The sequence below is a fragment of the Trichosurus vulpecula genome, chromosome 2 (genome assembly GCF_011100635.1).
Source record: "Trichosurus vulpecula isolate mTriVul1 chromosome 2, mTriVul1.pri, whole genome shotgun sequence".
Lineage (NCBI taxonomy): Eukaryota > Metazoa > Chordata > Mammalia > Diprotodontia > Phalangeridae > Trichosurus > Trichosurus vulpecula.
In genome coordinates this window covers 62,429,331-62,501,419 of record NC_050574.1, presented here as the reverse complement: position 1 = coordinate 62,501,419, position 72,089 = coordinate 62,429,331, and the positions used below count along the sequence as shown (strand labels likewise).

The 72,089-nt window shown below is 41.9% G+C and overlaps 2 protein-coding genes across 2 annotated transcripts; one reads left to right on the top strand and one right to left on the bottom strand.

Annotated features, from left to right (window-relative positions):
• Window positions 1–2,450: 2,450 nt before the first annotated feature.
• Window positions 2,451–19,498, top strand: RPA2 (replication protein A2). The gene is made up of 9 exons (XM_036745115.1): window positions 2,451–2,604; window positions 2,973–3,079; window positions 5,145–5,246; window positions 5,355–5,468; window positions 7,153–7,227; window positions 10,107–10,223; window positions 13,772–13,894; window positions 18,101–18,195; window positions 18,897–19,498. Exons 1-9 carry the CDS (start codon window positions 2,595–2,597, stop codon window positions 18,979–18,981), a joined length of 828 nt encoding a protein of 275 aa, XP_036601010.1. The 5' UTR covers window positions 2,451–2,594; the 3' UTR covers window positions 18,982–19,498.
• Window positions 19,499–38,545: 19,047 nt separating this feature from the next.
• Window positions 38,546–68,437, bottom strand: THEMIS2 (thymocyte selection associated family member 2). Its single transcript, XM_036747970.1, has 6 exons — window positions 68,291–68,437; window positions 56,843–56,983; window positions 48,381–48,788; window positions 44,205–45,220; window positions 41,025–41,184; window positions 38,546–39,495 (listed from the first exon to the last, which is right to left on the bottom strand). The coding sequence occupies exons 1-6, from the start codon at window positions 68,382–68,384 to the stop codon at window positions 39,326–39,328; spliced, it is 1,989 nt and encodes a 662-aa protein (XP_036603865.1). The 5' UTR covers window positions 68,385–68,437; the 3' UTR covers window positions 38,546–39,325.
• Between the last annotated feature and the right edge of the window lie 3,652 nt (window positions 68,438–72,089).

Below are 72,089 nucleotides of genomic sequence, written 5' to 3'. Positions count from 1 at the left end.
TGTATCATGGCTAAACATACATGGGGATCATAAAATTGAGTAACACAAAAACATGCTGAATTGTGACTGTTCTAAAAATATAAAAACCTGTTCATTCTTCTGTACAAGTCAGTCAGACTTTTGTCTTACTGCATGCATGCATGTCTGCTATGCTTAAGGGAATAAATAAATAATATGAATTTTTCTATCACCTAGCTCTGTTTGCCTCCTTTAACCAAACTTTCAGGTTAACAGTTAAGAAATCAATTTCAAGGAATTTTGAAGTGAGGGTACGTGGACCTTTGACTGGCAATCCCTGATCTAGAATACTGAATTCAGTTCTAGGTACCATCTTTTAGGAAAGATACTGACCAGCTAAAACTTTCACAGGAGGGCCACCAGGAAGGTGAAGGGGCTGAAGTCCATGCTATAGGAAGACTGAAGGAACTACTGATGTTTAACCCTGGAGAAAAGGTTTAAGTCAGGGATGACAGCAGACTCCAAATAACTGGTGATTGCCCCAAACCTCCATTTCAGGAAGTATTCAGGCCAGCTACAAGCACTTCAAACCTGGTTCCTGCTGCTGACGCAGGACTTTTCAATCTTCTTCTTCCTCCCCTTCCCCACTCCAAATAGAATGGGTACTTACCCACCCGTCTTTCATCCCTTTTATGTTTTGCCATCCCCCACTGGCATGTAAGGGTAGAGACCATCTTTTTGCTTGTATTTGCATTTGCAGCCCTTAGCAGGGTTCAGCATAGAGCTTGTCATAGGTGATTAGCCTTGTTCTATTTAGTTTCAGAATGCTAACAGCCATCAGAAGTTGCAGAAAGGGATACTGAGGCTTGATATAACTGCCAACAAAAGTGAAAGGTTACCTCATAAAGCAGTGAGTTTTCCCACACCAGTTCTTCAAGTAGGGCCTGGAGAACGGACCACTTGTTTCCATCGATTAAGAGGATCCCTGCTCAAGATCTAAGATCTTTTCTAGCTCCTGAGACTCTGTAAATTTTCTTTATTAGTTAATGGATTGAAACTGCATTTAAAGCCTTCACAATTTGGCTCTAGTCTACCATTTTCTACACATTATTCCCCTTCACACACTGTAGCTTCCAGCCAAAATACACTGACAGCACTTCCCATTTTTATGCCTTTGCCCAGGCTCTCCCTATTTGTGGGCCATACCTCCCTCTGCCTCCCTCAAAGCTTGGTCCAAGAGATATCTCCTACATCAGGATCTCCTCCATTTCCCCCCAAGTTATCTTGAGTTTACTTTGTATTTTCTCCAACTTAAATATTGTTGACCCTCAATAGAACTTAATGAGCTCCTTTGGGGCAGGAGGTTTGGTTTTTCACTCCATGCCTTTTGACCCCATCCCTGGAATCCTCTCCCTTCAAGTCCCAGCTAGAATCCTACCTTCTACAAGAAACCTTTGCCAGTGCCCCTTAATGCAAGGGTCTTCCTTGTGAAATCACCTCCCACCTACCCTGCAAATATCGTGGGTACATAGTTGTTTACATGTGGTCTCTCCCGTGAAATCATGAGCTCCCCGAGGGCAGGGACCTCCTCTGTTGCTTCTTTGGGTCTCCGTAGCTTCGTATTGTGCCAAGTACACAGAAGGCATTTAATTAGTGCTTGCCATTTGCTTGGATCCTCAGCACCTGGAGTGTAGTTGGCCGTAATTAAGTGCATTTTGATGGGCATTGGCGGCCTGACCCTGGGAATGAAGGAGCTTGGCAGAGGCTGGGGGGGTGGGGTGCGGAGAGCAGGTGGTCTCAGAATCTTAAGGCCTGGGTGGCCCCCGCACGTGAGACTCAGTTTCCTTACGTGTAAAGCGACCATAACAAGCCTTGCCGCGGGTGCACCCTGACAAGGCGCTGCTCAGACACCGGCCCCATCATGGGGAGCCCCAAGCCGAGCCCGGCCGCTCGCTGTGTGGCCGTGGGCTGCTCACGCCCCCTCTCTAGGACTCAGTTTCTTCCATCGTCAAAGAGAGTGCGAGGAGGCTGCTTGGACTTTGTGATCTCGAAGCAACCTTCCAGTAGCAGGCGAAGGAAACACGCAGCGCCTGAGGCCGTTGACCAGACGTTCCCGCCCAGTCCACCTGGACTAAGTGGTCTGCGCTTGCGCCTAAGTCAGTCAGTCACGAGACTCCGAGACCCTAGAAGTGAGAAAGTTCCTAGAGGGAACCGTGATGTCATTTCCGAGGGGTGGGACCACGCAAGGGTAAGATCCTACTTTTTCATTGGTCGCTTTCCAGGGATGTTTCTCTAGCCTGGGTTTCTAGCACCTGTAGCTCGAACTGGTTCCTTGACCGTACTAAAGATGGCCGCAAAGACTTTCCGTTTTCCCCGTTGATCCAAAGCGTGCGCACGCCTCGCAAGCATTGTCCAAGCCCATTGGGTAAACCTGGAGTATCGTCAGCGTTGATTGGCTGAAAGGGGCGGAAGGGAAAGCAGCCAGCGAGTTGATTGGCGCGGCCGTTCGCGGGATAGTGTTTGTGGCGCCAAGTAGAGTCAGGTTTCTCCTGGGTGGGAAACTGCGGGATTCCCCGGGCTCGGAGTGGACTTCGTGGACACCGGCTAGCTACAGCCCTTGGGGCGCTGCGATCAACATGTGGAATAGTAATGGAGGAGCTGGGCGAGGGGCTTTTAGGGGAGGAGGCACAGGAGGGGGAAAGGGAAATGTGCGAAGTGGTGGAAAGAGGGGCTCGCCCAGGTTCCGAGGAGGGGGGTGCTGAGCTGGGGGCGGCAGGAGAGAGAGGCTTGGCAGCGGTCTGGGGAGGGGACTAATGGGCGGGGGCAGCTGGGGATAGAGGTTCTAAAGGGGTGGTAAGCAGGGGGCCAGGTGGGGAGGGAGCCTCAGCACTAATCTGGGGGTGGGGGTGATGAAGGTGGGGCGAGAGGCTCAGCGCTAGCTACACTGGGGGGATGGGATGGAGGTTTCTTGACTCCAGCCAGGAAGAGTGATTCTGATGTCTTTGGTCTGCCAGGTGGATTTGATGGAGGCTATGGGAACACTTCCTACGTTGGTGGTGGCTACACACAGCCCCCAGGGGGATTTGGCACTCCTACTGCTTCTCAGGCTGAAAAGAAATCAGTAAGTTGAAAATAAAGATAAACATTTGGCTCTGTTTCATTTACTTCTTCCTACAGTGACTCCCTGCTTAGAAAAGAATATCTATTTGGGATATTGACATTGTAATGTGGGGATGTCTAGGGGCTAGGCTGGGCAGGACAGGATGTGGAGATAAGCTCAATAAATGTTTGTCAAGCCTTCTTTTATTTTGTATTTGTTGCTATGGTTTCACTTTTATTTTTATTTTTTTTAGCTCATTAAATTAATTTTATGTGTCATAGAAATACAGTAAGAACAGAAAGGGGAGAATGAATAGAACATTCAATTGATCAGCACAGACGAGTGGAAATAAAATAGCCAGTGATTGTCTGAAGTTAGGGAGCAGGAAAGGGCTTCCCGATTAGGTACTGGAAGTGAGTAAGGGAAAGGAGCACCTACTGGTGGGGCCTGTCTCACATAAATTGAATCAGTCCTCCACAAAAGCCACAGCTCCCGTGGAGTCATTTCTGCAATCTACCCTTCTCACAGTGGTGCAAGAAGGAAGTACTGTCTCAAAATGAGGAATATATCCCATACCTTTCTCTTGTCTTCTACCTCTACTTCTGAGGACTCTCTAGCAATATGGTTTCATTTTTAAATTTAACAAACAGCTAAGTGAATCTTTCCTCAAGTAACTTGCTCTTCCTCATATTCAAGGCTCCATCTTCCGGCTCCATGCCTTTGAGACTTTTGTGCTTTGGAAGGGATAGATTGTAGATACTGACCTTTTCTGTAGACTGCTGATTCTGATGTATTCCCTGTTTCAGTATCCAGTTTCTTGTAAAGATAGTCTTATTTTTTTGTCATACTGTTTACTCATCAGATTCAATATCTTTGAGTGTCTTCTTGGGAAAAAGTATTCATGACTTCTGGTTGAGAGGCTTCTGAGTAGTTTATAAGCTTTTGGCTTCTTTTGTGTCTTAAACCTGAACTACATTCTCCAACCTCCCCTGAGCCCAACTTTCTATTGAAGACACCTGTTATCAAAATATGCATAAACTTGGTTTGGTGGTGCTTGTCAGTTTCCTACCTCTGTTCTCTGCAATAAATGTTGACCCATAAGCTGCAGTTCCCTTCACAGGGTCTTTTTGCTTAAGTTCGTCATGATAAGCACGGAAAGGTAACATAATATGTTCCTTGAAATGTTTCTTGTCATTGGTCACACGATGAAACAATTCTGTTGATTCTTTCATTTGTTTCTCCCAGGAGAACCCGTGAACCAGTCTCCCATTTACCCACAGCTGCCTTCTGAATGTCAATATTGACAAGGTTCAGTCCTTCCATTAGAATGTCGCTTCCACTCTGTTGCCTCATTGGGATTTGGAGGGATTTGGTTTTCTAAATGTGAGGTCCTTGCCTGCATCGCCCCAAACTGACATGGTCTTGGAAGCAAGAGGGAGCAGGGAGGGGGCAAAATTTCTTAAAACCTTGGTCTAATTTGATGTCTACCTTCTTGACTCAGCAAGAAAAAAACATAAGTGTGATATTTCCAAAGCCCTTTTGAGTCATCTTAACTAGAATTGAGTCACTTTATACAGTGGGTACCTAAAGGATGTGTGCTTACCTAAATGTAGCTTGTGATCAGTACATTGTCCACAGGTCTCATAATAAGAAGCTAGTGCATTCTTTGCAATTTTGTACACAACAGTTTTACAAGAAATCTCTCTGTGTGGACTGAAATAAATTTGGGATTCTTTCCTTCATTCCCCTATGCCCAAATTATGGCCCTTGTCTAGGGTCACCGAATGAATTAATAGAGCCTTCTTTTTCTTGTGCTGAAAGGAGATGTAACAAAAGCCCCAGAGACTGTGTAAGGTGAAAACCAAACACAAAAATGTCCGGAGTGGGGTCCAACTCTGCACCCAGGACTTTTGTTGTTTCCTTCATAGACAGGGGAGAACTCCTGCTTTAAGTCTACCGTGTTTTTGTTTTATTTTTTGTTTTGTTTTTGTTTTTACTGCTGATCCTTAGCAGTCAGCTGATTGAGTTTTTCTTTGAGATCCCTGTGGTGGTATGAGGGAGTCTGACAGGTGTTTTCTCTTTACAGAGAGCACGAGCCCAGCACATTGTCCCTTGCACCATATCACAGCTCCTTTCTGCCAACCTGATTGATGAAGTATTTAAGATTGGGGAGATTGAGATTTCACAGGTATGCTAACAACATCTTGGTAGAAGCACTAGGTGATGGTTTGTAATTAAAATCACATTAAGTTTCACTCTGAGACTCAGAAAAATTGTTGTCTACCTCTTCATGTAGGTCACTATTGTGGGGATAATCCGACAAGCAGAGAAGGCACCAACTAACATTGTTTACAAAATAGATGATATGACTGCAGCGCCAATGGACGTCAGACAGTGGGTGGACACCGACGTAAGCATTTTGGGATGCATGGGGAAGATCTTTTGGTTTGAGTGAACTGCCACACAGTCAGGCTTATTGAAAGCAGCGTAGTGCTCAGAAGAAAGTCCTACTGGATTCTGCCCCAGTCAGACTACATTAGGAATATTGGGATGCCACATTTTAGAAAAGACATTGGTAAACTAGAATGTGTCTACAGGAGGAGGCCCAGAATAGTGAGGCTACTGAAGATAACCATGATGACCATGACATATTAGAATCCATTGAAGGAATGAGCCATCCTTAGCCTAAAGAAAAGGAGGCTTTTAGGAAAGAAAACGACAAGGATGATAGCCCACTTCAGGTATTTGGAGGGTTTTCATGTGAAAAAATTTGCTCTCTCTGGCTCACTGGAGGTCTTTAAGCAAAGGCTGGATTGTACCCTAGTCACCCAGCCTTGCTTCATGGCGGAGCTGGAGCATGGACCTTGAAGGGTGGGAGAACCCCGTCGTTCTGGGTGAATGAAACAGCATGAGCCCACAATGGCCAGGCTTTGGGGAGAGGGAGCCCAGGAAGAGGCAGCTGTCCAGTCAGACTGCACCAGTGTATTTGGTCTCTGAGGTAGTGTTGCCAAACAGTCTCATCATACCTCATAGGGTCAGTGAAATGTGATGACTTTGCATGAGAGCCTAAAGTTAGATGGGAATGGAATGTGAAGATGAAGGTACATTCCTTTAAATGCCCAAGCTAAGTCCTTTATCAGGCCAGCTGTATGTATACATTCTGCTATACAGAAGCAGAATGGATAGTCCCCATTTGGTAGGAGGTGAGAGATATGGGGAAGCCTAATACCAACCCTTCTCTCCCCTTTTTTTTTGGTTGGGGGAGGGGAGGCTATGATTTCATTGGTGTAGGGAAGTCCTTGGTGAGGAACTTACCTTTACTGATGCAGACTCGCTAACTGTTCTGTGACTTCTAGGCTTTGAGAATTGCCCAGACCACTGAGAGCTTGTAGCAGGGTCACATAGGATCTGTCACCCAGCATTTGACCTCAAGTCTTCCTGATACCAAGATTTCCTCTCTGTCTACTACTCCACGATGGCTCTCTTCCCTCTACACCTTTCTCAGTGCCAGCAATTCTAGCTTTAGAAATAGACCCATTTCTTTTACATCCTCATTCCTTCCTGCTTAGGTTATTGTCACATCCTCCCGACTGGCCTCCTTGACTCGGGTTCTTCTCACTCCGATCCATCTTATGTTATATTGTCAGTTTAATTGTCCTTATGCACAAATTTTGGTTTTATTCCTTTGATCCAAAACTTCGTGTGGCTCTCTGTTGCCTACGCAATAAAGTCCAAACTGCTTTGCACTCCACCGGTGTTGGGCATTCTGCCCACTCTGAAATGTTATTAGCTCTTACAGACTTGGACTACTTTGACATTGTCATTCATTCTTAAAGTCTACTGGAAGTTGAGTCTGAGCTTGAAGGTATTTTGAGAGAGATAACTGAGGCCAGAGCCCTCAGAAAAACTAAGAGTGTGATGGGGTTGTTCGTTTTAACTTTCCACTAGTGTGGAAAGAATAGAAATAACTCCTGTTGCCATGCAGCTGTACCTGTTTTTAACTTTCATTTTCTTTACCCAGCGTGGTAATTAAACAGGTGCATTAACCAATGGCCATAGAAAACTCAGGTTGATTTTTCCTCCTCCACTCTTAGGACACAAGCAGTGAGAATACCGTGGTACCACCAGAAACCTACGTGAAAGTGGCTGGTCATCTCAGGTCTTTCCAGGTAAAGTTGGACATAAGTAATAATCGTCACTCATTTATGTACCACTTTGCAGTTGACCTAGTGCTTTCTTTACAGTGACCCTGGGAGGCAGAGAGTACAGTTATTATTCCCACTTTACAGGTGATGAGACTGAGGCTCATATAATGATGTGAATTGCCCACCATCACATAACCACTATTGTCAGTGTTGGGAATAAATAAGAGGGTCTAGAACCCCATCTTCTGGCAAATTGTGACTCTAGTGTGAAAAAAAAATTTACATTTTATACACACCAAACATGGTCTTTATTTGTCCCACAGTTTTCTGGGCCATGGCAGAATTGTTGAAACCTCTAAGTTGAGAACAATTCATGAAGTGTTCCACTCTCTCTTGTCTCTTTTGTAGAAAAACAGTTCTTGTTTTCCGTTCCATTGAGCGCTTAGAGAATAACAGTTGGGTCTGGTGGAAAGAACACGTGTTGATTCTGCTCACTTCGCTTTGCATGAGTTCACTTAAGTCTTCCCAGGTTTTTCTGAAACCGTCCCAGAAGCACTAGTTAGAATTACAAAAACAACAAAACCTGGAATCAGACAAATGTGACCAACAGTTGGGGAATGACTTAAACTGTATTTACATGTTGTAAAATGTGTGATAAGAATCAACAAATACGAAGAATTCAAAGCAACGTGAGAACTTTCCTGAGGTGCTTCACAGTCCAGAACTAAAGTAATACTGTGTGTACTTCTATGTTTATGTACACATACTGCAGCTGTAAATAGAGACAGCATTAAATGTTAAACAGTAACGAAATTCATGTTAAATACAGAGAAAGACGCTCATGTTTCTTTAGGGGGGGCAAACCTACAAGTTCATTGGCCTAATGAACTCCATTCAGAACATGGATTTGTCCTTCACTTCTTCTTAGCCATTTATCCAAACACTTAGAGGTAGAATGATCTGCCCAAGGTCACATAGCTAGCGTATTTCAGGGGCAGGGCTTGAGCTCCAGTCTTCTCAACTTCAAGGCTGGCCCTCTTCCCACTACTCTGTCCTCTCAGCCAGTGAAGAGAAGCAGTGTGTGGACAGTCATTCGCAATCACTCTTTTGTTCTCAGTTTTGTTTCTTTTATTCTTCATAGATTGGGGCATATGTCAGTAAAAAGTTAATAAATTTCATTTTAAACAAAAAAAGAGCACAGGGCTATTTCTAGTCCTGGCATCTCCAATCCTGACTTACCACTGACCAATACCGTAAGGCCTTTAGGATTTTCAGTAGACATTTACTAAGCACCAAGCCAAGTTTCCTATCCTCTCTGTGTCTTGGCTTATCTGTTTGTACAGTGGGTCTAGTAATGCCTTGCCTGGTATCATGCAATGACATTGCAAATCCTGCAGTGAAGATCCTGGATGGGGAAGTGCTTTGAAGAATTAAAAGCATCTTATGTCTGTGGATTATTGTCTGTTGTTCATTATGTAGCAGAGAACGTTCATTAGAAAAGCTAAATATAGGGCAGCTAGGTGGTGCAGTGGGTAGAGCACTGGCCCACGAGGACCCGAGTTCAAATTCAGGCTCAAACATTTACTAGTTTTGTGACCCTGGGCAAGTCCTTCCCCTTCCCCCCCCCCCCCCAAAAAAGAAAAAGACCTAAAGCAAGTCCTAGCTTCAACACTTAGCAGACATGTGAGCTTGGCCAAGTCTTTTCTCTCCTGAAACTTATTTTCCTCATCTGTAAAATGGAAGTAGTATTTATACTGCTTGATTTTAAGGTGCTTGTAACGAAAGCACCTTATTAGTATCCACAATGAATGCGAGATTGGTAGTCGTGATACTTGGAGTTGGTTACCTATGGCCCTTTAAGCCATCTTGTATTTTGTTCCTATAAAAATGAAGGGGGAAGAGGCTGGGAGTGGGGTGGGTGGGGTCTGTTCTCAGACCTGAGATTCTTAGGTTTCTTTAAGGAGACCAATACTGTCAATAACAGAACAACAGCGGTTTAATCTTCTCCCTTGTCCCCTTCCTCAGTTCCATGTTAATATTAGATGGCAAGCGGGCAGGTTGTTAAATATCATGTCAGCCCCTTTCTATCTCTGCCTGTGACTGTGAGAATGTCAGCTACCTGGAAATCCAAATGGAAATTTTAACTGGTCTGGAATATTGTTCCCATGTCCCCAGAGATTGCCTGTAATTAAGTACAGACCTTTGCTGATGGTTACAACAAAACACTCTTAAAGAAAACTTCCATAGAGCAGTCCTGTTTCTGAATCTATTGCTACAAAAGAGGCAGACCCCAGGTTCTGTGTCTAACTTGTAGTCTGCATTAGTGGAAAGAGTATTTACCCTGATGAAATAGTGGGAATATTGAAGACAGCCCCTAGAAAGGTTTCCAAGGGATGTGTGTAGCTCTTGTACTCAGCTTCCTGGGAGTCAGAGAAAAAAGAAATAGATGAGATATAGGCAGGCCAGGAAGAAAAGATGGGCCAGAGTCCTGACCTGCCTCCTGTATCTGAGCTCAGACCCAGAAAGGGGCAGCTGAGCCCTGCATCTCACTGTAGAAAGAGGACAGGTGTGCTCCTGTACCCTAAGATGAAACCGAATCTGTTTTCCATAAAAACTGGGTGATACATGGTCTTTGGGGTCCACAATTAGCCTAACATGACATGCAAGGCTGTTAAGGGTTAAGTAGGCTTTGGGGGGCAGTCTGGAGAATCTGACCACCATTGATTCTGAACGTTGCTTTTGTGGTCAATGATTCATCATTCCAGACAAGCAACTTCCAGGTGCTGTAGGAGCCCAGGCCATCCCTGACTTTCAGGATGTTGGCATCTTGCCTTAGAGGGAGCTTGAAGAGAACTCTCGCTGTGTTCCCTCCTTTGTCCTAAACTATCTTGTTATTTTAACAGAACAAAAAGAGCCTGGTGGCATTTAAGATTCTTCCTCTAGAGGACATGAATGAGTTTACTATCCATATCCTGGAAACTGTTAATGCCCATATGGTCCTAAGCCAGTCTGTCAATCAGGTGAGTGCTTCTTTGGTGAGTCGGTCCATCAATGAGCTTTTATTAAGCACCTCCTATGTACCAGGCACTGGGCTAAGTGGTAGACACACAAAAGAAGGCCGAAGATAATGCTCTGGAGGAGCTCACAGTCTGATGGGGGAGGCAACATGAAAACAGCTATGTACAAATGAGATAGGCACAGGATAAATCAGAGTTTTACTTTCTCTAGGATGTGGAAATGGGATAAGATTTGGAGCTGAGAGGGTATGTGTGTGTGTGTTTTTTTCCTTTTGAGCTTAAACACAACATTTACATATATATATGTACATAAGAACGCAAAGAGAGGTAATCTTTCATACCACTTGCTCATTTTTAAAGTGCATTATACTATACAGTACTTTCAGAACTGAACTGCTAATCTACTATTTCTTCTGAAATTCTGTGAATTTTTAGAATGTTAGATTGTACCCTTTTTTGTGTTACTATTGCTATCTCTACTTAACCCTCTCAATTTATAAACTGAGAAGAAGAAATGGCAGCGGGTGGGGACCCCTTTTAACACATATGCATAGTTAAGCAAAATTAATCTACATACTGACTGTATTCAAAACCTTATTTCTTAACCACATTACCAGTATCAAAAATGAAGAGAATGAACGCACTACCAAATGAACATGAAATTAAAGCAATTAGTAGTTTTTCTGTCCAATTTTATGCCAATAAAATCGACAGTAAAATGAAATGGATTGTTACAAAAATAAAAATTGCCCAGATTAACAGATGAGGAAATAGAATACCTAGATAACCCTATTTTAGAAGAAGAAATTGAACAAGCCATAAATGGGTCTCCTAAGAAAAAATCCCCAGGACCAGATGGATTTACAAGCAAATTCTGCCAAACATTTAAAGAACAATTCCAGTACCATATAAAGTATTTGAAAAAATAAAGGAGTCCTACCAAATTCCTTTTATGACCCTAGGTTTTGATACCTAACCTGGGGAGAGTGAAAACAGGAAAGGAAAGCTATTGACCAATATCCCTAATGAAAATCAACGCGAAAATTTTAAATGTAATACTAGCAAGGAGACTACATGTTTCATAAAGTTCATACACAGTGACCCGGTTGGATTTCTACTGGGATGCAGGGCTGAATCAGTATTGAGAAAACTATTAGCTTAATTGACTGTATTAATAACAAAAACCGTATGATTATATTAATAGATACATAAAAACTTTTTACAAAATACATCTGTTCCTATTAAAAACTCTAGAAAGCATAGGAATTGCAACGGAGCTTTATCTTAAAATAAGTATCTATTTAAAAGCAAACAAGAATTATCTGTAATAGGGATAAGCTAGAAGCCTTTCCCTTTAGATCAGAAGTGAAGCAAGGTTGTCCATTATCACCACTATAATTATTGTACTAGAAATGCTGCCTATAGCAACAAGACAAGAGAAAGAAATTGAAGGACCTTTGTGCAGAGGAAATGATAGAATCCTTAGAGAACCCAAGAGAATAAATTAAAGATCTACCTAATAATGAACAACCATAGCAAAGTTTCAGGATATAAAGTAGACCCACACGAATCCTCAGCATATTACTGATAGAATTTGGCTGTAAGAGATGGAAAGAAAAATCCCATTTAAAATAACTGCAGACGGACGGCATAAAATACTTAGGAGTCTCCCTGCCAAGACACACAGGAACTGTCTGAACACGATTATAAAACACTTTTCACAGAAATAAAGACAAATCTAAACAGTTGGAGAAATACTAATTGCTCGTGGGCAGGTGGAGCTAATATAATAAAAACAGCAGTACTTGCTAAATTAATTCAGTGCCATACCAATGAGAAGATCAAAGAATTACTTTATAGAGCTAGAAAAAATAATTAAGATTCATCTGGAGGGAACAAAAGTCAAGAATATTGAGGGAATTGATGAAGAAAAAAGTAAAAGAAAGTAGCCCAGCAGTACTAGGTGTCAAACTACAACAAAATAATCTGGTACTGGTGGGATAGACTAGGTGTGCAGTATGCTGAAGTAAATGACCACAGTAACAATGTTTGATAAACGCAGAAATCTAACTGGGTACAAAAAAGTCAGCTTCACCAGTATAAGGCTGGGAGGCATGATTAGGGAGCAGTTCTGAAAATGATCTGGAAGTTTTAGTGGACTGCAAGCTAGATGTGAGTAAGCTGTGGCAGCCAGAAGAAGCAGTGCAGTCTTGGACTGTGTAAGTCAGGGTGTGTTTCCAGGACTGGGTAGTGACAGTCTTCCTGTCCTCTGCCCTTGTCAGACCCTCTCTGGAGCATTGTGTTCAGTTCTCAATGCTAAGCTGTTGATAAGCTGAAGAAGACAGCCTGGATGGTGAGGGGGAGCTGTTTAGTCTGGAGACGAGAGTGCTCAGGGGGTGCATGGTGACCGTCTGAAAGTGTTTGAAAGGCTGTGGTGTAGAGAAGGGCTAGACTTTGGGGAGTGTCACTCTCTGGGTTTCAGAAACGGTTTCCCATCAGAGCAGCCCAGAAGTGGGATGGGCTGCCTTGGAGGTGGAGGCTTCCCAGGAAGAGGCTGAATGACCACTGATTGGGTCTATTACGGTGGGAATTTCTCCAGTGTGGGTTGGACTAAATGGACAGTAAGATCCCTTCTACTTCTCAAATTCTGTGATTCCTTAATTTGATAGCATACACTAATGGTCATCCAGTTTATTCTTGAAGGCTTCCACTGAGAAAGAACCCCTTCACGTATGCATAGGGCCTAAATTTACTTCTTTGTAATTTCTGCCTATTCCTACTGATTCTGGCCTCTGTTGCCAAGCAGAGTAAGTCTCCTCTCTTCCAGTCTCTGAAGCATTTGAAGATTCCCCTCCCCTTAATGCAGCCCAGGGTTTTCCTGGCTCTCCTACTGTTCGCTCATGTTGAGCTTACAGTCTGCTAAGCCCTTCCATATCCTTTTCAGACTAGCCCTGCCTGGGAGATCATTATGTCCAGGGTTTCACAACTGTTTGTTTATGGCAGATTTTTCCCAGTTTGTCTAACTTTTACTACCAAAGGCCCTTCCATCATAAAACCTAAACTCCAAAAAAAGGAAATTAAGAAATCCGACTCTTGTTCCTTCTTTCTGCTTAATATGCTGAAGACCCCGCCCAGCATTATGAAACACTGACCTCAACTGATTTTATACATCTTAAGGCAAAAGAATATGCAAGAGTTGTTCTTTCCCACTTTCTGAAGGGCCTTCTTAGAGGCCCTGCAACTTTACCTTCCCTTGCCTGGAGAAATACAGCAGGAAACACCTTAAGTTGTGGAATATATTTCTTAGCCAAAGGCTTCTTTGATTTGGTGAATTAAGGGGATCAATTAATGAATCTGCCCAAATCCTAGAAATTGTTAGAGTTGAAAGAGAGTAGCTTAAAGTCTGTCAGGTCTGATCCCTTCATTTTATAGGGGAGAGAACATAGATCCAGAGAGTGGCCACTCCATGAGGCTGGTGGCCAAGCTGGATTAGAATTTGTTTTCTGATTCCCACCCCAATACCTTAATGTGTCCTTTTCTTTTTACTTTAGCCCTCAGTAGGAAGACCATCTCTCAGCACTTCTGGAATAGGGGATCCAGGAAGCTTTGGGGGAAGCAGCTTTGGTGGGAATAGTCTTATGCCAGCCAATGGCCTCACTGTAACCCAGAACCAGGTAAGCCCCACACATGTGACTCCAGAAAGAAAATACTGGTACCCTGGCTCGTGTGCCTACTAATTACAATATTCTAGTGCCATGTGTGTGCCGTTACTTCTCCCATTTTTTTTTTCTGTATTTTTGGGAGGCAGTCATGGTTAAGTGACTTACCCAGGGGCACACAGCTAGTAAGCATCTGAGACTGGATTTGAACTCAGGTCCTCCTGACTCCAGGGCCAATGTTCTGTTCATTGCACCACCTACATGCCCCTACTTTCTCATTTTTTTTCAGTGAGTTAATCCGTGACTCAGAGCCTTCCTCCCTACCTTCCCACTCCTCGTCTCCCACTAAACTTCAGCTACACTATGGCGTGGTCGCTTTTACACTTCTTTTGATTGCATCAGTGCTCATGGTTGGGACTCTCCCACCCACATTCTCCTCTTGCTTCTGTTCTCCCTAGCACCAAGCTGATTTTTCTGTTATAATCTGTGGTCCCTTGACTCATCTCTCACTTCCCATTCCAGCTCCTCCATTCTGTTTGCATTTACTTACAAACTGACCCCTGGCCCCAGTGCCACCCAGTACCCTGGAGCTCCTTGCTCTGCCCTGCCAGCCATTGCTCACCATTTCTCTCTCTCTCTCTCTCTCTCTCACACACACACACACACACACACACACACACACACACACACACCCCGCAACTGATTAGCACTTGCTCCAGGGCTGCAGAACATCACTATCAGAATGTCCCAGACCATGTGCCTGATTTTCTCCTGCTCTCTCTTCTGAAGTCATTCCTTCTCTTGGTGGCACCACCGTTTATCCGGGCTCCCCTGTTCATAATGAGGTGGTTTTATTTTTGTTTTTTTAATTCGTTGATGTCTTTTGTTTTTATGCAACTTTATTTCCCAGTATGTCCCTCCTACCTCTTCTCCCCAGACCACCATCCCTTAAAATAAAAAAGAGACAAAGGGAAAAAGCAGTTCAGCAAAACTGACCCTCATATCCACCAAGACTTGACAGATTCTATGGTGTTTCACACCCTGGATCTCTACCCTGCATAGACAGGAGGGGGCTTCATTCTCATATCTCCTCTTTGCAACCAAGTACGGTCACGGTAATGACTCAGTGATCCGTCTGTGGTGGTCTTTCCATCTACGGTCTTGTAGTCATTGTGTGTATTGCACAAGCAGGTGCCGTCAGCTCCATCCCTACAGCATCTCTCTGGTCTTTCCCTCCTCTCCATTCCACTGTCATGGCCCTGATACACAGTAACCTCCTTCCAGATCTTCTCACCTCTCTTCTTTCCTTCATCCCTCTATTCTTTACACTGCTACCAGGATAATCCTTTCTACAAGTGGTTCTGCTCATGTCTCACAAAGATCCGAGGCGGCTTCAGTTCACCTTTGCGTGACAGTCACAGCCCACTCTTCTCAACCTGGTTCCATTCTGACTTTCAGCTTTTATTTCATGCCATTATTTGCAACCTTGCAAGTTCAAGGCCTGGTTTGTAGTTTGTCCGAAAAATATCCAGGGGGTCGGGTGACTCCCAGCTTGGTATGAGACGGGAGCAAATGTGATCCTGGGCTCCCTGGAGTGGGGAGGTGGTGGTCCCGCTGGCCTCTGCCCTGGTCAGATCCTACAGTTTAAGGGGAACCCTGAAGAGCTAGAGGGTGTCCAAAGGACAGCCAGGGTGGCAAGGGGCTTCAGGTCCTGCCTGATGCTGAGATCTGGCCTTGGAGAAGAGAAGACTGAGGGAGGACATGAGAACCAAGTTTCGTATCTGAAGGGCCTTCACGTGGGAGGGGAGTCACACTTGTTTTCTAACCCTAGACAGAAGAACCAGGAGCAGTGGGGGGAAATTGGGAGGGTCCACCTTCAGGCTTCATGTCAGGAAAAGCTTGTTTACTAGGGCTGTCCACAAGGGAAATGGGCCACTTCAAGATGTGGTGGGTTCTTGCTTGGAGGTCTCTGAGCAGAAGCTGGATGAGCCCTGGTCAGGTGAGTTATAGCGGGGATTTGGACTAGATGGTCACCAAGTTTACTTCCAGGTCTCCCTAAATTCTGTGACTTCTCCCCTCCATGAACTCTAACCTCTGGATAACTGTTCACTCCTGCCCCCTGACACCCTTGGTAGTATCAGACCCCTGTGCCCTTTGTTTACTCCAGCATGCCCACCCTGCCTGTCTTTGCTTGTTGAGTGTCTCTCCATTCTTGAAAGGCTCATTCCTGGAAGAAGCTCCTCGCCTCAGTCCCCACCCCCAGCCTCACACTCCCTCTCCTTAGACCCCATGTAATCCTTTGTTCTGTCACTCTCTAGGGCACTTAGAATGACACAGTGTGTCTTGTACAAGGCTGTCCTGGTGTGCTGTGTGTGTACTAGATTGTAAGGGACTGTGTATCACACAAATTTTTTTTTTTTCCCTAAAGAAGGTAGGTTTGGGGTTTTTTAAAATTTTATTTTACATCATTCATTTCCACAGGTTTTTTAATTCCAAATTTCCTCTCCCCCCCTCTCCTCCTCCCTCCCCCCCAAGAAGGCAAGTAATCCAATGTAGGTTCTACCTTCACATTGAACTTATTTACATAATAATCCAGTTGTAAAGAAGAATGATAACCAATGGAATGAATTATGAGAGAGGAGAAAAGAAACCAAAAAAGAAGGGGAAAAAAAAGCAGATAGTTTGCCTCAGTCTGCATTCAGACTCCGTAATTCTTTCTCTGGATGTGCATAGCTTTTTACATCGTGAGTCTTTTGGAGCTGTCTTTAAACCTAATATTGATGAGAGGAGTCAAGTCTGCCAGAGTTAGTCCTTACAGAGACCTTGTGTCTGTAACCGTGTAACCTGGTTCTGCTCCCCTCACTCAGCGTCAGTTCATTATGAGTCTTTCCAGGTTTAATGAAGTCCATCTGTTCCTCATTTCTTATTGCACGATAGTATTCCATTACATTCATATATCACAACTCGTTTAGCTATTCCCCAATTGATGGGCATCCTCTTGATTTCCAATTCTCTGCCACCACAAAAAGAGCTGCTATAAATCTTTTTGTACGTACAGGTCCATCTCCCACTTGTATGATCCCTTTGGGATGTAGCCCTAGAAGTCATATTGCTGGGTCAAAGGGTATGCACATTTTTATAGCCCTTTGGGCATAGTTCCAAATTACTCTCCAGAATGGCTGGATCAGTTCACAATTCCACCAACAATGTAGCAATATCCAATTTTCCCACATTCTCTCCAGCATTTATCATTTTCCTGTTTTGTCATGTTAGCCAGTCTGACAGGAGAGATGTGGCAACTAAGAGTTGTTTTGATTTGCATTTCTCTAATCAGTAGTGATTTAGAGCATTTTTTCATATGCCTATAGATATCTTTAATTTCTTCCTCTGAAAACTGCCTGTTCATATTTGACCATTTCTCAATTGGGGAATGACTTGTATTCCTATAAATTTGGTTCAGTTCCCTGTATATTTTAGAGATAAGGCCTTTACGAGAGACCCTGGTTATAAAGATTTTCTCCCAGTTTTCTGCTTCCCTCATAATCTTTGTTGCATTGGCTTTTTTTATACAAAAACTTTTCAATTTAACATAATCAAAATTATCCATTTTGCATTTTGTAATGCTCTCTATCTCTTATTGTGTCATGAATTCTTTCCTTTCCCATAAGTCTGATAGGTAAACTATTCCTTGCTCTCCCAACTTGTTTATAGTATCAGTCTTTATTCCTAAATCATGAACCAATTTTGACTTTATTTTGGTACATGGTGTAAGATAGTGGTCAATGCCCAGTTTCTGCCATACTGTTTTCTAATTTTTCTGGCAGTTTTTGTGAAATAGTGAATTCTTAGCCCAGAAGCTGGATTCTTTGCATTTGTCAAAGAGTAGATTGCTATAGTAGTTGACTGTTGTGTCTTGTGTACCTAACCTATTCCACTGATCTACCATTCTGTTTCTTAGCCAGTACCAAGTAGTTTTGATGCCTGCTCCTTTATAATACAGTTTGCTATCTGATATGACTAGGCCACCTTCTCTAGCATTTCTTTTTATCACACAAATCTTGTATCACATCCAGCACACACTAGGCACTTTGAAGTGTTTCGTTATGTCACACCAGTGTTTCCATCTGGCTTAACTGATTTTCCCTTCTGAGGACAAATGCCAGTTTTTTGTAGTGGATTCTCCATGATCAATTAGTCATATTTTGATGGTTCTCTCCACAGGTGCTGAACTTGATTAAAGCTTGTCCAAGGCCAGAAGGCATGAACTTTCAGGATCTCAAGTCTCAGCTCCACAACTTAAATGTGTCTGTAATCAAGTAAGTGGGCTGGTTTCCCTGCCGCCAGACCTCCATAGCACATGTACTAACTTAGTGCATGGCAGTCTGAATCTCTGAGGCCATTGGAGCAAGTTCATGTGAGGATGTCGCCTGCCCAGAGCTGTCACTGGGTAGCTCCAAGCACCAGCCTTGGGTTTGGTTCAAAGGATTGAGATGAGGCTACTGAGCCCTGGGAGGGGGAGGGGGAGGCCAGGGCCAGCAGGGGGAGAGCAGAGACTGCCTGGGGCTCTTACTCTGCCTGCTCAGGACCTGTGGGAAATGAGCTTGTCTCTCCTATTCCTGAAGCACTTTCACTGAGGGCTGCCCTCACAAATAGGTTAAAAGATGAACAAACTGAAGTCAAGAGAGGGAAGGAAGTATCACGAGCTAGAACAACAGCTAGTCAGTTGTGGAGGCCAGGCTTGAGGCCCAGCTTCAGACTCCCAGCTTCTTCCACTACTCCACCTTGTCTGGGACTCCTTTTCTAGCCCACTATGGCCACAGACTCTGGTCAGCCACAGAGGTTTTGTGGCCTTCACCCTGCCCCATAAGAGACCTGTACCCAAATCTGCCTTTTTCCTCTGTCTTGTGCAAATGGGGTGACCACACTGTGGTCTGTATCAGCAGGAAGTCAGGGGAGGCCTCTCTCTCCATACAAACTGTCTGAGCTGAGCTGAGTTTGTGTTCTCTCTCCCCTCCAGGCAAGCTGTTGATTTTCTCAGCAATGAGGGACACATCTATTCCACTGTGGATGATGACCACTTCAAATCCACAGATGCGGAGTAACTGGACAGATCTGTTTTCACAGGAGCCTCAACTCCCACCGTGCATCGATTTGATCTAGTGACTTGGACAAGGTTTTCCACAGACACTCTTGTGCCCCTTCAGAGTTTCTGCTCCCCATCTCCTTTTGCTGCTCCACTTAACACCAAGCATACTTAGCAGTCAACTAGCAGAAGCTTGCAGTGATGTTCGGACTTGGTGGAGAGTGGCACGGGAGGAGTCAGGGGAAAATATTATTTAAAAAGAGGGTTTGAAAACTTGTGTCTTAAAGCTTCTCTCCCTCAGGAGAAAGTGCGCAGGCTTGGGTGTCATGGGGCCAGCCAGCGAGGCAAGGTAGGCCTTGATTCCCAGGTGTGGCTTCCAGGGTGCTTCCAGACGCGCCGCTGGCTTCCTCAGGCACCGGGGGTGACTGGACGGGTGCATGTATGCCTGTTGTAGGAATACAGCATGATGCTGAAGGACGTAAGAGAAGATCATTAGGTAGAGTGCAAAATAAACATGTCCTGATCTTTGGTTAACATTTTTTAAAAGTGTTCCTGTTTCATTAACTCACCAAAACATTAGGGTCAAAGACTTGTCTTTTTTAAAGTAAGTTCTATCAATGTCTTTTGTTTTTACATCACACTCATTTCTGGATATATTGAACTCTCTTCTAACAGAAAAATAGCTAGTTAAAAACAGCTAGTTTGATGATGCATTGGATAAACATTAAAGTGCCTACTATAGGCCAATCACTGTGCTAAGCATTGGGGATGCAAAGAAAAGCAAAAGACAGTCCCTGTTCTCAAGGAGCTCACTGTTAATGGAGGAGAAATATGCAATTGTCCAGACAGGTTATAGATGGATCAATCAGAAATAGTCACCAGAGAGGAAGTCCTAGCAGTAAGGGGGTTTGTGGAAGGTGAGGTTCTAGGTAGGCCTTGAAGGAAACCTGCAGGCAGAGATGAGGAAGAGAGTTCCAGGCATGAGGGACAGCCAGCCTCAAGTGCCCAGAGCAACCAAGAGGCCAGCGTCCCTGGCTCACAGAGCACTTGGAGGTAAGCAGGATTTCACAAGGCTGGAGCTCTAGGAAGGGGCCACGCTGTGCAGGGCTTTGAACAACCAGCAGAATTTTACATTTGACCCTGCGGTGAGAGGAAGCCCTGGAGCTGACAAAATCCAGGGAAGGATGATGTCATGCTGGCTCTCTAGTGAACGATCTGTTTGACAGCTGAGTGGAAGCCAGGGGAGTGGGGGAGAGACCTGTGGCAGGGAGACTCACTGGCAGGCTGTTGGAGTAGTCCAGGCCGGAAGTCACTGAGGGACCCAGCACCAGGGGGTGGCAGCATCTGGCACTGGTATGCAGCATTTTGTCTTTACAATCCCCCCACCTCTGCTGAGAATGGTCTATCAGGGTTGGGAAACCTTCAGCCTCAAGGCCACATGTTGCCTTCAAGGTCCTTGGGGGTGGCCCTTTGACTGAGTCCAAGTTTTCCAATGAGATATTTCACATTGTCTTTTACTTTTTCTTTCCTTTGGTTCTGTTTTATAATATCTTTGGTTTCTCATAAAGTCACTAGCTTCCACTTGCTCCAGTCTAATTTTTAAGTTGGTATTTTCTTCAGTGATCTTTTGGACCTCCTTTTCCATTTGGCTAATTCTGCCTTTCAAGGTATTCTTCTCATTGGCTTTTTGGAGCTCTTTTGCCATTTGAGTTAGTTTATTTTTTAAGGTGTTGTTTTCTTCCGTATTTTTTTTGGTCTCTTTTAGCAAGTCATTGACTTGTTTTTCATGGTTTTCTTGCATCATTCATTTTTCTTCCCAACTTTTCCTCTACTTCTCTAATTTGCTTTTCCAGATCCTTTTTGAGCTCTTCCATGGCCTGAGACCAGTTCATATTTTTCTTGGAGGCTTTTGATGTAGGTTCTTTGACTTTGTTGACTTCTTCTGGCTGTGTGTTTTGGTCTTCTTTGTCACCAAAGAAAGATTCCAAAGTCTGAGTCTGAATCTGAGTCCATTTTTGCTGCCCGGCCATGTTCCCAGCCAACTACGTGACCCTTGAGTTTTTTGTCAGGGTATGATTGCTAGTAGAGTAGAGAGTACTTTGTTCTAAGCTTGAGGGGATGCGCTGTTTTCAGAGCTATTTCTATACAGCCAGCTCTGCCACACCAGCACTCCTCCTCCTTGAACCACCAACCCGGACCTCGACCCATATCCAAGCAGGCTCTACACTCCTGCTCTGATCCACCACTTAATTCCTCCCACCAGGTGGGCCTGGGGTTGGAAGCAACCGTCGCTGGAGCTCTGGAAGCAGCCCCAGAGCTGTAGAAATAGTCAAAGCATCCTTTTCAGATCATGATGCAATAAAAATTATTTGTAAAAAAGGACCATGGAAAAATAAACTAAAAATTAATTGGAAACTAAATAATCTAATTCTAAAGAATGAGTGGGCCAAAGAACAAATCATACAAACAATAACTTCATTCAAGAGAATAACAATAATGAGACACCAAAACTTACGGGATGCAGTAAAAGCAGTTCTTAGGGGAAGTTTTATATCTCTAAATGCTTACATGAATAAAATAGAGGAAAAGGAAATCAATGAATTGGGCATGCAACTGAAAAAGCTAGAAAAAGAACAAATTGAAAATCCCCAATTAGATACCAAATTAGAAATACTGAAAATCAAGGGAGAGATTAATAAAATTGAAATCAAGAAAACTATTAATAAAACTAAGAGCTGGTTTTATGAAAAAAAAACCAATAAAATTGATAAACTTTTGGTCAATTTGATTTAAAAAAAGAAAACCAAATTACCAGTATCAAAAATGAAAAGTGTGAATTCATGTCCAATGAAGAGGAAATTAAAAGAATAATTAGGAATTATTTTGCCCGATTGTATGCCCATAAATTTGACAACCTTAGGGAAATGGATAAATATTTACAAAAATATAAATTGCCCAGGCTAACAGAAGAGGAAGTAAAATACTAAATAACTCCATCTCAGAAAAAGAAATTGAGCAAGCCATCAATGAACTCCCTAGGAAAATATCTCCAGGGCAATATGGTTTTACATGTGAATTCTATCAGACATTTAAAGAACAATTAATTCCTATACTTTATAGACTATTTGGAAAAATAGGTGGAGTCCTACCAAATTCTTTCTATGACAAATATGGTACTAATACCCAAACCAGGAAGAGTCGAACTAGAAAGCATAGGAATAAATGGAGCCTTCCTTAAAATTATAAGTAGTATCTACCTAAAAACATCAACGAACATTTGTAATGCGGCTACGCTTGATGCATTCCCAATAAGATCAGGGGTGAAACAAGGATGCCCATTAACACCCCTATTGTTCAATTTGGTACTAAAAATGTTAGCTGTAGCAGTAAGAGAAGAAAAAGAAATTGAAGGAATTAGAATAGGCAAAGAAGAAACTAAATCATCACTTTTTGCAGATGATATGATGATTTACTTAGAGAATCAAGCAGAAAACTACTTGAAATAATAAACAGCTTTAGCAAAATTGCAGGATATAAAATAAACCCACATAAATCCTCAGCATTCCTATACATTACTAACAAAGCCCAACAGCAAGAGATAGAAATTCCATTTAAAGTTACTCTAGACACTAAAATATTTGGGAGTCTACCTGTCAAGACAAATCCAGGGCCTATATGAACATAATTACAAAACATTTCTCACACAAATAAAGTCAGATCTAAATAAATGGAAAAACATCAGTTGCTTGTGGTTAGGCTGAGCTAATATAATAAAAACGGCAATTTTACCTAAATTAATTTACTTATTCAGTGCCAGCCATACCAATTGAACTACCAAAAAATTATTTTACAAAGCTGGACAAGATAATAACAAAATTCATCTGGAAGAACAAGAGGTCCAGAATATCCAGGGAATTAAAGAAAATAAATGCTAAAAAGGGGGCCTAGTCATACCAGATATTAAACTGCATAAAACAGCAGCCATCAAAACCACTTGGTACTGGCTAAGAAACAGAGTGGTGGATCAGTGAAATAGGTTAGGTACACAAGACGCCAGAGTCAATGACTATAGCAATCTACTCTTTGACAAACGCAAAGAATCCAGCTTCTAGGCTAAGAATCCACTTTTTCACAAAAACTGCTGGGAAAATTGGAAAATGGTAGGGCAGAAACTGGGCATAGACCAATATCTTACACTGTATACCAAAATAAAGTCAAAATTGGTTCATGATTTAGGAATAAAGGCTGATACTACAAGCAATTTGGGAGAGCAAAGAATAGTTTACCTATCAGACTTATGGGAAAGGAAAGAATTCGTGACACAACAAGAGATAGAGAGCATTACAAAATGCAAAATGAATAATTTTGATTGTGTTAAATTGAAATGTTTTTGTATTAAAAAAAAGCCAGTGCAACAAAGATTATGAGGGAAGCAGAAAATTGGGAGAAAATCTTCATAACCAGTGTCTCTGGTAAAGGCCTTATCTCTAAAATATACAGGGAACTGAGCCAAATATATAGGAATACAAGTCATTCTTCAACTGAGAAATGGTCAAAGGATATGAACAGGCAGTTTTCAGAGGAAGAAATTAAAGATATCTATAGGCATATGAAAAAATGCTCTAAATCACTATTGATTAGAGAAATGCAAATCAAAACAACTCTTAGTTGCCACATCTCTCCTGTCAGATTGGCTAACATGACAAAACAGGAAAATGATAAATGCTGGAGAGGAAAATCGGAAAACTTACCTTGTTGGTGGAGTTGTCAACTGATCCAGCCATTCTGGAGAGCAATTTGGAACTATGCTATAAAAATGTGCATACCCTTTGACCCAGCAATACCACTTCTAGAACTGTATCCCAAAGAGATCACACAAGTAGGAAAGGGACCCGTATGTATAAAAATATTTATAGCAGCTCTTTTTGTGGTAGCAAAGAATTGGAAATCAAGGGGATGCCCTTCAATTGGGGAATGGCTAAACAAGTTGTGGTATACGAATGTAATGGAATACTATTGTGCTGTAGGAAATGGGGAAGACACAGACTTCATAATAACCTGGAAAGACCTACATGATATAATGCTGAGTGAGGGGAGCAGAATCAGGAGAACATTATACACAACCATAGATATATTGATTCTGTGATGACTAACCTTGATAGACTTGGCTCTTCTCAGCAATATAAGGTTCAAAGACAACTCCAAAGGACTCATGATGGAGAGAGCTATCTACACCCAGAAAAAAAACTGAATGCAGACTGAGGCAAACTATTTGCTCTCCTTTTTTCCTCGGTTTTTTTTTTGTTGTTGTTGTTTGTTTTGTTTCTTCTTTTTCATGATTCATTCCATTGGTCATAATTCTTCTTTACAACTTGACTATTGTGTAAATAAGTTTAGTGTGAAGTTATATGTAGAAGATATATTGGATTCCATGCTGTCTTGGGGAGGAGGGGGGACTGGGGCGGGGAGAAAATTTGGAACTCGAAATCATGCAGAACTGAGTGTTGCAAACTAAAAGTAAAAAATCTTAATTAAAAAAAAAGGGCTGCACTTGAGGCTGAAGGTTCCCCACCTCTGGTCTATTTTATTAGCTCTTCTCCAGACCTCTTGTTTTTTTCAGTTACTCAAGAGGTTTTCTTCCTTCTCGCCTTGTTTCATCTACATCTCAGTAGTCTTGTTTTATACATTGCTGTTTCCACTTACTTCAGTTCTACATTGGTTCATATGAATCTTCCTGTAATTCTCTGAATTCCTCATCTGTTGTTTCTTACAGCACAGTAATATTCCATTACAATCACAGTGCAAGATTTGTTCATCCACTCCCTAATTGATGGACACCAATTTTGTTTCTGTTTCTTACCCACCACAAAAAGTGTTGCTATGAATATTTTGGTATATACCACATCTTTCTTTTCTGTTTTTAATCAGTGTGTATACTTTCTTCACCTGTGGACTTGGTATGTTTCAGTACCAGTCATCTGAAATCAATATTCATCTGATCATTGCCTTTGGTCTGAGCTCAGTTGTCTTCTGGTGGTGTCTTCAGTTGTATCATTGGAGGCCTGCATATTTTCCTGGTGCTGCCTTCCCTGTTTTTCTGAATTAGTCATTTTCATCCTTTCCTAAGAAAGGTACAATAATATTATATTACATTCACATACCACATTTTGTTCAACCATTTTCCATTCAATGAACCCAACTTTTTTTTATTACTAGAAAAAGTACTATAGATATTTCTGTAAACATGAGACTTTTAAAAGTGGATTAGACAGAATAGGAATTGGGCACTTGATTCCTTGAAAGGATGTGATAGTTAAGATTTTAGTGTTTAAATCCTGGGCTCCATGTTTAGTACGTTATTTGGGTCTAAAGGCATAGACCAGTGGTGTCAAACTCAAATAGAAATAGATCCCTACAGCCACATATTGACTTGTTGAATCATTTCAGTGGTGTCCAACTCTCCATGACCCTATCTGGTGTTTTCTCGGCAAAGATACTGGAATAGTTTGCCATTTTCTTCTCTAGGCATATTGACTTAGGAAACCACAATTAACGTTATGTTGTTTTGTGTTCTTATTTATGTTGTTAGACATTTTAATTGGCTTCCCATGGCAGCACTAGGGAGTCAGTTTGACTCCTCTGGCATAGACTACAGAGGTGCCATATTGGTCTCATCTTCATAGGGGTCCTTGGTAGCAAGCGACTTTTAGCTTCTGCCCCTTTAACCATCACTTAGCAGAACCAACCATTCTCCCATTAGACTTTCCAGACTGTATTTCTCTAGAGCAATGTTGCAACATTCAGAAATGGGGCCATGAAACTATACATAAAGATCATCTCTGAGGGTCACATGTTGACCTAGGAAACCAGAACATTACCTGTGTTCTACTGTATTTTTATTTTTAGAAATATTTTCCCATTACATTTTAATCTGGTTCAGCATACTCCAGAGGTGCTACAAGCCACTGTAGGCCAGTGTTTGACATCTCTTCTTGAGATCACCATTTTCCAGACATCTTACCAATATTAAATTGGCTACAGGATATTTTGGAGCTTGAAAAATATTAGTAGAATCCTTATGTGTTGATAGTCTAGGAGTACAGACATATAACCTCTGAGATAAAGGCAGGGAAGAAAATGGGCAGATTTTGGATGATTAGAACAGCATTAAGTACGTTTTTGTATATACTACCCACCTCCCGAAATGCCTCACAAGTATTTCTGGTACATAAATTTGTCATCTATTTTAGAAGGGAAAATATCACCAGTTTTCAAAATTAATAACACTTGTTCACATCATGACAATTTATGAGCTAGGAAATGCCGTCCTAGATCATAGGATTATAGATCTGGGATAGGACCTCAGACCATTTAGTCCAACCCCCTCTGTTCACAACTGAAATCAAGGGAGATTGTGACTTACTCATGGTCACACAAATATTATGCCTCAGAGGTTAGATTTGAGTCTAGGGCCCCTGGCTCCAGAGGTAGTATTTTCCCCCACTTTGCTGCCTCCCATAGATTCATGCATATAAAAAAAGTGTTTGAAAGCCCTTAGAGGCTCTACAGAAACAGAAAGCCCCTAGACTTTGGCTTCTAACTGAGAATGGCCAGTGTGCCTGGAGGAGGAGGCAGCATTTGAGTTGGGTGGGCTCTGAGGGAAGGGGATAGGATGTCCATTGAGATTAGGGAGTGGGCATTTCCAGTTGAGAACAGGACTCAAAGGTAGGAGATTGTGTCATGCCTGAGGAACAGTGTGGGCAGGGAGTAGGGCTTGTGAGGGGTGCGGGGTAGTGAAGGAGGAGGCTAGAAGGGGAGATCAGAACCAAACTGTTGAGTCCCCTGGACAGCTAGTCACAGATTTTGGACTATATTCTACAGGCAACAGAAAGGTTTTTTAAATTTGTCTTAATTTGCGTGGTGTTGTAAGGTTTGTAAAGAGCCTAATGAAAGGCAGTGCAGGTATTATCCTCATATAATAGGTGAGGTGCAAAGAGGCTGCAGCTCAGCCTGGGCTGGGATCTTTCACTCGACACTTTATTCCTGGCTGCGTGAGACTACAGTGCTCAGGCCTGTGTAGGAGGAAGAAGTGTCCACAACGGAGACTGAAAGGGGGAGAAATGGGAAGCAGGAATTTCTTCTTAATTTCCGGGCTAGGGGTGGTGGGGAACAAAATGGCCTCAAGGGCTATTCTGGGTCTAAATTTTGCGAGGCTATTGAAGTCAGTGGAAATAGTGACGGTAGAAACAGATGGGAGGAACGTACAGAAAGAGAAAGGGAGAGAACACTGCATAAATCTGTCCCAAAATGATGCTCATTTGGGGCCTTACAGGAAGGGCTTGGCCCCAACTACTCTGTGCTGGTCTATATCAGGAGTTGTGCTTCTTGGTGGAGAAAATTAGTTTTGTCAGTTCTGAGAATCTGAAGTCAGATCAAACTTTACATGAAAGGTCCCCTTCCTCACACAGTAAAGAAGATGAGTGCATGCATATATTTCCTGAACGATTGCCTGTTTTTCTTTATGACTAACCAGTCACCAGATTGCTAAGCATCATGGTTTGTAACCCAATGAAAAGTAAATAAACTTGTTCACTGGGCTGTGACCTCAACAGACTCATAAATTCTCTAATTCTAAAATCCATTAAATCTTGTTCTTTTTGGATCCACAGATGTTAGAGTTGCAAGAGTCCTCAGTGACCATCTCATTCAGCTTCTTCATTTTGCAGACAAGGAAACAGAATCCCTCTTCCCTAAGGTCCCATCAGGTTACTAGGATCCAAACTTCCTGACTTCCAATCAGTCAGAGTTTCCATTTAAAGAAAAGGCAGGTCGGGCATGTATACTCCAAACACTGAGAATACAGACTCTTTTACATGTGGCTTTGGCAGGTTCATCTTCCCAATTCTTTTTTTTTTTTTTTGGAGGGGGGAAGGAAGGGTAATTGGGGTTAAGTGACTTGCCCAAGGTCACACAGCTAGTAAGTGTGTGGAGTGTCCGAGGCCAGATTTAAACTCAGGTCTTCCTGAAGCCTCCAGGGTCTGTGCTCTACTCACTGTGCCACCTAGCTGCCTCATCTTCCCAATTCTGTCTGTGCCTGCCTTAATATCTTAATAAATTTGCTTTCCTTACAGGGAAGCATTGGCAGGCCGAAGCCAGCCTAGGGTCAAAGTTTGCCACAAAGAACCAGTTGCCAATAGTAAGCTTTTTGCCCACTTTGCTAGCAAGGGAGGGGGATTGAGTTGTCTGATCTCACCCTTTGGGCATAATGGAAAGTTGATTTAACCATAAAAATGGGCTGCCGAGAGGTATAGAGCAGTCTAAATCCAATCTCCATGCCCCAGGCAATCTACCTGGGAATACCTTGGAATGTGCTCCATTCTCATCTCCACCCCTTCGAAACCCAGGTTTCCTTCCAGATTGATTTAGGTCCTTTCCTGATCCATCTAGTAATTAGTGTTCATAAATCAGATTCACACACAAGATATCACCCCTGTGATCTCATGGGTCCTCTTTGAAAACAAAGGATGAACAAGTAATTAATGTTCTCTCCCTTCTCAAATTATATACATATATATGTATACGTACTTTTTATATTTGTTTGTTTTGCATTCTTTCTTAACATACTATTAACCTCTTTGAGGTTAGGACAGTTACTCCTTTTGACTTGGTATCCCTAGAACCCAACACCATGCTTGGCACCCAAATGGCGTTTAATAAATATTTGGTGGATTGGATTCTTCAATACAGAGGCTTGTGGTGGAGGGAGGAAAGCCAGGCTGATTATTTCTTGTATCAACTAAGATGAAGAAAGTCTTCCTCCTGGGCTAGTCTTTAGCCCATGGGGAGGGACAGAATGAGAGAGTTGGGACATGAACCCCTGGATCTTGTGAAGTGAGTCATTGCTACCCACTGAAGAGCAGTCTCCTCCTAATGGATCTCCTTGCCTCTAGTCTCTTCTTCTCCAGTCAATCAGGTTAATTTCTCTAAAGAATAGACCCTAGTTGCCTCATTCTCCTGCTCAATCATAGAATTTTAGAGCTGGAAGGTACCTCAGAGGGTATCAAGTTCAACATTTTGTAGGAAACAGGAATGCCCCCCAACACTTGACAAGTGGTCCATCAGCCTCTGCTTGGATGATTTCAGGGATGGAAATCATCCTCAGCTGATGAGCTTGATTGATTCCACTTTCAAATAGCTCTGATGGCTACAAAATTTTGCCTCATGTTGAGCCAAAATTAAAATTTGCATCTCTGTAACTTCTACCCATTGTCCCTAGATCTACCCTTTGGGCCAGGGAAAACAAGTTCAATCCTTCTCCTTGACTGTCCTAAAAATATTTGGAGACGTCTTTTCATCTTCCAGTTATTTGGTCCCTTTTGTGGACCCCATTGCCCGCCTTCTTTAACCTTTATCATACACAATCATTTCCTAAAACACAGAAGTATAGAAAAAAGAGGGTTACGCATGAAACCATGAATATTAAATCAGCTTGTACTTTTTAAATAATAAATTTGACATGTTTCAAAAGCTACCTTGCTTATCTATGCCCCTGAACCTCCTGTTCTCTTCTTTGCATTAAAAAAATGCTGCAATCACCCTCCTTTCTTGGGGAGTGCGATGAGATTTCTATTATTAGCCCCCTTTTCCCCATTCTCCAAATTGGGGGAAAAAAACTTCCATATAACAAAAGCATAATCAAGCAAAACAAATTGATGAATTGTCTGTGCCTTTAAACGTCTATCTCAATCTGCCCCTTAAATCTGCTACATCTGGGCCAGAAGGTGGGTAGTATTTGTCATCGGTCCTCTGGGATCATTAGTCATTGCATTCATCAGAGTTCTCATGTCTTACAAAAGTCGTCTGTCTTTACAGCATTACTATAGTATAAATTATTCTGGGACTGGTTTGCTGCATCTGTCACTGCATCAGTCCATTTAAGTCTTCCCAGGCTTCTCTGGAATTATCCTTTTCATACTTTCTTATAGCCCAATAGCATTCCATTTCATTAATATACCATAATTTGTTCAGCCATTTTTGCAATTGATGAATACCCCCTGGTTCCAATTCTTTGCTACAACAAAAGGACTTAACCTGGCATTGATTTATATACTTGGTGATACCTAGTTCATAATGGAGTTCTTGATGCTGGTGCCTCATCCTGGTAGGGAGGTGACTTCAGATTTTCCAAGGCTTTGCCAGCAGAACATATTCTTTAGCAGTTTGCCAAACTGCAAAGGCTTCAAGTATAGGTTTGGTGTACTTGTGTATAATGTAACAAACTTGGTCATCTGTGGGTTAGACTCACTGAGTCTAGAGAGGCTGTAACTTGGCTGCAGGAGCATGATGGTAATCAGGGCAGGACTTTGGGCCTTTGTTTTTTCTTTAGGAGTGCTTCCCAGCATTAAAGTAGTCAAGTGCCTTTGTTGAGTCTTGCCTTTCAAATGTAATGGCAAACAAAGTGGACTTTTTGTTTACTTATGTTTGAGTGCTTCTCAGCACTAAAGCAATCAAGTGCCTTTGACTGAGTCCTTTGTTTCAATCAAGAGTATTTGATGAAGAGTCTTTGATGGCCTGCTTAAGAAACAAGAAAGCCCCAGACCCCACACCCTTTTGCTAAGTAGATACTAAGCCCCAAGGCCCTGGGACTTGTATATAAGATCTGAGGTTGGCATTTTTTGTTTTGGGGCCCTTACTCACTGGAAGAGTGTCCTGTGATTTGACCAGATGAGACTCTGTGTAGCCGTCATGGAGCCCTCCGGCTTTGAAAATCTAGATGTTGATGCTTCTCTCTCTGGTAACTGTATATATATTGCTATAGACAGATAGAAGGCTGTCTACTGATTTGTGTTTGTTCTGTTTATATAATGTATGCCCGTAATTTCTGTTTGTATTCTCTCTGAAGTTCAGGGTGCTTTTCCCCCTGAACTAAGTGAATGATATATGTATGTTTAATTAAAGTGAGATTGTTAACCCCTTAAAGTTGCTTTCCTTAGAAAAGCAGATCAAAGAACTTGTGCTAGAAGCCCTCCTGTGTGCTGGTGTTGTTGGTCTTTCACTTCCACAGCAGCTGCTAGCAACATTGTTGGTACAAGGAGGAGGAATGGTTGGCCATAGTACCACTCAATGACTCCCAAGTTGTAGAAAGGTTCTGATCTACATCAGCGGAATGAGGGCTCACGTGGAGAAAATTTGTGTATGTGTCTTGTCCTCTCTACTGTACTATAAACTCCATGAGGACAGGGAGTAGGTCTCACTATCTCTGTAAGGGAATTGAGAGCAATAGGACAGCAAGTGGTTAATTGTGGGAATTGAGTGAACCACACTGATTCCATCTTATGACTCTATTCTGGAGCTAGCTCAGTTCCCTTTCTATTCAGTTATGGGCTTAGTCCAAATTCTGCCTTGTGATAAAACTTCATGCAATTGTGGGAATTGGGAGAAAACCTTATTCTATTGTTTGAACCTATCCCTGCGTGACTGGGAAGCCGGGCCACCTCTGTCTGCTCTTCACAGATCCTTAACTGAGGCCCTAGGTTATGCTGACCAGAAACCTAATTGGATCTGAGTATTAATGCAAGGAATTTTCTCACAATTATACATCTCAGCAGCCCATATGTCTTATCTGAAAACTAGCCCCATACAGATCAGTTATTGTTTCCACATTCCTTCGATTGAATACAGACACTTGGGGGAAGTGGGACACCTTTTTTTCTAAATTCAGAAAATTGCACTTGTTCAGTCTTCCCCTCCCAACTTGGAAAGTCCCTGCCTAATACGTCCTCAATTAGAAATCAGATTTCCTGATATTATCTTGTTTTCTTTTAATTAATTGGTCTTATTTGATTGTTTTTAATGTATAAAAAAGTCTGTCTCTTGCATTCAGGGTCTAGCCCTAAACTGAGGAAGGGGCTGGTCCCAATTTGTGGGCAATTGTCATGCATCACTTAAAAATATGCTTAGAAGATCGAACCTTTGTTCCCTCAGACATTTCATCTTTCACCTGTGACATGTATCTTTCTCAGTTCTAAGCACAGTGCTCTCCACTGATTTTTGAATTAACCTGGCTGACTTCTCAGGGATTGGCCCACATAGAGGATGGGCTCTCCCTCTACAATCTACCAAGGGCAAAGATTCGAGTTTATACAATCACTATATCTTAGGGAAAAGCAAAATTTCACTTTCAGACTATGGGAAAACCAGTCTGAATTATGGGATCTCCGTGCCTCTAGTCTGGAATTCCTGGATAAATTCAATTCCACAACTACTTATTATGTATCTAAGTGCAAAAGTTGCCATTTTGTGATGAGTTTCATAGCACATGTAATACTTCCCTGTGACTATTTCAGTCAACACTTAAAGAAATTAATTCAGATTATTCACCGGAAAGTCAAATACTGGAACTGAAGCTTAAATACTTTGGCCATATAATGAGAAGATAGGACTCCTTGAAAAAGACTCTGATGTTGGGAAAGATTGAAGGCCAAAGGAAACGGGGACGGCAGAGGATGAGATGGATGGACAGTGTCATGGGAACAGCAAACAGGAACTTGGACAGACTTCAGCAGATTGTGGAGGATGGAAGGGCCTGGCGTGCTGTGGTCCATGGGGTCACGAAGAGCTGGACACGACTTAACGACTGAACAACAATAACAACACGTTGACAATAGCTAAAGTGTTTGATAACCAGGCTAAACATTACACCTTTTTGCAGCTGTGTTTGCACTAACAAATTCAGTTCAACAAGCATTTATTGCACGCTTGCTGTGTGTAAGGCCCTGTATCAACAGTATTAGGAATACAAAGAAAACACATAAAGAAAAGTGGCCTTAGCAGTCTTTAAATAAACGTACAAATTATGAGTAACAAGCAAAGAAATGTATAGAGCCTAATGCAAGGAAGCAAATATGACCATGGATATCAAGATGGCTTGATGTGTTTCTAGAAAGATAACAATCACAACAAAAGTAATAGCTAACACTTATATAGTGCCTACTATGCGTTGGGCACTATGCTAAGCTCTTTACAAATATTATCTCATCTGATCCTCACAATTTCCCTGGTAGGTAGGGATTACACACACACACACACACACACACACAATCCCCATCAGTTCATACAAGCCTCGGGTTTCTCTGTAACCACCCCCTTCATCATTCCTCATAGCACAATAGTATTTATTCCATTACATTTATATACTTTAACTTGCTAAATCACTCCCCAATTGATGGGCACCCCCTCGGAATCCCTCCCTTTGCCCCTGAAAAGAGAGTTGCTATAAATTTTTTTTTTTTTTACCAATTTGTCATTTTCTTCTTTCTTTTATCACTCTGGGGATACAGACCAAGTAGTGGTATTGCTGGATCAAAGGGCATGCACACTTTGATAACTTTTGGGGCCTACTTCTGCACTGCTTTTCTGGGAGGCTCGACTGGTTCACAGCTCCACCAACAGTGTATTAAAAGTGCCTGTTTTTACACATCCCCTCCAGCATTTGGCATTTTCCTCTTCTGTCAACTTTGTTGAGTTGATGGGTGATGTGAAATTTTGAAGTGGCTTTCATTTGCATTTATTCAATTATTAATGATTTAGAGCATTTTTAAAATATTCATGGGTTGCATTTCTTCCTCTGAAAATTGCCTATTCTTATCCTTGGACCACTTATCAATTAGAGAATGACTTTTATTCTTATAATTTGAATCAGTTCCTTATATATTTTAGGAATGAGACCTTTACAAAGAAACTTGCTGCAAAGGTTTTTTACCCTATGAATTAGTTGTTTTGACTATTATAAATACCCAAATTAACTATAAAGGACAGATGAAGAAAGAGGCTATCTGTATCCAGAGAAAGAACTGATAAATAGAAGTATGTATAGAATAATTTTACACATGTATACCTATTTCTGTCTAACAATAGCCATCTCTAGGGTGGATTGTGGGGGAGAGAAAAAAAAAGATATTTACATGATAACTTTGTATATTTGAAAAGAATAGCAAGTTGTGCATAGTAGATTTGCAATTTCATGTGCAATCATCTTTTTATTGTACTATGTTATGGAAATTCTTGTTTTATTCCGTAAATTAAAAATAATATTAAAAATACTTTCTGCTTCCGATATCACCAAAAAATCTCGTGCATGCCTCTCCCTTCCCTTCCTCTAGAGCCATTTCAAATGACAAATAGTATTTTTTTTAGAAAGAAAAAAAAAAGCCAGCACAACTGATAGACACATTGAAAAAAATCTGACAACATGTGTAAAATGTAACAGCTGTGGACCTCCCACTTCCACAAAGGGTTAGGTTGAGAGTATCTTCTCATAGCTCTAACTTTGAGGCCCACTTGATCTTTATAATTTTGTCTCATTTACTTTTGATTTTCTGGTGTTATGTTTACATTTACATTGTTGTAGTTACTGTGTATATTATTTTCTTGGCTTTGCTTACTTCACTCTGCACCAGTTCATAAAGATCTTTCCATGCTTCTCTGTATTCATCATACACATCATTTCTAACAGCACAATAATATTCCATTACATTTATGTACCACAGTTTGTTTAGCGATTCCCCAGTCGATAGGCATCTATTTATAATTCTTAGCTATCACAAAAACTGTTACCATAAATTTTTTGAAGTATATGGGGACTTCTCTTTTCCTAGATTTCTTGGGGTATAAACTCAGTAATAATTTGGTTCAAAGGGTATAGACATTTTAGTCACTTTATTTGCACAATTCCAAATTGATTTCCAAAATGGTTGTACCATTTCACAACTCCACCAATAACGTATTGGTGTGCTTATATTTTCCACAACCCTGACAACCTTAACGGTTGCCTTTTTTTTTTTTTTTGCCAGTTTGCAGGGTATGAGGTGAAACATCAGAGCTGTTTTTGATTTGCGTTTCTCTTTTTATCAGTAATTTGGAGCATTTTTTTCATATGGTTGTGACTACAGGTGTTCTTTTGAGATTTTTTTCCATGTCCTTTGACTATTAATCTACTGAGGAATAGCTATTAGTCTTATGTATATTTATTGACTGTTTCTATATCTTGTATACCAAACCCTTACCAGAGATATATAGTAATAGTTTTCCTCCCATTTAACTACTTCCCTTCTTGTTCGAGATGCATTATTTATATTGTCTGTGCAGAAGCTTTTCAATTTCAAGTTACCTTTTCTGCTGTAGATACAGTATTATGTTCCTTCGGTTACTTAATCTTTTCTTTTCAAAGTGGCTGTTTCCACTGGCTCTCTTCCCCTTGCTCCTGATCCCAACTCCTTGTTTGATATCTCCTCTTCTTCTCCTCTCTTTTAGCTACTCCTGTTCCTTAGTTTTTAAATTTCATTTTTGTGTCCCTTTCCAAAAAGGATTTCTCTCATTCTCTTCATTATTCATTTTTATTTCTGTTTACTCCTAGACCCTCATTCTCTGACTCATGATCCTGATAATTATTTGGTCTCTCTCTTTTCTCTATATTTTTCATGCAACTAAAGATTCCAAGGTACCTTTTCTAGGTTCTCCCCTATCGGGGCTCTCTGCAACTGACTTGCAGGGCTTATCCCATGGATTCCACTTTTCCATTGTGTCTAATTTCCAGAACAATTTCAGTGATTGTAGATGTCAGAGAGAACACTATTGCATGGCAGGGCCCCTTCCCCATCACATCCCTGATTATGCAGCCCAGCATTGATTTATAATCTCATTAATCTTTTTTCTTTTCGTTCTTTTTTTAACTACATCTGCCTGAAAATCTCCCAAGTGACCTCAGGTTAGTGAACATCAACTTCTGGATTTTTTGTTTTTTGTTTGTTTGTTTGTTTGTTTTACCTTCTTATGGATTCTGGGTGTCCTAGACCTTAGAGACAGTTGAAGTTACTTTGTCTTTGTCACATAATTTCTGTTTTGGAGAGGTTGTAGAAATTGGAGAAAATGTCTCGTTTGCCATCTACCTGCTTCACTTCTAATTTTAGCTACATGGGTTTTGTTTACAAAAACTTTTAAATTTTATGTAATTAAAACTGTCCATTTTACCTTCTGTGTTCCTCTCTATCTCTTGTTTGGTCAGGAACTCTTCCCTTATTCATAGATCTGACTGGTAACTTCTTTCTTGTTCCTCTAATTTAATAATGTTACCCTTTATGACTGAGCCGTGTACCCATTTGGAACTTATCTTGGTATATAGTGTGACATGTTGGTCTATTCCTAGTTTTTGCCAGAATGCTTTCCAATTTTCCTAACTGCTTTATTTTTGGTCAAAAAGTGAGTTCTTTTCCCAATAGCTGGGATTTGGGGGGTTTATCAAACACTAGGCTGCTGTATGCATTTGTTTTGTGTATTGTGTACCTAATTTGCTCCACTAATCAACTCCTATTTCTTAACTAATACCAAATTGTTTCAATGATCAGTAATTTGTAGTGTAATTAAACTCTGGTACTGTCAGGTCCCCCTTTAGTCCCACTCCCCCCCACAACATCACTTCCCTTGATATTCTTGACCTTTTGTTTCTCCAAATGAATTTCGTTATTTTTGCTAGCTCTATAAAGTAATACTTTGGTAGTTTGATTGGCATGGCACTGAAGAAGCATATTAATTTAGGTATTGCCAGTGTTATTATATTGGATTGGTGTAATTATGAGAAATTAGTATTTCCTCAATTATTTAGGTGTCTTTATTTGGGTAAAGAGTGTTTTATGGCTATGTTGATATAGTTATTGTGAGTGTCTTGGCATATAGCCAATAGAGTTTTTTTTAAATAGCCAATACAGTTTTTTTAAATGGAATTTCTTGTTTTGTTTAATCTGGGCAATCTATATTTTTGTAAATATTCATCTATTTCATTTAAATTGTCAGTTTTATTAACATCTAACTGGGTAAAATAGTTCTTCATAATTTTTTTATTACTTTCTTGGTAGTAAGGTCACTTGTAAAATTTTTCATACTGGTAATTGTGTGTGTGTGTGTGTGTGTGTGTGTATGTGTGTTAAGTTAGCTAATGATTTAACTGTTTAAAAAACAGCTCCTAGTTTTATTAACTTTTTTCCCTTTTAATTTTGTTAATCTCTTCTTTGATTCTGAGGATTTCTATTTAGTAGAAAATGTTTTTAAAATTTATAGATTTCCTAGGGTTTTTTAGTTGTATGCTCAATTTGTGGATCTGCTCTCTCTCTCTCTTTGGTGAAAATGTTTAGAGATATAAATTTTCCCTCAAGGACTGCTTTGGTTGCATCCACAAAATTTTGGTATGTTGTTTCATTGTCATTATTTTTAATAAATTTTATACACTCATTCTTTAGGATTTTTATTTAGTTTCCAATTAGTTTTAATCATTTCTCCAGACACTCTTTATTGAATATAAATTTATTGCATTATGGGCCATGAAATATATGCTGAATAATTCTGCTTTGCTCTATTTGTTTTGAGGTTTTTACATCCTAATACAGGGCCAATTTTTAAGGTGCCATACACAGCTGAATAGTAGGTATATTCCTTTTTATTCCCACTCAGTTATCTCCAAAGATTTATCACATCTAACTTTTCCAGAATCTATACAGAATCTTATCCTTTTTTGGTTTGTTGCTGTTAGATTTATATAAATCTAGTAAAGGTAAATTGAGTCACCCCACTTTTATAGCTTTACTGTTAATATTTCTCACTGAAACTCATTTAACATTTCCTTTAGGTATTTCCATGATATGTCATTTGAAATGACACATTTCAAGTGAAATTTGAAATATATATGATTTGTATTTATTCATTATCTATGGTACTTTTCAGCAAAATAGTTTTCCTATTTATCTCTTCTAGTTAAATCTATTTTTTTTTGCTTGCTTTGAGATCGTAGTTTCTACCACCACCATTTTTACTCAAGCTAAAGCATAGTATATTTTGCCTCTGCATGCATCTTTCTGTTTCAGGTGTGTTCCTTGTAACCAACATACAAAGTATCCCAAAAGTCTTAGTGCAATTTTAGACTTCAATATTTTTAATAGCTTAAAACTGCACTAAGACTTTTGGGATGACCTATATCATAAGAGTCTGCTTTCTGATACATTCTACTGATGTTGCATTCAGTCTTAGAGGTGAGTGGATCCTATTAATAGTCACAGTTATGATTGTAATTGTGTATTTCCCTCCATCTTATTCTCCTATACTTTCCCTAATCTTTGTTTCCTACTCCTTATTTTCCTTTTTTTAAACAGGACAGTGAGAGAGAAGAGTGAATTCAGACCCAGAACTCCAGATTTGGTGTAATCTGCTTCTGTTCCCTTTCCCCTCTTTCTATCATCTAGAGACAAATAACAGGCTCATATCCTTTCTATCTTTTCTTTTAAGCCCTTCCTTAAATCTATCCTCCTTAGAGTCACTTAAGATATCCCTCTTTAAACATATCCTCCCTTTTATTCCCCCTTTTCCCTTATCCCCTTTGCCTCCTCTTTTTATTTTTTAAATTATTTTTATTTATTTCATTAACTATTTCCCAAATACTATGCAAATACAAAAGGTAAGACAGTCTCTGCCTTCAAAGAGTTTATATTCATTTTTTAATTTAAATTCTTTTCATTTAAAAATCCATTCTTTTTCTCCCACTTCCCCCATTGGAGGAGAAAAAAGAAAAGCAAAAGTCTTGTAACAAATATGCACAGTCAAGCAAAGCAAATTCTTGTACTGGCAATGTCCAAAAAAATTTATCTTAGTCTGCACCAGCCCTGAGTGGATCACCTCCCTCCCTGTCAGGAAGTGGATGGCATACTTCATTAAGAGTCCCCTGGATTGGTGGTTGGCCATTTCATTGCTCAGAGTTCTCAAGTTTTTCAGAGTTCTTTGTCTTTACAATGTTGTTGTTGCATAAATTGTTCTGTTTCTGGAAGGACCTTACACTCTAATGGGGAAGACAATATCCACATGGGAGTGATGGGCATGGGAAGGTGTTTTGGCTTTGCTGTTTTGACCACAGAGATGGTGGGTGAAATCAAAGGACCACTGATTGACACACCCTATTCTAGGAATGGTAGTGATGATTTAATTATTGTTCCCAGAACAAGACTTGGAAAGGATGTGGGATATACCGGGGGCAGCATGGAATGAAAATGCCAAGAGAGCAACAGTCCTGGGCTGAACTAGATAGAGTGAGCCTTCATCAATCGGAAGCCCAGTGTGGGAGCTGGAGCTCAGGAGCATGGACTATGAAGATGAATGGAGGGCAGTAGTGTGAAAGGTCTGGATCTCTGAGTCAGGAATTGTTCCCCCCACCCCACCCCCATGTTGGTTCTGAGCTGGACACCTAGGAACAGTGGGAGGCTGGTAGAGTTGTCATCTTTGGAGTCCTTCCTCTCTTGGTCCTTGTAGGGAAGCATTAGCCTCATCCATCATCTGAATGGTTTGCTTGAACTGAAGTCGTCCAGATACTCATAGTCGTGGTCACAGTAGGGAAGTATGGTCTCTGCCATTCTCTTTATGGTTTGCTTAAGCTCCTCGTCAGGACTCTCATAGTCATGGTCAGAATCAGTAGCAGATTCCCTCTTCTCTGTACCAGTCCCTAAGAAGGTAAATAATGAAGGCACCACGTATTTCTGAAGGCTCCACTCCTCTCTGGCTCAATCCCCCACACCTATTCCATCCGCCCATCTCATCCCTTCATCTGCACCATCTCCTTCCTATCAAACCACTCCTGGAAAATCTCCCTCTTCCCCCTCCCCCACTCCCCACCCTTGGCCCCTTCATGAAGACTCCCAAAATTGGATTCTTTCCCACCATGGACAGAGCTCCCATTTCTCTTCTCCTAGGCTTTATCTCAAATCATACTAAACATTTTCTTTGTCCTGTATTTTTATAAGATTTAGCACAGGAAGGGATCTTAGAAAGAAATTTAATTTAACCTCCTCATGTTGCAGATAAGAACACTGAGACCCAGAGTGGTTAAGTGGCTTGCTGAAAGTCATAGAAATAGTAACGGTTAGAACCTGGATTAGAAGCCAGCTCGTCCGACTCCAGACTCTCAGCTGTCTGTTGTATGTTTGTACATATGTGGGTATGTACACACACATATACATATGTACATATATGTGTGTGGACAATACGTCCCCAAAGTCTTAATGCAGTTTTGAGTTTTAACAGCTTAAAACAATATAAAATATTAATATATGTACATATATTTATATTATATATAATGTTCCAAAAATCATAGTGCCATTTTAAGTTTTAGTAACTTAATACTATTTATATATTAATATCTGTATGTATAAAAACATATATATTATATATGCAGAATGTTCCAAAAGCCTTAGTGCCATTTTAAGTTTTAATAGCTTACAGGGGAACTAAGACTTTTGGGACACCCTGTACATGTAGTTTCCTATATGGATTTGCCTTTATTCGGTTCTCCATGAGTGGCTCTGGTTCACTGAGGGCAGGGCCATTCTCTGAGTCATTCTCTATACTATGCCCAGCCTAGTGCCTAGTGCCACATAACAGCGGGCAAGACAGCTATCAACTGACCTGGTATTCAAAATTTGGGTTCTCTCACTGCTACCAAGTGACTTCACTTCTGAAGCCTCAGCTTCCTTATCTATAAAATGGGGGTGATACTTTGACCGTTTCTGCAAGCAGAAGGCTAGCCTGGACATAGGGATGCATGGCTTGCTAAGAGGCCACCCTATTGCCCTGAGTAGGTCTGAGAAGCTCTAAGGCGGGTGCTCTTCACTTGGGGGCTGGGAATTTGTTTTCTCAACTATCTTGATAAGTGCATATCAGTGTAATTGGTTTTCTTTGTAATCCCTTATATTTTTATTTTCTGTGTTTAAAAACATAATTCTGAGAAGGGGCCCATGGTCTTTGTTAGATTGCCAAAAGGGTCCAGGGCACTCTTGGGCAATGAGCAAAGGTGAGTCTCCAGCTGAGCGTCAGCCCACGCCTGGCTCATGGGACTCTGGCCCCTACCTACTCTCCTCCTCTACTCCCCCCTAACAATCATAGGTAGAATTGTATGGAAAGGAGGGGGCAATTTTGGGGAGCCCTTGGTGAGGACATTGTGAGGTTGGGCCCCAGGGGAGGTCACTGATGACATACCTGAGGTCTTTATGAGTGGCTTCCGAACTTTGCAGGATTTGCTATACAGTTGTGAGCAGCCCTTGGAGGCCTGTGGCAAGGATGAGGCTTTGGGTTTTCTGGTGGGGAGTTCAGGCAGCGGCACTGGGGCCTTTTTCTTAGGCCCCGGGGGTTGCTTAGGCTGTGGATGAGAGAGAAGAGCTGTCAAATCAACCTCAGCCCAAGAAAACAGGCAGCAGGCCTAATTAAAAGCAGGTGAGTGGGATTAATTAAAATCAGGCAATGAAGTCTAATAAAAGTATGAAAATCAAGGGGGCAGGGTTCTTGAAAATCAGAAAGTGGGTCTGCCTGGGGGAAGATGCTGGTGTTTCAGGAGGTTGGGGATGATCTGAGACAGGTTATTGGGGGGGCAGATGGGTGGTGGTGTCAGGGCCAGTTTTCTAAAGTCTGTGCTCCAAGGTCTCTTACTGAACACAGCTGTAGGCTCAAAGGAGTGGGAGGAAGAAGAGGAGAAGAGAAAAAAAAAACACTAGGAAAAAAGCCCTTAGGGAAGCCCGTCTTGCTGTTCCCCTGAAGTATCTTTCTTTCCATACCTTAGTGGTCAAGCTCCTAAAAAGCTGGCTTTCTCTGCTTTGTTACCACCCCACTCACTCTGTGTCCTATGATTTGGCTATTGCCCAGCATTTCCCTGAAGCTGCCTTATCTAAAGTCACTAGGAGTCACCAAGTCCAAAGGCCTTTCTTTTTCAGCTGTCATTCTCCTTGACCCCTCCCCTCTCCTAGGATTCTGGGGCCCTTCCTACTCCTGGTTTTCCTCCTACCTCTTTGGCCGCTCCTTTTCGGTCTTCACCAGCTTTGCATCCCACCCCTTGAACGCGGTCCTCCACCCAGAGGCTCTGTCTTTGTCCTTCCTTGGTCCTCTTCCTACTTGGGGGATCATTTATTTACTCCTACGGCCTCAACTATCACCTGTGCATCCATGAGGGCCAAATCGCTATTGCCGGCGCCAAACTCTTCCCTGAACACACTCAACGTGTCCAAAACAGAATTCATCTTTCCTTGAAGACCCTCCCCCTCTTCCCAGCTTCCTGTTCCTGTCATGGGTACCCACCAGCCTCCTGGTCCCTCAGGATCGCAACTTCAATTTCATCTTCGATTTTTCCCTTGCCTCAAGTATCCAGTGTAATGTCAAATACTGCCATTCTATATTGATGACATGTCTTGGGTCTGAGCCTTCTCCCATTCATAAAACCACAACACTAGCTCATGCCCTCATCACCTCTCTCCTGGACCACTGCCTCCAGCCTCCCCCCATCCCAGTCCATCTTCCATTCAGGTGCCAATGCAATTTTCCTAAGACCTAAGTATAGGTCTGTTCATGTCACCCACCCCCCGCTGAAACTCCAGTAGCTCCTTATTACTTCTAGGGTCAAGTAGTAAGTCTTCCCCTATTTAAAGCCCTTTTCAATCTGGTCCCTTACTACCTTTTCAGTCTTCATACACTTTAGTTCCTTCTGCTAGGTAGTGCAGTGGTTAGAGCACTGGACCTGGAGTCAGGGAGACTCATCTTCCTGAGTTAAAATCTGGCCTCAGACATTTACTAGCTGTGTGACCCCAGGCAAGTCATTTAACCCTGTTTGCCTCAGTTTCTTCATCTGTAAAATGAGCTGGAGAAGGAAATGGCAAACTACCCCAGTATCTCTGCCAAGAAAACCCCCAAATGGGGTCATGAAGAGCTGAACATGACAGAAATAACTCAACAACAACAACAAACCCACTCTACAGTCCAGGTACCTTGGCCTTGGTGCTCTTTGCACATGCCTGGAATGCTCTTTCTCTTCATTTCCATCTCTTAGCCACCCAGGGCTCCTTGAAGATTCCTGCTGCTCTAGCACCTTCCTTCATTCATGCTGTATACATTTTGTTTGTACATAGTGGTTTGCGTGTTGTCTCCCCCATCATGTAAGCTCCTTGAGGGCAGGACCTGTCTTTTGTCTTCCTTTGTATCATTTGAGCTTAGGACAGGGCCTGGCACATAGTAAATGCTTAATAAAGGCTTGCTGACAGATTTATTGACCTCCACTATCCCATTTCAAACAGGCTGCAGGATATCTCTCACCCAGATGTCCCACCAACAGCTCAAAATTAACGTGTTCAAAACTGAATGCATCATCTCTCTCCCCCAACCCTGTCCTTCCTCCCAAATTCCCTGTTTCTACTGATAGTACCATCATCTTGCCACTCATGTACATTCAAAATCTCAGAGACATCTTCTAGAGGCAACTCAGAACAGTGAGAAATGTCCTGGATCTTTAGCCAGAAGACCCGAATTCAAATTCTAGCCCTACCTCTTAGTAACTGTGGGGCATTGGTTTATGCACAACCTCGCTGACCTCACCTTCGTCATCTATCAAACAAGGGGGTGGGAGTGAATGGCCTCTGAGGCCCCTTCAGCTGTCGATCTACGATTCTGTGACTCTTCTTTCTCTCCCCATACCCAATCAGTTATCAGGTCCTTTCAACAATCTCTTTCCCCCATCTATCCCCTTCTTTCTGTTCCCAATGCCTATTTCACATTCTCATAACCTCTCCTCTGGAGGCTTGTAACAGCCTCTAAACTGGTCTGCTGCTGCCAGAGAAATCCAATCACATCACTCCCTGCTTCCACTGCCTAGGAAACCCAGGCCTAAGGGAGGCTTCAGGCTTGGATCTTGGTGGGACCAAGCTATAAAGGAACTAAGTTGAAATGTAAACCAAACCCCTCTCCCCTCTCCAGAGACTGTGCTAGGATAGGAGGAATTATACCCTTCCCAGGTATCAAGGGTTAATGCTTATAAGTTTGTTACTGCTATACTGAAGCAAATATTTCTTTATAATGGAACTGGGATGTAGGGGACCCCCAAAATCAGGGGAATACAAAAGGTGTGGGCTTGAACCAATGGCAGAGAAAGTAGATACCCTTCAACCACCAAAAGGGCACCAGAGAATCCTAAGGGGAGGGGGGAAGTGAAATGTACTGGCCTTTGGGCAGTGAGGACAGAGGAGTCTGTGACATTACTCTCTCTCACCCTGGTTCTATGACTTTCCACATGTTATCCACTTTACCCCTCATCCCTGGAATAGTCTTTCCTCATGCCTCCACTTGCTAAAATCCTTCTTCCCCAACCTACCAATCTATACCTTAACTCTCTTAGATACTTACCTTGGCTGAGCTGCTGCACATTTGCTTGGTTTTGGGGGGCCTGGGTGGAGGGGCCTGGGCACTGCAGTCTTGCAAGGTCTGAAGTTTGTAGTAGAAGGCATCTGTCAGTTCTTCCACTGTGGAGATTAACAAAGGCTCCCCTTGCTCCTCCAGTGGCTCACTGACCACCACCACAGTCAGGTCTAGCCATCTGGGGGGGATCTCAAAGCACATTCTGGGATCAGTGGATAGACTGATGGTCAGGAAGGGTTCTGTGATCTTCTCCTCCAGCCGTAGGCCAAGTAAAGAGGACAGTGGGTCCTCAGAAAGGGAAGGGTCCTTGCCCAAGACCTTAACCTCACAGGGCAGTGGGACCTGGGTCATTAGGTTGGCCAGACTGTAGCGTTTCCCATCGCTCATCTCTTCTACAAAACCACAAGAGGAGTAGAGAGGCAGCAAGAGTTGTTCCTTTTCCTCTCTTTGTTCTTCCTCTTCCTCCTCTCCAGCCAGATCACTCAGTCGATTACAGACCAGAACCTCCCCATCGGGGCCCTCGTCCTTCCTTAACACCTCCACTCGGTCACCTCTGAAAAGGGAAGGGGAAGTGGAGTCACTCTCCTCACCCTCCCAGTCTTGTGTGGCCACCACACAGAGTGCAAAGCCAGGTGCCAAGGCAGCCAGGAGATCAAAAGCTGTATGGAATTCTCGGGGCCGGCGCCTCAATTTGCCCTGGTAGGCTCCTGAGATGAAGAAGTGTCTGGGGGTTTTTCGGCTCCTACTGGACGCCAGTACCCGCCATGGTGGGGAGGCTGGGCCATGAATCAGGAGCTCCTGACCCTTTTTCAGGGACCTATGAAAGATAGGGGGACCATCGGGGACTTCTAGGATCACTGCCCGCATTGGGAAAGGCCCATCCTGGGCCAAGACGTCACTTAGCAGCAAAGGTTTGATGAAGTGTTGATGATGTTCCAAGGCTTCAGTGACGTCCTCCACGTCCACTTCCAGGGTAGAAGGGATCTTCACGATGTCTGTACGCGCTGTGGAGGGAGGTGAGGGTCAGACCCCAGGCCCTGGTGACACCACCCCAGGAAGTATCTCCTCCCATCCCTGCCAGGTCCTAGCCAAGGAAGCTCAACCCTAGGAAGGCTCAGCATCTTGGGCCATTCTTCCTGTTCCCTCTTCTCAAAAGGAATGGCCTAAAAGGCAGAACCACTGTATGGAGGGGTTAGAAGGATCCTCAGAAGTCTCGGAAGTCAGGTTAGTCCCACCATCTCATTTCACAGAGGGGGAAACTGAGACCCTGAGAGGGGAAGAAATTTACCCAAAGAGCTTCCACGGGGACCATGAGAGCTGTTGGGAATATTAAGTCATCTACTCCAAACCCCTCATGTTACAGAACTGGAAACAGGTACAAAAGAGTACCCTTGGTCTTGGAGTAACAGCCGAGACTGGTTTTACACAAAGGTCCTCTCACTCTAAATCTCATGTCCTGTACCATATGGGCCAAGCGACAACGCTCCTTAAGAGCTTCTCACATCTCAGGAATCAGCTAGATGGGCATGGATGGACTGTGACACACTGCTGTGTCCATGGACCTCTTGCCCTGGTGGGGCTGCCCAGGATCCAGAACCCTATGGAAATGAGGGATGCTTGTCCAGTTTCCAGAAATCCCTAGTTGCTACAGACACCTACATTGCTATCTCTGTGTTTTCTCTACTTTCCACACACCTCCCCTCTACCACTTTTGGGAAGCTTTGGGGGGAAAAGGAGGGGAAGATCAGGGAAGGGAGGAAAGGGGCACATCTAGAGACTTGCTCACCTCCCAATCTGAGACCCCTCCAGGTCCCTCTTCCAGACTCACTGTGGTTCACAAAGCTCTTTCTTTACAACAATCCTATGAGGGAGGAAATGCCAGGATAACTCCCCACTTAGAGATGAAAAAACTAAGGTTTGGAGTGATGAAGCAATCAGGCCATGGTGGCTATGGTGGATAGAGCTCTGGGCCTGGGGTCAGGAGAACCTGAGCTCAACTCACACACGAGCTGTGTGACCCTGGGCAAGTCACTCAACTTGTTTGCCTCAGTTTCCTCAACTGTAAAACAGAAATAATGATAGTATCTGCCTTGCTTAGCACAGTGCCTGGTACATAGTAAGTGACGTGCTCGTGGTAGATTTTACATACACACGCACACACACACACACACGTTTATTCCCTTTCTCCCTAGGTGCGATGTGTATCCATGTGTATACACACATACATACATAAATATATAATTATATATATACACGTACACATATATATCCACACACATGCACTTATCCTCCTTTCCCTCTGCACTCACTCAAGCTTCCAGTGCTTCCAAATGTGGTGCCCAGAACTGAACATAACCCTCCAGATATGGGGCTATTGATGGGCCCCTCACTAGATCAGGGGACAGTGAAACTTTTCTTCCCTCTCTTCTCCTGGAAAGTCTAACACAGCATTAGATTATTTTGGCTTCATGTTACCCAGCTGACTCATCCTGAGTTTTTAGTTCACTGAAAGCCCCACCTCTTCCTTGCATAAGCTATAGCAATGCCTCATCCTCCTATGCCCATCCGGTTGGAACCTTAACCTCAAGTGTGAGACTTTGCCTTTACACCTGCCCAGCTTCATTTGGTGGCTTCAGCTCTTGGTTCTGCCCGTCAAGTCCTTCATTCAGACTCCAAGTTCAGTATATGTCAACACCTCGAGTCATTTACCTTGTGCCCTGTGGCTACATATCCATATCCAGGGACTCCTGGACCTTTGGCTGTGCTACCAGAGCTAATACCCCTCCAATACTCTCTCACATGCTTTGTGGTCCACCCCTCTTGCCTAGCAATCTTGAGGCTCCTTCAGGAATTAGTAGGAGGAAAGCAAGGCAGCTAGGTGGAGCAGTGGATAGAGCACCAGGCCTGGACCTGAGTAGCCTCAGGCCTCAGAAAATTAGTAGCTGTGTGACCCTGGGCAAGTCACTTAACCCTGTTTGCCTCAGTTTTCTAATCCATAAAATAAGCTGGAGAAGGAAATGACAAACCACTACAGTATTTCTGCCAAGAAATCCTCAATGGGGTCACAAAGAGTCGGACGTGACTGAAACAACCAAACACTACCAGAAAGCAAGGAATGACAGATGGACTGATTTGATATTAGCTTAAGATAAGAATAATTAGAAAGATCCATCTGTTCCAGGTTGGGTAAGCCACGTAATACATTAAAAAACCAAAGAGAATTTACTTTGGGGCCATTCGCTTCCATACTCCCATTAGACGGCAAGTGTTTTGAGGGCGGGAAATGTCTTTTGCCTCTTTTTGTATCCACAGTGCCTAGCACATAGTAGGCCCCTCATAAATGTTTACTGACTGGTTATTGATATGTTGGCCCTTCCGGTACTTTAAGAACTTGAATATTTTCTAGCCATGTGACCCTAGGCAAGTGTCTCTGTTTTCCTCATCTGTAAAATGTGAGTTGTTGACCAGCAAAGGTCAGCTCCCCCCCAACTCCCCTCTGGGTGACATTACATTGTGTGCTGCCCATGGGAGATGCTCAAGGGATGCGCCCCCACAATGGAGGAGAGAGGTGAAATGGATGTTAGCAGACACACTAGGATTTCCATCATGGTGGTTAGGGAACCTGGGCAAGATGAGAAGAGGCCGATGTCCTGACACCAAACTGGTGTGGGGAGGAGAATGGAGGGCATGCAGGGCAGAGACAAGGAGAAGGTGTTTGGTGTCAGCTGTGCTCCCCTGGCACCATCACTGGAGGGTGGAAGACTATTACTAGGTCTCTGTCATTCTAGGACTGCAGCTAATGCTTCTACCTCATAAAGCATGTTCCAGAATTAGAAAAGCAAGTGATGAGACTTAGTGCTACCCAGCCAAGCTTACAACTCCCCCTAATTCCCATCCCTAAAAGGGAAGGGAGGGTGCCCACCAGCAGGCATCCTGTATGGGGTTTGGGTTCCAGTATGCCTTCTGCCAATTACTAGCCAAGTAATCATGGCCAGTAACTTCTCTTCAGGCCCCAGCTTCCTCCTCTTAAAATGTATTCTAGAGTTCTGGAACAGATTACATAGGGCTCATAGGACAGGAATGGTATTTTTCACCTGCCACACTTTCTTTCAGTGCCCCTTCTCCAGGATTGTCCACCCAGCCTAAAAGGTCCCTGGGACTCACTCTGCATGATGGCATCAATCTCATACTCAGGTTGGAGGCTCAGGGGGTTCCAGTGGAGAGTGGGGCAGATACAGGGTTGATCCAGCAGAACAGGGTCCTGCAATGTCTGGAGTAATGTCTGTGGGAAGCCTGGTCCCCAGTTGTAAAAAGTCCCTTGCAGAGACAGAGGTAGGTATGTGGTGAACTTGTGGTTTCCTGAGTCCATCATGCAGTACACATAGGGGATACCCTGGTATGTCTCCACAGCCATCAGCACAAGGGGCTGGTCTCTGGGCACCACACTGCCCTCTACTTCAATGTCATGCACTGAGCTGAAGTAGATGGGTAGTGGCCCATTTTTGGTGGCAGCAGACATCAGCTGGTTCAGGGTACCATAGAGCTTAGGTTTGACAGTTGAGCTGAAGTAGCCTGTGGAAAAGAGAGCAGAGAATGACTGTATCACGTGGTGCTGGCCCAGGGCCCTAAACACTGGGACTTAACTTATGCAGAAGGTGGGAGCCAAGGCATTTAGCAGCACGAATTGAGGAGCACAGCACAGTCCGACAAAGCTTATATTGGGAATGCTAGAGCTAAAAACAAGTAAAGGTTGGTGAGGAAAACTAAGGCCAGCAACAACAACAAAAAAGCAGGTTTGAGGTTTGGGGCTTTTTCTGGCTATGTTGGGGTGAGGTTCAAAGAAGGAATAGAAATCTGCTTGGGGGTGGATGAGACAGTGATAACTAACAACAGAGAGAAGACAGAGCTGTTCGGTTCTCATTTCACTCCTGTTTTCTCTGCCAAAGAGAATAGCCTTTGTTCTGAAAGTAACAGGAATAGATAGTAAGAGACACCACTAGCTACCCTTGGTGAATTAATCCGCTTTCCTTTGATGGATTATCTTCTCAGGCACAGAAAGAATGGGTAGATGTGACTGCTGAGTTACTGTCAGGAAGATCTGAGAGATCTTGGAAAATGGAGGAGATGTTGCAAGACTGGAGCAAGGTGACCACTGACCTAACTTTCAAAAAAAGAACAGCCTTAAAATGGTAGACCAGTAAGCTCGTCTTTAACTTCTGGGGAAAATCCAGAACAGATCATTAGAAAGATGGCTAGTGAACATCTAGAAAGGGAAGCAGTGATCACAGCAGGCTGGCGATGCCTCATTAAGAACGGTTTGTGCCAGAGCTCATTGTCCCTTTTGGCAGGATCATTGCTTCACAAATATCCCATCTGATCCTTACAACAATCACCCTGGGAGGCAGGTGCTATTAAGATCCCCATTTTACAGTTGAGGAAACTGAGGCAAACAGAGGTTAAGTGACTTGCCCAGGGTCACACAACTACTAATTGTCTGAGGTTAGATTTGAACTCAGGTTTTCCTGACCTCAACCAGCTGCCTTTCATCAAATACACAGGTGACACAAAGGAGCTAACAGGACACAAAAAGATATCGACAGGCTAGAGTACTGGACTGAACCAAAGAAGATGAAATTGCAAGAGACAAATGTAATCTTAACTTGAGTTATTGTTGAGTCATTTCAGTCTTGTCTCCAATTGGGGTTTTCTTGGCAAAGATACTTGCGTGGTTTGCCATTTTCTTCTCTAGCTCATTTTACAGATGAGGAAACTGAGGCAAACCAGGTTAAGTGATTTTTGCAAGGTCACATAGCTAGTGAGTATCTGAGGCTAGATTTGACTTCAGGCCCAGTGCTCTATCCACTGCCCCTTAACCCAAGTACAAAAAATCAACCTCACAAGTACAGGATGGAAGAGTTATACCTAGACAATAGTTTTGTCTGAAAAAAAGCTGGGGTTTTAGTGGGCTGGAAATGCAAAATGAGTCAGCCATGTGATGTGGCAGGCAAAAAAAGATAATGTAATCTTGGGCTTAGGATGTGGTAAACACTGTATTCTGCCTTTATCAGATTATATCTGAAGTAACATTTTTGGTTGTGGCATCACAGTTCAAGGACATTGATAAGCAGAAAGCATGGTGAAGGGCCCTTAGTCCTGGGACAGGAAGATCAGTTGAAATAACCGGACAAGTTCAGCCTGAGGAAGGAGACTGAGATAAAATGTGAGAGCTGCATTAAATACCTGAAGGGCTGTTGTGTGGAAGAGGGATTGGACAAGGTCTTTCTGACCCTGGAGGGAAGAACTAGGAGCAGGGGGCAGAGGTTGAACAGGGGTCACTCAAGGCTTGATGTCAAGAAAAATTTGACCATAATCAGTGCTGCCCAGAAGTGGAATGGGCTGCCTTAGAGGTGGCAGATTCCCTCTCCTTGGTGATCTTCAAGCAGAGAGGGAATGATACTTGTCTGGAATGTTATGCTGAGGATTCCCTTATTTTGTGAGTCAGACTAGATGGCTTCTGACTCTTAGATTCTGTGATTCTGTGACTCAGGCTTCCACCAGGACAGCTTAGCCAGCAGAACTGACCTGACCCGACCCAGAATCATCAGCTATTTCAGATGCCAGGCCTCTATTTGCCTTGAGGTATCCAAGACACCAGCTAGGGAGCCGGGGACATACGTTGGCAAAAAGTACGTGTGACACTGTGAATGTGTCCATGTGTTCAAGGGTGTGTAACCCACCCCAGGTGTGGGTTTGCGAGTGAAGCAACTTACATATGGAATATGTGTAGAATGTTGTGCCTAGTGATCAATCAGGTATCATTCATGCCATGCACAGTTGTAGGTGGTGGTGATGTGAATACAAAAATGAAACCATCCCTGCCCTCAAGGAGCAGAGAAGGAGGGCTGGAAGGCAACTAGGAGGAACTTCCCTCCTATTAGAGTTATACAACATGTTTACAGATAAGTAAATTTGGTATGCAAAATACTACTAGGTTTTGGCATGCTACTGTACGTTTTGCATACTACTGTATGTTTTGCATACTACTCTATACCATGTACTATCTACCAAAAAAAGTATACTATTACTCTGTATGTAAAAATAAGTATGCAAAAGTGATGGGGGTAGGGACTGGGGGAATCAAGAAAGGTATCTTTAATGTGTTAGCATGGGGATTGGGCACTGAAGGGAGGGTGAGGGTCTTAGAGGAAGAGGTGAGAAGAGTCCAGGTATGGAGGACAGCCTATGTAGAGGTAGAAAAGAAGGGGTTTTGTACGTGAGGAACAATAAATAGGTCAGTGGGGCTGGAAAGTAAGGAGAATTGTGTGTAATCAGCTTGGAAAGATAGGATGGAAGAGTCTAAAATGCCAAACCGAAGACTTTGTTCTTTCCCCTAAAGTAAATGGGAAACAGTGGGGCTTCTTGAGCAAGGGACTGATGCAGATGGCTGAAGTATAAGAAGAGAGAAGAGGGATGGAAACGATATTGAAGAAGCAGTACAAACAAGATATGGAAACTTATTGGCTCTATGGAAGACAAATGAGAGTGAAGAATTGAAAGTTATTCCATTGCCAATGTGGCTGACTGGAAGAAAGATGATGGTGCCCTTTTCTAGAGAGGTGAGGAGGAAGGGTGGATTTAGGGATGAGGATACTGAATTCTGTTCTGTAAATCTTGATCTGAATGTCTCACAAGCATTTTAAACTTTTAACACATTCAAAACAGAACTTATTATAATATTCCCCTCCCCACCCCATCCTCCCTTCTAAAACAACCAATCAACAAACCCCTACAGTTCCCGATTCCCTTAAGGATCAAATATAAAATCCTCTTCTTTCCATTTAAAGCTCATCACATCCTGACCTTTGACTAACTTTTACCTAACTCCCCTTGACATTCTCTACAATTCAGCTAGACTGACTGACTTGCTAGTCCTCACACACGACCCCCTATTTCCCATCTCTATGCCAAACTGTCCCTCTACATGGAGCACTGCACTGTCTCCTCACCTTTTCCTCTTAGTTTTACCTGGCTTCCTTCAAGACTTAGCTCAAACTCTAAGACTTAGCTCAAACTTTTTGGCTTCCCCCCCCCCCCACAATGTGCCTTGCCCTTTCAGATTACCTTCATCTGCTCTGTTATTGAATGCCCTGAAAGTCTTCATGAAGTCTGAAGCTGTAACAGTTTAAAACTTAACTAACACTGGGAGGAGAAAGAGAGAGGAAGAATGGGGGAAATTATCTCACATGAAAGAGGTAGAGCTTTTACATTGGCAGGGGGCTGATGGCAGGCAACACTTGAACCTCACTCTCACTGGAATTGGTTCAGAGGAAATATATATATATATATATGTGTGTGTGTGTGTATATACATATATATATGTGTGTATGTATGTATGTATATATACGTATACATACATATGTATACATACACATGGTGTGTGCATATGTATATATACATATACACATATTATACATATAAATATATACATACATACATGCACACATATTTAGTTGGGTATAGAAGTCTATCTTGCCCAGTGAGGAAACAGGAGGGGAAGGGGATAAGAAATACGAGGGTGGGGAAGATAAAAGGGAGGGTGGATTAAGGGAGGCAGTGATCTGAAGCAAAACAGACTTTTGAGGAGGGACAGGATAAGAAAAAGGATGGAGGAAATACATATGAATTCAATAAACTCACCCATAAAATGGAAGTGGATAGCAGAATGGATTAGAAACCAGAATCTAATAATATGTTGTTTAGAAGAAACATAAAGATGTCACACAGAGTAAAAATAAGGGGCTGGAGCAGAATCAATTAAGCTTCAAGGGAGGTAAAAAAAAGGCAGGAGTAGCAAGAACTAACTAAATCTAAACATAAAGTAAATATAAAAGAAATTAAGGAGATGAATAGAATTTTAGAAAAGTTAGATATGATAGCACTGGAGAAAATTGAATAGGTATAGAAAGGAGTATACCTTTCATGTATGGCATTTCACAAATATTGACCATGTATTAGTGCATAAAAACCTCACAAACAAATGCAGAAAAGCAAAAATATTAAATGTACCTTTCTGGACCATAATGCAATAAAAGTTATATTCAACAAAGGGACTTAGAAACATAGATTAAAATTAATTAGAAATTAAATAATGTAATCCTAAGGAATGAATGGGTTAAAGAACAAATCATAGAAACAATACATAATTTCATTAAAAACAATGATCATAATGAGACAATATACAAAAATTTGTGGGATGTAGCCAAAGTAGTATGTAGGGGAAAATTCATATTTCTAAATGCTTACATTAATTTAAAAAAGAGAAAGAGCAGATCAACAAATTGGGCATGCAATTGAAAAAATTAAAAATCCCCAGGTAAGAACCAAAATAGAAATCCTGAAAATCAAAGAAGACAGTAATAAAATTAAAAGTAAAAAAAGTGAACTAAATAAACCAATAAGCTAGTTTTATGAAAATCTAATAAAATAAATAAACCATTGGTTAATTTGATTTTAAAAAAATGATGAAAACCAAATTACCAGTGTTAAAAATGAAAAGGGCTAATGCACCACCAATGAAGATGAAATCAAGGCAATTATTAGCAACTGTTTTGCCCAATTATAGATCAATAAATCTAACAATCTATGTGAAATGGATGAACATTTGCAAAAATATAAATTGTGCAGATTAACAGAAGAGGAAATATAATAAATAACCCTATCTTAGAAAATTAAACTGAACAAGCCATAAATGATTTCCCTAAGAAAAACATCCCCAGGACCAGACGGATTTACAAGTGAATTCTACTAAATATTTAAAGAACAATTAATTCCAGTACTGTATAAACTATTTGGGAAAGCAGGCAATGAAGGAGTCCTGCTAAATTCCTTTTATGACACTAATATAGTTTTGATGCCTAAACCAGGAAGAGCAAAAGCAGAGAAAGAAATCTATAAACCAATTTCCTTAATGAATATTGATGAAAAATTTAAAATAAAATACTAGCAAGGAGATTACAGCAATGTATCACAAGGACCACACAGTATGACTAGGTAGGATTTATGCCAGGAATGCAGGGCTGGTTCAATATTAGGAAAACTATCAGAACAATTGATCATATTGATAACAAAACAACAAAAATCATATGATTATCTCAAGAGATGCAGAAAAAGCTTTTGACAAAATACAGCACCCATTCCTACTAAACACTAGAAAGCATAGGAATAAATGGAGCTTTCCTTAAAGCTATCTAAAGTATCTATCTAAAAACATCAGAAAGCATTATCTGTAATGAGAATAAGCTAGAAGCCTTCCCAATAAGATTAGGGGGTGAAGCAAGGATGTTCATTATCACTACTATTATTTAATTTTATGCTAGAAATGCTAGCAACAGCAATAAAACAAGAAATAGAAATAGAAAAGAAAATGAATAAACATTGAAGAAACAAAACTATCATTCTCCACAGACAAAATGTTGTCATACTTAGAGAATCCCAGAGAATCAATTTAAAAAAACTAATTGAGGGGCAGCTAAGTAGTGCAGTGAGTAGAGCACTGGCCCTGGAGTCAAGAGGACCTGAGTTCAAATCTGGCCTCAGACACTTGACACATTTACTAGCTGTGTGACCTTGGGTAAGTCAACTGTCCTGCCTTCCCCCCTGCAAAAAAAAAAAGTTTTTTAAAAATTGAAACAATTAACAAATTTGGCAATGTTTCAGGATATAAAATAAACCCACACAAATCATCAGCTTTTATATATATAAAACCAACAAAGTCCAGCAGGAAAAGATAGAGAAATTCCATTTTAAATAAGTGCAAAGTATTGATTGCAGTCCCAAGGGATCAGGGGCCCTTCCTGGGTAAGAACTAGAGCACAGACTAGGAGAACTATACCTCTCCCCAGATCATACTACCTTGGAAGCAGTGAAAACTTCCAAACCCTCAGAACTAGCTCTGGAAACAGCTGTGCCAAAAAAAAAAAAAAAAAAGGCTGAAGCTTGAGACGGTGCCCTTCTTCCCCCACACTGGAAACAGAATTCAACTTTAACATAAAATTAAAAATCAAGAAATAGGGTGGAAAATAAGCAAACAACAAAAAAGAACCTGACCATAAGAAGTTACTATGGTGACAAGGAAGATCAAAACACAGACTCAGAAGACAATATCAAAACAGCTACAAGGAAAACTTCAAAGGGGGAAAAATGTGAATTGGACACAAACCCAACAAGAATTCCTGGAAGAGCTAAAACAAATTTTCAAAATCAAACAAGAGTAGTAGAGAGAAAATTAAGTAAAGAAATGAGAGTAAAGGAAGAGAATTATGAAAAGACCATTAACAGCTTGGTAAAAAGAGGCACAAAAATATTGAAGAAAACAACACTTTAAAAAAACAGAATTTAAAGAGGCACAAATATTCACCGAAGAAAAGAATTCCTTAAAAAGCAGAATAGGCCAAATGGGAAAAAAGAAGCAAATTCACTAAAGAAAAAATCTCCTTAAAAGAGAATTGGGCAGGTGAAAGGTAATGCCTCCATGAGACATCAAGAAACAATCAAAGTAAAAAGAATGAAAAACTAGAAGAAAATGTGAACTATCTCATCAGAAAAGCATCTGACCCAGAAAACAGATTTGGCACAGACAATTTTAAAATTATTGGGAGAGAGGTTACAAAAGGGAGGGCAGATTAAGAGAGGCTGTGGTCAGAAGCAAAACAGACTTTTGAGGAAGGATAGGATAAAAAGAGAAAGAGACAAACATAAGAAAAAAATATGGAGGGAAATAAACAGTAGTAATCATAACTGCGAATGTGAATGGGATGACCTCACACATAAAATGAAAGCAGTTTAGCAGAATGGATTAGAAACCAGAATCCAACAATATGTTGTTTACAAGAGACATAGTTGAAACAGAAAGACAGCTCAGGGGCATGGTGTATATGGCTGGGGCTGGAGTAAGGAAGACCTAGGAGTCAGACCAATACTGCCTCTGACAGTTACGTAGTTGGGTGACCGTGGGTGAGTCACTTAACCACTGTCTCAGTTTCTTCATCTGTAAAATGGGGTGGTGATGGCACCTACCGCCCAGGGTTGTTGTGAGGGTCAAATGAAATAATATTTGTAAAGTTCTTTGCAACCTTTAAAGAGCTCTATAAATGCTAGTTATTATTATCATTAACCATCATTATTCTTGTTCTCAGCGTATGTGTCAGACTCCGCAATGAAAATGAGGGCCCAGACCTCTTTGTATTCTTCCAGTCCCTAGCAGATGCCCTGCAACAACAAGTGGTTAATAACCCTTGCATTGATTTCGGTCATGTATGTATATATGCATGCATGCACATGTATATAAATATAAGAATATGAGCACAGGCTAGGATTTAGTGCAGGATTCTTTAACTTTTTTTAGGGTCTTGGCCCCCTTTGTAAGGCTGATGAATTCTCAGAATAATGTTATTAATGCATAAAATAAAATCCCTAGGATTACAAAAGAAACCAAATATACTGAAATACAGTTATCAAAGGATTTTTAAAACACAAAGACTAAGTTTACTGTCTCTAGGTAGTAACCCCGGATTTAGGTGACTGAGAAGAAGGTAATGGGAGATGGGAGGGAGAGGTTTCTGGTTCACCTGGGAAGTCAGGAGGAAGCTCGGTGATGTGGCCCGTTTCGGGGTTCTTACAGATCACTTTCTTGAGATTAATCTGGATGATTTTTATGAGGTCTCCAGTGGACAAACAGCACTCAATCCCAGAGAGATCATAGATGGAGCCTATGGAAACAATCATAGTGGCAACAAAATATGAATAACAACTTACACTTGAAGAGTGTTTTAAGGCTTACAAAATCACCCCAATTGTACAGTCAAGAAAACTAGGGGCCAAAGAGTTTTAAAGTAAGTCACATAGGTAATTATTGGAAGAGCCAGGACTGGAACCCTGGCCTTCTGATTCCAGTCTAACCCTCTTCCCCGCTTCCAACATACTTCAGTTTTCCTCATTTGGTTGTGTCCTGAGTCCCAGGCAGCCTTCACTCCTCACCCCCACCCCTGCTCCTACAGTCTCGATCGACCATCTCCCTCCTGGGGCCAGAGCCACTCAAACAAGAGCTAGTGAACAGGCCTCTTGTCCTCCAACCCACATCCAACTTGATTTGACTGGAAAAAAAAAAGGAAACAAAACCATATCAGAAACTCTAGATCCTTCTAATCCCCAAAAGAAAGCAAAAGGTAAAGGGTAAAACAAGTCAAAACAGTTCAAGGAACAGAGTCAACCATTCAATATCAACCCAAAATTTGACTATAGAGCCTTGGGTGGTAAGAGAGAAACCCTGAAACATGAGGATTTAGAAAATATCTGAACATATGTAAGGTCAAGAAATCCAACACACCCAAAACACAAGGTTCACTTAAGAGAGAAACTGAAAGCTTGGACAGTATTAATATAATGAACAAGCAAATAGGAGGTAATAGAAACTTGCTTCTCAGAAACAAGGGGGAAATAGCAGGGCCAGAACTAGTTCATAATAGTGAATGTCCTTCATATTAGCTCAGGAATTACTGACTAGCAAAGCATGTTACCAGCTTCCTCTTAGAATATACCACAAAGATATTATGATATGACGAGAACACTCATGACCCTTCCACTTACAGAACCACTACAGGTTTTAATACTTTATATATCCACAGTTTGCATCACTAAAACAAATCTATAAACATGCGAAAAATAATAATAAATTGGCTGAGGAGCAAAAAGAAAAGTCTGTTACAAAGTCTCAGAGGTATAAAAAGCAATTTATTACTGATTTGGTAATTATGAAACAAGCTTCCTGCCTTTGTTAATTAGCACAAAGCCTTTAACTCAGTTTTGTACCCATGGCTTATTCATGTCTTGCAAATACAGAAAACACACAAAATAAATTTAGTGAGAATACTATTTGATATCCACGCAGAAAATGGTTCTCTACATATCGCCAACACAATAATTCCAAGAAAAGATGCTAAAAAATGTCTTTTTTCAGGAAGATAGTTTGTTCTGGTCTTAAATCCATTATCATCTCTCCCAAATATAATTAAGTATGGCTTCCAAATTAAAGAGGGAGGTGAAATCCAAAACCTCTTATTAATTCATCATTTGATGAATATTGATGATTTAAAACTATGGTTCCACCAAAAGACACATTAGATGACTCCTTCATCTTGTGGAGTCTTCCTCCAACAATAATAAAATGTCATGTGGACTTTTAAGTGTAAAATTTTTAACATACGCTAAGGAAAGACAGAGATCAAAGACTTTGAGCTTGAATATGAACATTACATTGAAGAAAGGAGGAAGACGATACCTATAAGCATCTTGATCTTTTCTAGGCAATACACATCTGGAATAAAAATGTCAAAGTGATGTTTGTGGCTACATACGTTAAGAGACTTTCTAGCATCCTACCATCAAAACTGAATGGGAAAAACATATTTAAAACAATAACATTCATTCGATACCAGTTTTCATGTACACTTTTGGAACTATAAAATGGACCCTAACAGAGTTGCAAAATACACTACCTAAAACCAGCACAATACAGGATGTCCCTAAAGTCTGGACACACAGGACATCTCATTATCATCTCATTAACTGTTTCACTGAAGACTCTGTGTTGTTCAGTTCTTTTTTTGGCGTATGCTAAAGGAGAAGGTGTACTCAATGAAAATCACAGGTGCAACACACTTGATTGAACGCATAAAGAGTGAATTTGCTAAAATTGACAGCAATGTGGAGTTATTGCATTGAGTTCATGTGAATCTTGCAAAGCGCATCAACCTTTGCATCACAAATGATGGAAATCATATTGAAGATGTTATTTGTTAATATTTCAACTAAATAAATTGTTGAAAATTTCATTCATTTCATTTCTTGAAAATGTGAATTTTTGTCTATGTGTCCAGACTTTAGGAACACCCTGTATTATCATGGAAAGATGAACATTTCCTTATAAAAAGGAGGAAGATGATTGATCCAAATCCTTCCTTACCTACCTCCACCAACTCTTCATCACTGGACTCTTTGCTATTCCTCTCACAACACACTCCATCTCTCACCTTTAGGCATTTTCACTGGAGCTCTTTGCCTCTTCATGTCCACAACCACACCTTCACTACGCTAACGTCCCTTCAAACTATAATCCCATATTTCTCCTCCCTTTCAGAGGCAAACTCTTAGAAAAAGCTGTCTGCACTCAATGTTTCCATTTTCTTAGGTCCCACTCACTTTTCAATCTACAACCTTCTGACTTCCTACCCCATCTCTTGACTGAAACTGTTCCTTTCTTTTTAAAAAATAGATTTTCATTTATTTCTTTTGTTTTTACATCAACTACACTTCCCCCTGTGTTCCTTCCCCTTCTCCTTCCCCAACAGCCATTTCTTATAATAATATTTTTAAAAGGAAGAAAAAATTTTTGGCAAGACTGGTCAGCAAATCTCGGCCAAAAAAAAAAAATCTGCCATTACACACTCCTGAGCCCTGCACTTCTCTGAGGAGATGGTTTCCTATTTCTTTCTTCTTCTTTGGGTTAAGTTTGTTCTAATTTCACAATATGAAGTTTCAGTCATTTTGTGGTAGTTCTTTCTAGTTATATTGTTGTAATTATTTTGTATACTGTTTTCCTGGCTTTGCTTACTTCACTTTGTATTGATTCAAGTAAAAAAAAAAAGTGTTGACTATGCACCAGACACTGTGTTAAGCACTCAGAATACAAATACAAGAAGAAAGACAGTCCCTGCCCTCAAGGAGCTTACAGTCTAATGGAAGAAGACAACACATAAAAGGAAACTGAAAATCAAGGTGGGGAGTATCAATCTAGGGGCATGGTAGAAAAAAATCTGGAGGGTGAGGAAGAGAGTATAGAAAGGAATGAAGACCTGGCTGGCCTGGTCACTTTCTTTAAAATGCAGGTTCTAGGAGGAATCAACCAATCAGAGGAAGAGGCCTCAGGAATGATGTATGAGAAGTCCAGGGGTGGAGTGACCTTCCAGGGTAAAGAGGCCTCTGTGCATGGTAGAATAAAACTGTACCACAGGAAGGAGCTAAGTGATGTGGCAACCTGTTGAACCATTCTCTTAATGGATGGCATCTACTTTGAAATTGCTCATTCAAAGTTACCAATGCTCTCTTAATTGCCAAATCCAATGGCCTTTTCTCAGATTTCATCCTTCTTGATCTCTGTAGAGTATTTGACCCTGTTGACCACCTTCTCCTCCTGGTTAGATTCTCTCCCCCTGTTTTTTCATGATTAGCATCCATGGACCATCAGTGACATGCCCCAGGGCTCGGTTCTGGGGTCTCTTTTCTTCTCTAAATACATACTCTCTCAGCGATCTCATCAACTCCCGTGGGTTCTAAGATCATCACTATACAAATGACTGAAAACTTTATATCCAGCCCTCATCTCTTTCCTGAGCTACAATCACCCATCACCAGCTGCTTGTTAAACATCTCTCCCTGTATGTACCATAGGTATCTTGAACTCAAGATTGTTTTAGATGGTTAATTGGATCCTTTTTTATTCAATCAGCATTAATCAGTTTGATATGATTCCAGAAGGGTAGTGATTATAAGTTCTGTATATTAGGCCCCAGAGGTGTGAACTGAAGATTGTAAGGTCCCACTCACTTTTCAATCTACAACCTTCTGACTTGCTTAATCGTAGGAAGCTAACTAGAGGACCTCCGCCCTTGTTTTTCCTTGCTATGGTGACCAAGCCCAGCACGGCAGAAGTAACTCAACTACACGGAAAGCGCCGCCCCCCCCCAATCCAGCTATTTTTGTTGCTCCTCTGTCCCTTGTCGTCTCTTTATTGACCAACATGGGGAGATGACTATTAACACTCGGCCAGTGAGTCACCCTAGCTGCCGGCCTGAGGCCTGACTTTCTACCAGTCCATCCACCCAGGTAAATGTTTTGACATCTGTTTATCAGCCTGGACCACAGATGCGCTCATCTGCTTGGTAGGACCTCCTGAAAGGTTAAGATAGGTCTGTTAAGGTCTTCTTACTAGCCTATTTGTCTACCAGCGGGATTCTGTATTTTGTGTAGACTCTCCTAGAGGGTCAAGGTCAAGGTCTATCAACCCAATGAGATTCTGTATTTTTGGTCTACTTCACCTGTATTGTCTGGGTATCAAGCACTATAAAACTAAGGCCCTGGAGGAAGGGGGAACCTCAGAGCATGAGGAAGACCTGAGGTGCACTTCATTAGTGGGGGCCATGGACCCTTTAATAAAGTGCCATTGGCTCAGAGCTCTGCCTCAGTGGTTTTTCTTGCATATTGGACAATTTTGGAATTCCCAGAAGATGTTCAAAAGGGAACCCACCATTATCCCTCCCCTGCTAAACTCACCTCACTTTCTGACTTCTCTATTTCTTTGGAGGGTACCACTATCCTCTCAGCCCAGGTCTGCAACCTAGAGTCACCATCCTCAACTCTTTATTCTTTCTCACTCCTCACATCCTATCCGTTACCAAGTTTGGTCAATTCTACTTGGACAACATCTCATTCCATCCTTTTCTTGCCAGCATAGTTCAGGCCCCCATCACCACTGGAATGGACTATTGCAATAGCCTCCTAATTGGACTCCCTGCCTCAATTCACTCTCAGTCAGTCTGTGAATAAGCATTTATTAAGCACCTACCATGTGCCAGACACTATGCTATGCACTGGGGAAACAAAGGAAGGTGGAAGACAGTCCCTGCCCTCTATCTAATGGAGGAAACAAATAAACAATTATGTACAAATCAGCTAGATCTAGGATAAATAGGAAATAAATAAAAGAGGGAAGACACTAGAATTCATGGGGATTGGGAAAGGCTTTTTGTAGAAAATGGAATTTTAGTTGGGACTAAAGGGAAGCCAGGAGATAGCAACGAGGAGGGAGAGCAGTCCAGACATGGGGGACAGCTGGAGAAAAGGCCCAGAGCCAAGAGATGGAGTAGCTTGCTCAAAGAACAGCCAGAAGGCCAGTGTCACTAGATTGAAGAGTACATGCTGGGGGTGTAATGTGTAAGAAGGCAGGAAAGGTAGGAAGGGACTAGGTTATGAAAGGCTCTAAATGTCAAATAAAGCATTTGGTTTGGTCCTGGAGGCACTGGGAAGCCACTAGAGTTTATTGAGTAGGGGAATGACATGATTGGACCTGTGTTTTAGACATTTACTTTGGTGCTTGAGTGAGGCAGGCAGACCCACCGGCAAGCAGGTGACTTCAGCAGTCCAGATGTGAAGTGAGGAAGGGTCGGCACCAGAATTGGCTGCAGTGTGGTGGCAGTGTCGGAGGAGAGAAGGGGGCATATTTGAGAGATGTTGTGAAAATGAAATCAATAGACTTTGGCAATAGATTGGATATCAAGGATCAAATATACTTTCCTTCCTAACATGTTCTCCACACAAATGCCAAAATGAAGTGATGTGATGTGATGTGATATGTGTGTGTTTGTGCGTGTGTTTGATTGGGGGGGGGCGGTGAAGGAAGAGAGAGAGAGACGGGGGAGAGGAAGAGAGGAGAGAGAAAGGGGAAGGAGAGGGAGAGGGGATAAGAAAGAGAGACTGAGAAAGACAGAGGGAAAAAGAGACTTAAATTTATTTGAGCAAGAAAGAGAATATCTGAACATCAGATACAGTCTAATCTACATGAATCTAGCAGTATGCCACTATAACTGATCTGTGAATAACAACTAAGCAGATAGTTTTCTTTTCGTTTATTTTTTTATTTTTGGTTTTCAACATTCACTTTTATAAGATTTTGAGGTCTAAATTTCTCCCCCTTCCTCCCCTCCTCTCCCCTCTCTCTAAGATGGCATGCAATCTGATATAGGCTATACATGTACAATAATATTGAACATATTTCCACATTAGTTGTGTTAAGCAGATAGTTTTCAAAAGAAACTTCTCATTGAACAGGCTCTCACCTGGGAAGTGCTGGATGAGTCTCCTCACCTCTAAAATGAGGGAGCTGGACTCAGGCCTATGATCTCATGAAGCTATCTGACCTGAGCTTCATACAATGCATAATAACCAGAATGCGATAAGGAAAAGACAATATCAAATATTCACTAAGCGAATATTTGTGGCAAGTTACCAGCTACAATATGAATATTTTCAGACTTTTTTAAAAACAAAAATATTCTTTTTATATACTTATTTCAAGTTTTTCAGTTAAATACAGCTTTGTACAGTTTTGCTCACTCTATACCTACTGAAGGAATTCCTTTTAAATTGCTCTTGGATGGGATGTTACTCATTAAATGGTTTGGATGATAAGCTTCTGAGCTCGGATGTGGTTTAGATCACAAAATCAGACACTGGGTTTTGTACACCTTGCTAAGACCTACGTGGTTTTCAAATATATGCATCCTAATTCACGGTAACATAAAATATAAAATAAATATCTATAATATAATCCGTAATATAAATATAATGTAAAATAAAAGATATAGCCCACTTTAAAGAGCCTAGACATCATTATATCCAATAATGGATATATATATATATTCTCGATTCTGATTTCAAAGTATGTGGTCCAAGGAGGCTGACATTTTACCAATTCAACTGCCAATCTGTACCAGCAGCCATTTTACAACAGAAGTGATCTAGTTATGTTTGTTTGGTTTTTTTTTCCTTTTCTGAAAACTTCTAAGTATGTTCTAGGACGGTCACGGTTACAACAAAAGTTCCTGGCCATCCTAGGGTCCTTCCAGGTGACAGTTGTAGAGGCTGCCAAATTGATCATTACTAATTAATTACTAACAATTACTAATTAATTGAATTACCAAGAAAAAAATTCATTCAGCTGTAAATACTGATCTTCTAAGAAGGTTAATAGTTCTTGACACGGGGGCCTGACTATAGAAGACAATATCTGCCTTCACCACCCTCTATGTTCAGTTTTTGCCTTGTTCAATTTTGAGTCCAAGGAGTTCAGCAGCAACTCTTAAAACATAGGAAAACAGTCTCTTGTCTTTGCTGAGACATAATGGCTTATTGGGACCATTTTCCTGCCAAAATCATAACTGTTTTTTAAATCAGATTTTATTATTCTCATATGCCATGAATCAATTTTATTGACCAAGGCCACCAATTCTGGGTTTCTGATTCCTCATTAACTCTCTTAGCCATACTGTGCCAGGTAATTTATAATATATACCAAGAGGACTCCCTGAATTCCATAGATGTATTCAGGCAGCTAGGTGGCTCAATAGATAGAACGCTGGGCCTGAAATCAGGAAGACCTGAGTTCAAATCCAACCTCAGACACTTACTAGTTGTGTGACCCTGAGCAAGTCACTTAACCTCTGTTTGCCTTAATCCACTGGAGAAGAAGATGGCAAACAACTCCAGTATCTTTGCCAAGAAAACCCCCTGGATGGATTGGCATCATGGTCCACGGGGTCACAAAGAGTCAGAAATGACTGAACAACAAAGTCATCCAGCATCTTGCCTCCTATACCTCTAACTTTCCATCTTCCTGATGGAAATGCTCTCTTCCAAACTGATATTGCTAAGGCATCGGCCATGTCACTTCCCTGCAAAAGAAGATCCACCGGCTCTTTCTTGCCTCTAGAATAAAATACAAATTCATCTATTCAGCATTTAACACCTTCCACAAGCAGGCTCCAGCTGACCTTTCCAGGCTTATTACACGGTACAATCTTTCATGTGCTCTACTTTCCAACCAAACCAGCCTCTTGGCCGTTCCCTAGAACAATCATTTCATCTTCCCTTTCATCTCTGTACTTTTGCATGGGCTGGCCCTATGCCCAGAAGGCCCTGCCTCCTCACCTCCCTCTGGAAGACCTCCTAGCTTTCTTCAAAGCTCATTTCAATTACCACCTTCTACGTGAGGTCTTTATGGATAACTGCCTCTACCTCAGCTGCTAATCCTCAATTCATCCAAGAACCTACAATTACTTTGTATTTACCTCGCATATACTTTGTTTACTTGTTTCCTGCAATAGACTGTGAGCTCCCTGAGGGCAGAGACAATTTCATTTTTGTTTCACAGGATCATAAATTTGAAGGGAACTTAGAGGATGTCTTGGTATCGCAAGTTTGTAGCACAATGCCTGGGTCAAACTAGGCCTCAATAAATTCTTGTTGAATGAAGTCTTTCCCGATCCCCTTTCCTCCCCTTCCACCCCCCGCCCCCCCCCCCAGCCCCACAGTGGTTAGGCTCTCTCTTAATTTTCTTATATGTTGTACCCTCCCTGTAAGAGTATTCTGGAGGGTAGGGCTGTTTTTGTTTTGTCTTTATAACCCCAGTACTCAGCACAGTGTTTGAACATAGTAGGTAATTTATAAATATTTGCTGATAATAGACATATATGTATATATATATATGTCTATTATATATAAAAAACATCATTTTATTTAAATATATATTTACACATATGTTAAAATAAAACTAAAAGTCTATATAAGCAGTCAAAGGATGTAAACAAACAATTCTCAAAAGAATTGTAACCAATTAACAGCCATATGAAAGAATGCTTCAAATCACTAATAACCACAAAAATACAAATTAAAAAAAAACAACAACCCTCAGGTTTCACCTTACACCCAACAAGTTGGCAAAGATAGCAGAAGACAGCAATGGTTAGTGTTGGAGTGGTTGTGGGGAGACTGGGAAATTACTGCTTTGTTGGTAGAACTGTGATTTAGCACAAACATTTTGGAAAGCAATATAGAATTATGAAAATAAAGACTAAATTATCCATGTCCTTTGACCCAGAGAGTCCACTACTAGGCATATACTCCATGGAAGTCATTAATAAAAAGAAAGCCCCCATATATGCCAACATAATAGCAACAGTACTAGCTAGCATTTCTACAGCTCCTACTGTGCCAAGCACAATTTCCCAATATTATCTCATTTGATCCTCACAACAACAACCCTGAGAGGCATTACAGTTGAAGAAACTGAGGCCAACAGAGGTTAGATTACTTTCCCAGAGTCACACAGCTTGTGAGGTGGGATTTGAATGCAGATCTTTCTGACTCCAGACCCAATGCCCTATCCACTGTACCATCTACCTGCCTCTGAAAATATGCTGCAAATTGTTTGCATCAGTACTTACGTGGTAGCAAAGAACTGGAAATCAAGAGGATGCCCATTGGTTGGAGAATGGCTAAGCGAATTGTGGTACATGGATGTAAAGGAATGTGACTGTAAGAAATGACATGTGTGATGAATACAGAGAAGCCTGGGAAGATCTACATGAACTGATACAGAGGACAGTAAAGCGCCGAGAAAACAATCTATGACCACAATGATGTCAGTGGAAAGAACAGCCACGTACCGAAAAGTCAAAAGTGAACATTGCAAAACTGCAAAGATCAAGCAGGAATCAAGTACGGCCCAAAGAAGAGACTTGAGAAGAAGGACGCTGATCGCCAAGCACGCCCTCTGCAGAGATGGGAGGTTTACAAATGTTTGTCTGTGCAAATATTCTCAGATTTTTTCATTTAATTGATCAGTTATGCTGATTTTTCCCTCTCTTTCTTTTTTTCTTAAAATATTTGCTATATGAATGGCAGAGGGAAAGAGGATACTGAGAGAAATGATGGCGATGAAGAAAAACACCTGGCTGCCTCTAGGGGGACAAGCAGAGTGTCGTAGCAATCTAACTTTACCTGACTTTACCACTTCCAGGAAATCGCACAGTTCATCTCATTAAACCTGTACCTGACCACAAATCCCCTCTACATTTCTGACTCAGCGTTGGCCTGAAGAGTCAAGAGTCAAGCCCTTCGTTTCCTGAAGGGATGAATAAAAGAATGAATGGATGGATGGATGAATGTGCTAATTAAGCTCTGATCCTTTTCAAGGCATTGATCCTAGCTCTGGGCATGCAAATATAAAAGTAATTCAGCCCCTGCTCTCAAGAAGCTCACTTTCAAACGGGGGAGACCACATAAAGAAAAACACTCAGTTTCTGATCTTACTGAAGTATACTGAGAGATAATGTACTGCCTTGGGATGCAGCTAGTGAGTGCCTGAGGCTGCATTTGAATTTGCACCCTCCTGACTCCAGGCCCAGTGTTCTATCCATTGAGCCTTCTAAGTGAATCAACTGGGGGCCATGTCCAGTTGTCTTAATCTTTATCCTACCACTGGACCCAGATGACTCCAGAAGAGAGAGGGAGGCTGGTGACTTTGCACAGCCCTCCCTCACTTTAATCCAATTCACTTGCAAGTCATGGCATCACCTTCATGATGTCATGGTCCTCTTTGAGGACAAAGGACAAACAACTATCACCAACACCTTGGGAGAAACCCTAATCTAGGATTCTAGGATGTCAGAGCTAGAAGGATCCTACTAGATCAACCATCAAAATCCCTTGATTTTACAGATGGTGAGTCTGAACAGGATGGAGTTTAAACAGTTTGCCCAGAGTTAGATGTACAGAAAACAGTCACCCAATGGATCACTGTTGTTTCTGTCCCTCAGGCTCCAGATCTAGAGATCTCTTTTTACACCCTCAACCTCTTGCCCAATTAGTCCCTAAACCCAGAAAATTCTTCTTCCTCCACCCTTACTCTCCACACCCACAGTCATGACCACCAATCCCTTAAACCCTTAATTCTCTCCCAATCCATCTCCCCTGAACTAACCACTCTCTCCTCTTCTCCCCATCTTGAGTCCTTGGGGAACCAGTTTAACTCTACACCATCCTCTTCTCTTGAATCCCTAACCCATTATCGTATCGCTCCCCCTCCTCCACAAACACCCCCAACCTCCCTTCCCCACTATCACCAAAGGGCGTAACATAAGGAAGAATTTGCTATGAGAACTTCATGATGGTACTGCCCCCAATCTGGGGAGTTCTGAGGGATGCTGTCTTCTGAGGAAGGCAGGGTACCTTCACCTAGCTCAGTACCACTCTCTACTGAGAGCTGCTCTGCTCAGGAGGTGAGGAAGCCAGAGTCCTCATCTCTATGGAACTAAGAAGCAGAGGCAATGGTAGATCCCTTAGGGGAGTAATAAATATACTCATGAAACAGAGGCCCCACACCAGGTCTGGGTTGTCACACTTACTCTGAAAATATACCCCGGAGCATATCTTCAGGATTCGAGGGAGGGAGGCTTGGTCCAGGGAACAGATATAATCCTGGAGGACCACAGGCTTCATGGTCCAGGAACTCTGTGGTCACACTAACAGTCAGCAACTGTTTCAGCTGAGTTTTCTGGAGTATATCTCCTGTACCTGCTTCTCCTTCTTGCTTCAACCACACTAGACTGCTGTTGTCCCAGCCCCAGAGAAGGCGTAACCTGGGAGGGGCCTGACTTAATTTGGAGGGACTTCTTTCAGCCCTCTCATGCCCACACCCACATCTTCCTTCCCCTACAATGATCACTAGCCCTCCCCCAAGCCCACTGAGTCATTATAAACAGCCTTTTTCACGGATTAGGGAAACATTCAGAGGTACCCTAACCACAAAGAAGAACATGGCCTTCACCTTGGGAGCCAGAGAAACAGTGTCTGCAGTCCAGGGGTGGGGAACCTGTGGTCTCAAGGCCACATGTGGCTCTCTAGGTCCACAAGTCCATTGAATCCAAACAAATCTCCTTCATGAACACAGAACAAATCCCCTTAACAAAAGGATTTGTCCTGTGAAGTTTGGATTCAATCAAAGGGCCACACTTGAGGACCTAGGGGGCCACATGTGAGCTTGAGGCCTCAGATTCCCCACCCCTGGTCTACACCCTTGGGGAACAGTCAGTTTGATGAAAGTCTCTCAGGAGTTCCCCATATGACTGGGGAAAACAATTCCCCTACCTCAGGGACCTTCTATCCTGATGGAAGAGCTGGTCTACACTTGGAGGAGGGACTGCACTCATACATTTGATCTCAGATAGTAGGACGAGAACCACAAGGCAGGAAATAGAAATAACACATTCAGCTCCACAAGAATTAATGAATGAATGAATGCGTTTACTAAGCTCTGACCATTTGCAAGGCACCGGTCCAAGTGCTGGGCATACCAACAGGAAAGTAACACAGCTCTTGCTCTCAAGAAACTCACATTCTGGAATACTACTGTGCTATAAGAATGATGAGCAGGATGATTTCAGAAAAACCTGGAAAGACTTACATGAACTGATGCAGAGTGAAGTGAGCAGAACCAGAGGACCATCGTACCCCACTGTATGAAGAACAATTGTGAATGACTTAGCTATTCTGAGCAATACAATGATCCGAGACAATCCCAAAGAACTCATGATGAAAAATGCTATCTGCCTCCAGAGAAAGAACTGCTGTTAGAATACAGACTGAAGCATACTATTTTTCACTTTCTTTTTTTTGTGTGTTAGAGTTTGCTCTTACAAAATGACTAGTATGGAAATGTTTTACATGACTGCACATGTATAACCTATGTCAGGTTGCTTACTGTCTCAGGGAGGGGGAAGAGGAAGTAGGGAGGGACAGAATTAGGAACTCAAAACTTTTTTTAAAAATGAATGTTAAAAATTGTTTTTACATGTAATTGGGGCAAAATGTTTTTTCTAAAAAAAAAAGCTTATGTTCTGATGAGAGAGACCACATTAAAAACAAAAATGAAAAACCACTGAGTTTCCAGTCTTACTGAGATATACTGAGAGATACTGTTTCTACCTTTGGAGAAACCCCAGTCTAGGATTCTAGGATGTCAGGGCTAGAAGGGACTTAATAGATCAACCATCAAAATCCCTTGATTTTACAGATGGTGAGTCTGAACAGGATGGAGTTTAAGCAGCTTGCCAAGGTCACTCAGTGACCAGAGCTAGATGTACAGAAAACAGTTACTCAATGGATCACTGTTGTTTCTGTCCCTCAGGCTCCAGATCTAGAGAAGATCTCTTTTTATGCCCTCAACCTCTTGCCCAATTAGTCCCCAAACTCAACAAATTCCTCTTCCTCCACCCTTACTCCACACCCACAGCCGTGACCGCCAATCCCTTAACCTCTTAATTCTCTCCCAGTCCATCTCCCCTGCACTAGCCACTCTCTCCTCTTCTCTTCATCTCGAGTCCTTGGGGAACCAGTTCAACTCTACACTGTCCTTTCTTGAATCCCTAACCCTTAATCATATTGTCAATGATACCTGGCCAAGCCTCAGCCTTGGATGCATCCCACCATTCACTGCTCACACTTCTGCACATACGTGCTGCTGAACAAATGAGAAAATCATGCCACTGTTCCCATTGGATCTACCACAAACTGATGTTACATAACCTCACCAGGGCCGCCCAGGTGCTAGGCATTCCTACTAAACCTCCTGTATCAACTCACTATTCTACTCTCTACAGAGGCTCTTCCAAAACTTTTTCATACCTCCTCAAAACTCCCATGGCTCCCCCTCCCCCCCAACTCTCATCTGAAAACAGAAAATATTTTCTAGAAAAAAACTGAAGACCAATCACCACGAAGTCTCTCTTCTTCAACTCCCATCATTCAGATGCCTTCTGCCACTCTCCTCCTTCACCCCTGTCTCACATGAAGTGGCCTCACTTCTTACCAAGGCTAACCCCTCCACCTGCTCAGCGATCCCATTCCATCCCACCTCCAACAGATTGCCCCCTCGCTCATCCCCAGTCCATCACTTATTTTCAATCTGTCCCTGTCCACTGCTCATTCTCTACTGCCTGTAAGCATGGCCAAGTCTCTCCATCCTGAAAAAACAAACCCTCACTTGATCGTTCTATCCCTATCCTCTATCGCTTCTGCCCTTTATAGCTAAACTTCTCCAAAAGGTCCATCTACAATAGATGCCTCCCCTTTCTCTCCGCTCTCTCCTTAACCCTTTACAAACTGGCTACCATCTGAATCCAGGCCTGGGTGGGCTCATCAACAGCCTTCTCCATGGTGCCCCTGCCTCCTGTACACCCACCCACATTTTTCGGACTGGCTTTAAAAGTCCTTCACTAATTGCCCCCACTCAGGCCAGCAGGGTCCATTTCTCACTTGCTCATAGAACCTCAGAGAAGACCTCAAAAGTGGAAGGGAGCTCAGAGGATATCCAGTCTAATTTATACATGGACATATATCCAGGCTTTCATGAGGGGGAAAGGTCATTACCCACCTTTGGATGGCTCCGATTATTAGGAAGTTTTTTTCCCCCTCATAGGGATAGAGACTAGATCCATGATTTCTTTGAAATACGGAATTCCTGGGTGAGGAAACTTTTCCAATGCATGTGGGAACAGTCTCTGTAAGGTATAATCATGGAGAGTTGCCTAGAGCATTAAGAAGTTAAGTAACCTGCCCCGAGTTACACAGTCAGGGCACAACTTGAACTCAGGTCTTCCCAATTTCTGGGCAGGCTCTCTGCGCACCTCTTCATGCTACTCGTGAGCCAAGATCTGCCTCAGTGCAATTTCCAACTGTTGGGCCTCATTCTATGCCAGTAAGGGCAAAACCTAAGAAGTCTGATCTACCTTTCTACTGCCAGCCCTGTGGATGTTTGCACTTAGTGGTCAACCCACCCACTAAATCTTCTTTTCTCCAGTTCCTCCATCAATCCCTTCTATTCCAGCTAAATTAATGTTTGCCATCTTTAATTTTCATTTCTCTCTTTTAACATATGGGCCCCCTCTACACTACTTATCATTTCTTCAAAACCCACTTCCCCTAAGAGATCCCCCTATGCCATAATAATCCTATATGACTCAAATCTAGGGCTTGTCTTTTCAACAGTGGTGCTAATTAGATCCCCACTTCTATTTGGAGAGTGGGGGGAAGAAATTTATTTGTTGCCAGGTGAAATAAACTGTTGGGTTTTTTCCCCTTTGTGGGTTCCTCATTTTGTTAACCTTGATCTGTCAGCATTTCTAAGTTTCCTGTGACCAGAGGCCT

Bases quoted from the DNA above. Each gene is read 5' to 3' on its own strand.
- RPA2 (XM_036745115.1), top strand. The intron at 7,228-10,106 runs GTAAAGTTGGAC...TTATTTTAACAG, and splicing joins GTCATCTCAGGTCTTTCCAG to AACAAAAAGAGCCTGGTGGC. The intron at 10,224-13,771 runs GTGAGTGCTTCT...TTTTTACTTTAG, and splicing joins TAAGCCAGTCTGTCAATCAG to CCCTCAGTAGGAAGACCATC.
- THEMIS2 (XM_036747970.1), bottom strand. From the start codon at position 68,384: ATGAAGCCTGTGGTCCTCCAGGATTATATCTGTTCCCTGGACCAAGCC. The intron at 56,984-68,290 runs GTAAGTGTGACA...TTGTTTCCATAG, and splicing joins CTCCGGGGTATATTTTCAGA to GCTCCATCTATGATCTCTCT. The intron at 45,221-48,380 runs GTGAGTCCCAGG...CTCCCTCCACAG, and splicing joins GATTGATGCCATCATGCAGA to CGCGTACAGACATCGTGAAG.